We start from the raw sequence: 62,618 nt of genomic DNA, 5'->3' as shown, positions 1-62,618 counted from the left end.
CGAGGTATAGCCTCTGGCTATGACTTCAATGACTCCGACCAGGGGGCGATGATTGTGAGGCTTGGCCTGTGGCTGCTATGAGGATGATGCTGGGGCATTTCCCTAGACAAAATCCTTCAAGTGCCTACGATGGATAAGGGACTCGATATCGTTCTTGAGCTTATAGCAATCCTTGGTGTCGTGGTCGGTGCCGTGGTGGTACTTATAGTAGTTCTTGGGGTTCCCCCTCTCGAATTCCTCTTCAACTTGGCCAACCACTTCATGAATTTCTCCTTACCTACTTGCATCATTATTGTGTGTTCAAGAAGAGTTTAGTGGTGTGTACTTATTGAAGGAAGGGACTGATGGCTTATTCTCTCCACTTTTGTTGATGGAACTGTCACTGTGGCCATCCCTTTCATTTCTCTTCTTGTCATTGGGCTCTCAACTAGCATCAACTTCTGGTTCTTGGAGACGTTTGTTGGCTTCAGCCTCTTCTGCGACGATGTACTTTTGAGCCTTCTTCAAGAACTCGACTTTAGTCTTAGGCGGAGTCTTGGAAATGGACCAGTTGAGGGAGGTTTAGGCCAGAGGCCATTGATGGCTGCGTGCATGGAGACCAAGGGGTCGAGATCATTGACTTCGAGTTCTTCCTAGTTGAACCTCTTCATATATGCCCAAAGGCTCTCCCTGTGCTTCTACTTGACAAACATATGGGAGAGGATGGCTTTCTGACATCGTCGGCTACTCATAAAGTGACCTAAGAAGAGGTCTGTGAACTATTCCCAAGAGGCGATGGAGTGTGGAGAACCATTGGCGTGTTTCTCCCTTGAATGTGTCTTGGAAGGTCCAACACATGAGGGCGCCGGAGTATCCATGTAGGATCATGAGGGCCCGAAAGTTTTTTAGGTGGTCCTCGGGGTCTGTATTCCCGTTGTAGGTCTCAAACGCCGGGACCTTGAAATTTGGTAGGAAGGGCTTGGAGAGGATAACATCTACGAATGCCTCCATTCGGCTATATGAGGTAGGAAAACTGGTGGAGGCGTCATCTCAGCCCTTCTTTACTTGTCGAAGTTGATCTTGAAGGGCGCCAATCTACGCTTGAATATCTCTGAGGCATTGTTGCTTTGGCCTGGTCCTGGTTCTCTCTCACACAGGACGAGCCAGCCCTGTTCCCAGAGTGCTCGAATGCCGACATGTCCTGAGCCTTGCGGGCATGACGATCGCTGAGTGGGTTGTGAAGGTCAAAAATTGGTGAGGGAGAGGCGTGGCACCGGCCTCTCACCCTTGGAGGGGGATTGTAGTGGCCCGAGTGCCCACCATTGTCCCAATTGGTTGTCGCACGATGATGTTGACGGTTGAGGTTCTTGTGCTTGGCGTGGGACCCCATGGAACAAGGTTTGCCAACCCGTCGGCTGCTGCTATCTGACTCTGAGGGATTGGCTCTCTCCGGGTCATCCAAGTGCTATAGTGGGGTAAAGGTGAATTGCCCACTATGTTGTTCATGGCTTCTGACAAGGCGGCCACCCTGTGGGTGGCTTCTTGCCGGACACCCTATGTTGTCCAACCGCTAGGCTAGGTTGTCCAGTTTGTTCAGGACTAGCTCGAACTGGTTAATCGTGACTAGATTCCGAACGTTAGGGATGTGGTCTTGCTTGTCAGCCATTTTAGGGACATTAGTTGATTAAATTAGGTTTGTTTTTTCTTAAGGGAAAGTTTTGAAGACATTCCCATGGATGATGCCAATTGTTGTTGCCAAATATGGAGCCGAGGGCAATAACATAATTTCTAGTGTCCGAGGTCGTCGGGTCCAACTTGTTGAGAGAAAGAAAGAAGATGTTAGAGGCCCTAGGAGTTATCCCAGGGGCGAAGGCTCAGACGGTCAAGTTAGTAGTGGGCTTTGAGGGGTCAAACCAAGCAAGAGACATGACTTAGAGATTGAGTTTTAGTGTGTGTTTGGTGATGGATGGTCAGGGTGCATCTGACCGATGCCACGTGTCAGGATCTACGGGATAGCTGGGATGGATCCGACTGATGCCATGTGTCAAGATCTACAGGTTGGACAAATACCCTTACATTAGATTCGATTATGTCAAATCTCGAATTCTAACAAATGTTCAATGGCACTAGCTTTACCTAATGCTCGAGTGTCTCATGAGGCATGACTTTATTTTGATCATTGCCTTGCTACAGGATTTTTGTCCAAATAGATGGAGAGGAAGGAAATCATTCTGTTTGGAGGCCTGCAAGGAAATTATGCAAAATTCATGGAGGAAGGAGAGTAATGTCACAATTAGTCCGACAAGAAAGCTAATTGACATTTGACAAGGTTAATTGATGCAAGCAAAGGATGATGTCCCAGAATAGGGAGGTTTTTGGGGATGTGAATATGAAAATTAGGAAGCCGAAGAAACAAATTCAGCTCATCCAATCCTCACCCGACTCAGTCTAACTTATACAACGAGGCTGAGCTCTAAGGCACGCTAGATGTAGTTTTTGATCAGGAAGAGACCATGTGGAGGCAGAAATCTAGACTCCAATGGTTAAAAGATGGAGATCGAAAAACCATTTTTTTCATCAAACAGCTATTATTTGCAAATATACATCTAAGATTTACAACCTGAGGTACGATGGTGGTTCTTAGATGGTGCATGAACAAGAAATCAAACAGGCTATTGTAGATTACTTCAGAACCCTTTTTACATCGATTAGGAGGTGTGATTCGTTTAGTGACTTGGGGATTGATTTCCAATCTCTTTCAAAGGCTTACCGTGTGTTTCTTAAGTTGGAGCCATAAACACCTGGGTTGAATGGCTTCCTAGCCTTTTTCTATCAAAATTTTGGGACACGGTTGGACAAGAGGTGGAAAGTTGTATTAAGTGGCGTTTTGATCAAGGTATTGTGCCAAAAATGATTAATAAAATAAATATTGCTTTAATCCCAAAACATCCCGAAGCTTGTTTTTAAAAAGATTTTAGGCCAATTAGCCTAACCGATCTAATTTATAGAGCCTTAACAAAATGCATGGTGAACAAACTAAAAGAAAAGCCCAATGAATTGGTGGATGAGAACCAAAGTGCTTTTATCAGTAGCAGGCTAATATCTAGCAAAAGTGTTCAACTCAATCAGAAGGAAGAATAAAGGGAGGGAGTACTAAATAATCCTAAAGATCGATCTTGATAAAGCTTGCAATTGCCTTTTGAGTGAAGGTTTTTTTTTTTTTTTTTTTGGAGAGAATGGGGTTCAGTCCACATCGGAGGGAACTCATTCACCAATGTGTTTCTTCTATAGAATGTTCGGTTCTGATCAATGGCATTATGAAGGGAAATATTAAATCTTAGAGGGTTCCCACTTTTACCTACTTCCCTACGTTTTCATATTGGTGGCTCAGGATTTTTCTGCAATAATTTCGTCCTCCATGAATCAGGGGCACTTGAAGGGTTTCCATTTCTTCTCCTGCTATTGTTGGAAAATTTTCATGAGGGAGATCTAATTGCTTACAATAACATGAAGATATAACAAAAGAACACAACAAATATAAATTAACCACAATGCTAATTATGTGGATAAAAACCACAAGATTAAAAGGAAAAATAAGAAAAAAAGGTATTTAAAAATGAGAGAAAGGCAAGTGAACCAATGAATGAGTGGCAAAGGGAGAGAGTGGCACAGTTCACTCCATGCAAGTGATAGGGAGAGAGTAGCAAAGGACTTCACGGCAATGATAGAGAGAGAATGGTAGAGGACTTGACAACGGTGGTAGAGCAATGAGAGGTAGAGGGGCGATGCGTGTGTGTGTGTGTGTGAAAGAGAGAGAGAGTTAATTCAACAACTACGGGGTCAAGGAAAGGGAGAAATGAGGTCAAGCGCCCAACTCATAATTGGCAAATTCGTAGGTTCAATTCCTGCTGGATGCACGCCAATGGGAACGTTCAATAAGTCTATTGGAATTGGCTCTGTATCAATGGAATCTCATCATCCATACATAACGAATTGGTATTCGCAGCATTTTTCCCTTCCAATATTTTTCTATTGGAGCTTCCCTCATTCCTTTTATCGAGCATAATGATGCGAATCGGGCTTTAATGAGTTCTAATATGCAACGTCAAGCAGTTCCACTTTCTCGGTCCGAGAAGTGCATTGTTGAAACTGGGTTGGAATGCCAAGCGGCTCTAGATTCGGGAGTTAAATTCATTAATATTATTGAAAATTTATAACATAAGTTAAATGTGATGTATTTTTAAGCAAAAATGGTGTGATAGGCTAGTGGTGAAGACGCACACTTGTAATGGGACAAAGGGGATAGGTTTGAATCCTCTCTAACTCTTTTTACTATGTATATTATTTTCTCATAAAGTATATAAGATATATTTAGTATATCGAGAGTAGGTATTTATGTTAAATTTATATTACCTATAAAAGAGTGAATTGCCCTTCTTTCTACAATTTTCACTAAACTTTTTCTATCCCTTAATCTAAGCATACAAGGGGCATAAAGAGGACATATATGTCCTTTACTCTCACTTTAGAAACTATCCACTTATACAAGTATGAAACAAAAAGTGTGTCGTAAGGGTCAAAAAGAGAAATAACATGTACACCCTACACTTTATCATCAATAGATAGATAAGGATTAAATAAACACAGAAAATGCATGAAAGTATAAAACAAAACAAATCTACCTTTATAGAAGGCACTGCCACGTGCAAATGCACATATACATTTACTAGTATACCTAAGGATCAAAACTGAATCTTGTTACCAATCCTATAAAATTTTAATATTTAAACAAACGGATCCTATTAGGGTCGGGGAGGGTTAACTACCTGAAAATTCCTACTAAATCTCCATCCAACGTGTGTGAATCATCACTTGCAAGAACCAATAACTATTTGATCAATGACATTCGTTTTATGCCTAAGAATTTGGAGATAATGAATCACTCATTTCAATCAATGATAAGAATGTTTAATTAGGTCATTATCCTCGTGAAAACCACATAATTGGATTAATTTTATTTCTTACCTGTCTTGAAACGATTCTGACCCTGAACTGATTATTTTTATTAAATGTATATAATATTTTCTTAATTTTATTATAAGTTTTATCGTGTTTTATATTTAAAATAATAAATTTGTTAGATAATTGTAAGGTAATATTAGTTAAAAATGTTAATTTGTTAACATATAAATAATTTAATATTTTTTATCAATTTTATTAGGTTATATTATTTATGTATTATTTAAATGAAAATATAATTTTCAGTACAATCAGGTCTATTGGGTACAGTCTGATAGACCCGACAATTAATGTCCAGATTAATAATCAGTTCGGGGCTGTTTCTCCGTAGACCCGACACATTGACAGCCCTACGTAATAGTAAGTAATACTTGCCCCTCCTGGCGGTTTAAATCAGCTTATGACCAAAGACCGGCGAAGAAAATTCAGTTGAAAACCCATTCGCGCCACTCCAGTGTCAGCTCCAGTCCTTCGACGGTCGCATCACATCGACCGTTAAGGACGTTCAAGAGTAGGAAACAAGCGCCACGCAGGAATAGATTAACAGAAAATTGCTTAAAACTCTCTAGGGCTTTTTTGATCAGAAGAGATAGGGTTCATCCTCTTAGGGTTTTGTAGTGGTTTAGGCGGAATAGAAAAAGGGTCAGTTTCATCTTTAAGCAAAGAGCAAAGACTTAGCGCTGCTTGCATACATTTTTGCTTGCCAGGACTCGTTATTTCTATCTCCGCTTATTTTTTGTTACGAAATATTAGTCTTAACTACTAAATCCATTGGTTCATAAGAAATTTGGAGTACTGTGTAGGTAGAGTTCGGTTGTCTTTTGGAGAAATATGTTCCCTTTACAACCTTCGTTTCCCCATATGCCCAACAAAATGCAGACTGAAGGAGGCAACAATCCGGGTGCCCAACAGGTAATCCTTGTTCTTCCTTTTCTTTTGAGCTTCTAACCTTTTTTTGATGGAAATATTTGATTTTATTCTTTTAGTGATTGGTTCTGTTTTGGTGGTTCAGGTTATTATGCCTAATCCTTGTCTCACAAATTCGAATAATTTATTGGGTAACCCTCTTGCCCACCAATTCCCATGTTCCTCTTGTGCTTGCCACAATCAGTTAGCTTTCAGAAATCCCCAGTGCCCAATGCCATTTAATAATTTAACTACTCATTTAAATAATTTAAATGGAAATGTTGTGGCTATGCCTAATGGTTCACCTATGGTGCCTTCTCCTTGTTTGATAAATGGGGTTAACCATTGCTTTCCGGTTCAAAATAGTCATTTGGGTATGCCTACTTTTGGTTCTCCTTCTCCTTATCAACATCTTGCTCAATCCCATGGGCAGCTTTTTCCACAAAATTCCCCGCACAATTTTAATCCTATTGCAGCATCTCCACTTCGTGGGCATCCATCCTCTAATTTACCACAGAACTTAAATCAGATGGCACCATCTCAACCACATGGGCAGTTGTTTATGCACAACAACCCACAATTTGTAAGCCAGGTTATGCCTATGCGGCCATATGCAGCTGCAACTATTCCTGGTGGGGGGCCCTGTCCTCAAATTCCTCAACATTTGAACCCACTTGCGGGTTTCCCCCAGAATCAAATGCAAAATGTGAACCAACATGCACCCATGCAATGCTCGCAAAATTCTGTGAATCCAATTCAAGTTTCTCATGATTTGCCTCTTTGTTCCAATGCTTCATTGGGACAAATGAGTCGAGCAACTCAGATCCTAGGTAATCAGAACCCTACTTTCCTCATGAACCCACAGTTGGGACTGATGAACCCATGTGAAGTAGCACAACAAAATAAACAAGATCATTTGTCTGGTCCACCTACCATCGGTCAGAATTGCTTGCAAGAGACACCAATTGATTCTCAACATTTACAAGGAATTTCGTCACTTGCTTGTGGTCTAGCCCAACAGCAACAATCCCAGATGAATTTGCAATCAATCAATCTCCAGAAGTCACAGGTATCTTTCATCTGAGTGGTACATATCCTGTTTTTGATAGGATTTCTTGCGTTTGTTCCGCCAATGGTCTTCATTTTGCTTTTTTTACACAAGATACTGGTGCCTAGTTCAGTATTTTCCATTATGTTTTGAATTTAATTTTGGGATATGCTGTCCTGGTCGTTTTTATTTTTATTTTTCTTTTTTGGGTTTAGTCTCCATTTTGTTTCATACTTTTTTTTTTGAAATAAATAGATGTTATTTTTGTTGCCTCAACTTTCCATGCTATGCAATTTTATTTGTTTTTTGATCGGTAACAAGTAATTCCATTAATTTATGTTTAAAAGTAGAACTCAAAGCTGGGAATTAGTTACCCGGCCACCCTTTATGTTTATATAGAATCCAAATTACATCTCTGCCCAGAATAGTTGTTCCCCAAACACCCTTGCTTTGCAAATGAATTAGCCATCTCATTTGCGGTTCTCTTAACCCATCTGAAAGTGGCCCAAACACCTTTGCAATACTCTCAATCTTTCATATGTTTTTCCTGTAAATCCAGGAAAAACATAATGTACTCCCATTTATTGCTTCTGAAGAACATAATGTACACCTTTGGTGGGGTCTCTAGGTAAATAATTGAAAATATTTGTTTTCATTCTCTTAAAAGTTGCAAAAGAAACACATTGCTAATTAGAACTTTGTCAAGACATCAGCCAACTGTTCTTCAGAAGCAATAAATGGGAGTTCATTAGGCAATCCAGGCATGGAGATAGACAAACAACTAAGAAAGATTGATGTACACCTTTGATGGGGTCTCTGGGTAGATAATTGAAAATATTTGTTTTCATTCTCTTAAAAGTTGCAAAAGAAACACATTGCTAATTAGACCTTTCAAAATTCTTGAATATAGATTCCCATGTAGATCTGTTATTAACTCTCGATAGAATAGCTCAGGTGGTTGTTATGTTTGTTCATGATTCAGTCATATGATGCGTGAGAAGAAAGAGAGGCTTTCAGCAATAAGTAGGTTAATAGTGCTCCCGTAGTAGGTGGGAGTTCTGATGTAAAACCAGACATTATAAAGATATTTTATTTGGAGACATTTCATTGTCGTATGTGAAAAAACTGGGATGTAGCATAAAAAAGATGAGGAGACTGGTGACACTTTTACTCAACAAGATGGATTTTTATGTTTTGTGGATTTCTATAAATTCTGGGTGCACAAGTCAGGGAGAGTACGAGGGTACAACTTGAGCTGGGTTGGCCCAAACCCAATAGGTTGGGTGGGTTTGAAGTTTGGGTTGGGGTTAGGGTTGAAAAATATTAATCTGACTTAACTTTGGGTATGGTTAGGGTTGAGGCCCTGGGCGAGGAGACTGGTGACACTTTTACTCAACAAGATGGATTTTTATGTTTTGTGGATTTCCTATAAATTCTGGGTGCACAAGTCAGGGAGAGTACGAGGGTACAACTTGAGCTGGGTTGGCCCAAACCCAATGGGTTGGGTGGGTTTGAAGTTTGGGTTGGGGTTAGGGTTGAAAAATATTAATCTGACTTAACTTTGGGTATGGTTAGGGTTGAGGCCCTGGGCGATCTGAATCTGACACTGCCTTCATATTTGTATTTATGAATATTATATAAATATGTGTGCATTCTTCCGTGCAAGAAACCAGCCCAATCCAAACCCAGTTCAATCCTAGTCCAAGCCGAAGAAGTTGGGTTGGATTAGTGTTAGGAGTTCAACAACTTGGGTTGGATCAGTGTTGACCTAAACCCGACCTAACCAGGCTTAACTTGCTCCCCTAGAGTATGCCTGCTAGTGGAGGAAGGCAATTCAAGCAATACTCTCAGATGGGAGAGAGGCTTTAGGCATGAAAACTGGTCAGTGCATTCGAGATAAAAGCATTGGTTCATGTTCTTACCATTTTTTTTCCATGTGTTTTCTAAGAGAATATAGTATTTCAGCTGACAGTCAGGCTAAAATTGGGGTTCTATTTGAGGGAGGGGGTTTTCCACAGTGGGAGCTTTTTTCATGTATAAACTTCTTTTTGGGGCTTGGCTTTATTTCCAAGGCCCTTATTGAGCAGCTTGCTTTCATACTTGATAAAGTTCGTGTCATTTCCTTCTTTTTTTTCAGTGGTGGGTTAGGGAAGGTTCTTTGCTTTTGTCTGTAAGTAAATGAATTCCTGATTTATATTATTAAAGGTTGAAGGAAACAAGGAAGAAGCAACCTGTGAATTATGGTAGATGAATTCCTGCTAGAGTAGTTGTACATAGCTGATATGATATCTGTGTTATTCAGCTAAATTCATTAGAGACTGCCATAATGGTAGAGTCAACTTTATTTATATTTGATATCTGTGGACAAGCTTTGTTTAGAAGAAAAATATATGGTGCATTCTAAGGAAATTGCTGCAACATAATTTAAATGTGAACTAGCCAGTGATGAAGTGACAGACACATCACAGTGACATTTTTAATGTTGTTAAAGTTTTTAATGATAAGTACACCTTGTGGCTTGTGAAAATATACCTTGTAGAATATGAACCAATGAAAAGTAAATAGACCATGTGACGTCTTTAACGTGATGATGGGTTGGAATTTTGATGTAACATGCTGTAAAAATTTTGGAATGCACCATAGTTGGACTCTTGCTTGGATGGTTTAATTTAGCTAGTGAATTTCCTTTTAATAGTTTGTATGAGACAGATGGTTGAGCTATTACCTGATTGGAACTTTTATGTTCAAATAAGCATTTACACAAGGAATAATCATTTAAACAAATGAGCTATTACTTGATTGTTCTTAAGAGATTTCCTTAAGTAGGTGGTTTGGTTAACAAATATGATAGTGAACATCCTCTGGGTAATAAGATCGGCTAATGAGATGGCTGATTCTCTTGCAAAACAAGGGGTTAACAGGGACTCTCTGTTCTGGGTAGCTTTGCAATTGTTTAATCTATCTTCTAGTGGGTTATTTGTATTTTGTTGTAGATCTGATATCTTCTTAAGAGTGAGGCTGCACCTTGAGCCTCTCTCTGGGCTTATTTGTAACTGATCCATCATTTGATTAATGAATTAATTTTCAATTATAAAAAAAAGCATTTAAATATTTGGTTGGATCAATTTCAGTTTGTCTGTGATGCAACAAAATTTGGTTCCTTTTCATATTTAAGTAAATGACATGCCTTATGGTGCTTAAAGCATAAAATTTTAACTTTTTAAAGGTCAAATCCATCTTAATGTGCAAACTTTCAAAAAAAAAAAAATCTTAATGTGCAAGTCCAGGAAGCTTACTGCCTGTTTTTCTTTGCCAATGCTGTCTGAACATCACAATTTCTTGACCCTTTAAGAAAAAAAAATCTGCAAAACATTTGTAAGTTGTCTATGCTGGTATCTAACTCTGGACATTTGGCTCTCTCTCTCTCAAACATACATACACATAGTGCTGACATGTTTTTGAAATTATCAGGGGAATCATGCTAAAGGCAGAGAAAATCATATCCCAAACACCATCCAGGGGAATCCTGAAAGCAAGAACTTCAGAAGGAACTATCATGGATCTTGGAAAAGAGGTTCAGCAAATTCCAAGTATATTTCATATAATATTTTGTGAATTTCTTCCTTTTTATTCTTATGGAAGATTTGAGTCTGTGCCATATGCTCCAAACTGAAGTTACATTTATGCAGGTTCCAGAAATCCAGCAATCATCCCATGGCAACTGCAAAGGGAAACTTCAGGACTTTTAACAGGCAACGGGGAAAAGGTTTAGGCTTTGTGTTTCCTTACCATGTTTACTAGTTTCTTGATTTTATATAAGTAGTATTACAAGTGTATCTGTGACAGTATTGAAGTTGATAATTGGCACGGATGACATCACATAATCAGTTGAAGAGAATTCACTCTGCATAATTAAAAGAATCAAAATAATTCTTTGATTCTTGTAATCCTGCTTACATTATTTTCAAGACCTTATGCTTGTTCTCAATCCAAATATTCCGTTCTCAGAACCTAATAACCAATATTGTCCGACTCAGATTGGACAAAAAAATTGGAATACTCATCGGGCAATGGCTGAAGAATGAATTCAGAAGATTTAAATGGATGTCAAGGAACTTGTCAATTCAGGTGGGATGGGTAAGGAGATCTGCCAACAGTTTGGCAGATAGCTTAGCAAAGCAAGGGGTTCACAGAACAGATATGTTTTGGGCACACTTGTAATTCTGTACTGGGTCAGCTTTCTATGCTGATTTCTTTTGTAACTTATTGTTGTATCCTAAAGTATTTTAATCAATAAAAGTTTCGAAGTTATTGATCAAAAAAAAAAAAAAAAAAGAAACTCACTGGGCCATGGTTTTACTGGTTAACTGCTGCTTATCTCATTACCATGATAATTGTCAATTGCCTGAGACCTGAAAAGGTTAGCAGGTCACCAAGTTACTGGTTCAACCATCAGGTCTTGTCTGAGTATGATAACACTGTAATAACTATCTACTGGTGGTCTTAAATCACCTTGCATACTTGGAAAAAGAGGAAAAAAAAGAAAAGAAAAAGGAGGCTAAGAAAGTATTATCCAGTAGAAAAAGAGTAGAAAAGTGAGAGAAGAAGAGGGAAGGAGGAAGAAGAGAAGAGAGGCGTTTAGAGACTCAAAAAACTAGGCTGGCAGCACCTAGTGTTTTATTTATATTAGAACGGCAGCAAATAAGAGATAAAATTACAATAGTGCTCTTGCAGCACAGACTACTAGAAATACAGCAGAGAGATAAAGAAACCTGTAATATTTGAGTATCTTTTATATTGTTTATATGTTTTCCCCCACTAGGTTTTATCCTAAAAGATTTATGAAATCTAAAATAACAAAATATAATCAAACTAAAGTAAGAACCCTACTAAAGACAAATTATTCCCCTCCTTTCTGTTTCTTTCCCTTTCTCTTTTTCTTAAACATATACTACATATATGCATGTATTTATGAATATGTATGCAAGTACTATTTTGAGATCTCCATAAGATCCATTAAATCATCAGAGAAGAATGCCTCTAGGAAATGCATTAGCCCTTAGCCAGTCTTTACTTCAAACTTATTTAGCATACAGTGTCAAAAGATGCTTTGCCAAGTGGTTTCATGGTAACGCCACTTATTTCTAAATCTAAAACAACTCTTCCAACACCTTTTCTTCACTCACGTGCCTGTGTGCATCTAGGTATGTATGAAGCACTGTTTTTGAATGCCCTTGGGACCCATAAAGCCTCTAGAGGAATGCCTGTAGGTAATCTGCTACCCCAGCCAGTCTTTAGTTTGAATATAAAAGAGCTCTTGCAAGTCCCAGACACCTACTCATCCACGTGCAAAGGACATGCTGTGTACTAGTAAACTATAATATCAGTGAGCTTTCCAGGTATGATATCAAGATTTGGCTATTTTTAAAGTTATCTTGTTGTAGTATTTTTCATATATTTTTCCAAAACCACTTGGGTCTTCATTAGTTTCATTTCTAATTTTTATTATTATATCTTTTGATTAGAAAGATAGCCGGCCTTTTCTTGACTCTATAACAGCTTGTTCTTATTTGTGCGTGCGTGCGTGCGTGCACACACACACACACACACACACACACACACTCACATGGCTATATACATTCATCATCATCCAAGCCTTATCCCAACTATATGGGGTCAGCTACACATGAATCCTGCTTCACCAATCCGTTCTGTTTAAAACCATGTCCACTGTTAAATTACAAGTGTGTAAACTATTTCTTAATTCTTACTACTACCCATGTCCTCTTTGGTCTATCCCTAGCTCTTCTAGCCCCTTCCACTTTAAGAAATCACTTCTTCTAACTGGAGCTGTTGGTGGTCTTCTATGCACATGGCCAAACCATCTTAGCCTACTCTCTCTCATTTTAGCACTTAGTGGAGCTACTCCTAAGTTTCTATGAATGGATTGGCTATATACATTTATAAATAAACAATTAAATAAATAAATAGTTAATTAAATAAATAAAATGCATTCATTTGATACACATAGCAAATCCTATATTTTGTTTTTCTTGTGTCGCCAGTTTATTTTTGTCTTGCCTGATCACATATACATGATGAAATTTTGATTATGGTCTGAAATATTTCGTTGTTGGAGACAGGATGTGGCAATGAGGGAGTGAGAAAATCTCATCCAGCTAATTCTACCAAACAAGCCAAAGTGGAATGTAAAAGGTACTGAAAAGTCTATGGCCCATGTTCTTAGAAGGAGATTTTTCCTGGAACAAATTTTGTTAAATCTACATTTCTAACCACCTATTTGAAGTGGAACAATGACCTGAAATCTAATGAACAAAGTATAGCAGGAAATGTGATAGAAACCCTCTGTAACTCCATTGTTTGACTGAATAAACTACTAAATCTATTTAAAGATAATCATTAGGTTCCTAGGCTTGATTAATGAATAAATTTCTTGTTTGATGGAGCTATTGCATGTGATCCTTCCTTTCACATAGTGTTTTTGTTATTTATTTGTTTATTTTTTTGATTGGAAACGGTAACTTCGTTAAATAACTTTAAAAATAACTTTCCAGATTTAAGTACAGCTGTCAACCCCTAAGTAGGTGTTGAGCCCCCAGTTATCTTTCTGACAAAACTGCCCAAAACATACTCTCCCTCACAGTCCCTTGTTTAGTCAATGTGTCAGCTAAACTATTAGCTGATCTCCTTGTCCATTTGAAGCATGCACTGATCTCCCTTGGTATGTTGTGGATTTCTCTTATGGGCTGTCTATAAATCCAGGCTCCCAACTTACCAGATTGCAGCCACTCAGTCAACAATTTAGAGTCTCCCTCAATCTCAATTTGGTGTAACCCCAACTGTTTTGCATATCTTACACCTTGAAGCAAGGCCATCACCTCCGCTCTCAATGAGTCCCCCACTCCTATTGGTACTAAAAAGAAAGCCACAATTCTGCCATTTTCATCTCTGAAAACTCCTGCTATACCTGAAGGGCCCGGGTTACCTCTTGAACTCCCACCAAAGTTCAATTTCACTCTTTGTTGTGTTGGTGGGGACCACAATTCCTGCACTATAGGTTTCATGGAAGTTGTAGAAGCCACCACTTCCCAATTCCGGTAAATGTCTTCAGCTGAGAAGTCTTTAAACAAATCCAAAGTTTTCAACCAATGAATAGTCATAATAATTATCCTTTCTACAATTGCCTTTAAAGATTCTATTGTTCCTTTCTTTCCAAACTGACCATAAGAGAGCTGCTCTTGTGGCTCTCCACATTAGTCTTCCACGCCTCTTCGGTTGCCTGAAAAAGCTTGGGTCAAAAAGGCTTGCCACATCTGGGGGAGGTGTCCACCTACAACCAAAGATAGAAGAGAACCAAGTCCAAATAAAGCATACAAATGGACAAGAAATCAATAGATGTGTGGTTGTCTCACCAGGTCCCAAGCAGAGGTTACAAACATGGGGTGATAGGCAAACATTTGGCCTTTTTCTTTGCAACATATCTAGAGTATTGATTTTTTGGATAACCACCTCCCAACAAAAAGCCCAAACTTTTGGGGGTACAGGCTGACACCAAATCTCCTTTGAAGGAAAGCTCCTTACAGGGTTTGATGATTGAATGAGGATATCAAAAAAGGAAGATCAAGTGAACACACCAGAAGGGGAAGGTTTCCAAATTCTACTGTCCACACAAAATTGATCCAGGTAAGTTGACCCTAGAAGGTTAATTAATTCATCCACCATTGTCATTTCCGACTCCCTTAGACCTCTCCTCAAACCCAAGCCCCAAGAGTTATCAGTAAAGACTGAAGAGATCACTTTTCTCTTATTTTCAGAAAAAATAAAAGGGAATCTTTCATTAAGGGGAATGTCTCCAACCCAAGCATCTTCCCAAAACAAGACCTTATTTCCTGCACAAGCATCAAATTTAACATAAGGAAGGAGTGAAGGTAAAATATCATGAATAACTTTCCAGGGAGAGCACTGGGAAGCCCTGGGGTCGACTCTCGCTTCCCAACCATTGTCTGCCAATCCATGAATGCTAATAATCACTCTATGCCAAAGTCTGTCCTGTTCCAAAGGCAATCTCCACTGCCATTTCCCTAATAATGTTGTATTTCTTAGCCTAAGATTTCCTATTCCTAGTCCCCCTTCATCTCTACTTCTAGAAACCACCTCTCACTTCACTAGGTGGTCTCTTTTGGTGTCTCCTGGTTCCCAAAGGCAGTCCCTAATAATCTTCTCTAGCTGGTTTGCTACTTTCACCGGTATCGTAAAGGTAGATAGGAAGTACACTAGTAAGTCAGCCAACGTTGACTTTATCAGGGTTATTCTACCTTCCAAAGAAATGTAGTTTCTCTTCCAATTCGCAAGTCTCTTTGTCAATCTCTCAATCACTAGGTACTAGCACCTATCCATATTAGGATTTCCTCCCAAAGGTAGTCCCAGATATTGTAATGGCCAATCTCCTACCTCACACCCCAATATTCCATCTAATCGAATCACCTCTTCACTTCCTAAGTTTATTCCTGCCACACAACTATTGCCCCAATTAATCTTTAGGTTAGAGATCTTCTCAAATTTATGGACTATCCTTATTAGGTTCATGAGCTCTTCTGTTTTCCCTTCACAAAACATAATAATGTCATTTGCAAATTGTAAATGTGTAACCACCACTTCATCCCTTCCAACTCTCTAGCCTCTAATCCTTGTCTTAGGCCCCTTTTGGCAGGAAAAAAAAATCTCTTGCTGCTCCATTTACCAGAATTGAAAAATGACATGAAGTAATGCAACCCTTCACCCATTTACACCATCTCTCTCCGAAACCCCTACGCTTGAGAATCTCCAACAGAAATTCCCAATCCACCATGTCATAGGCTTTCTCTAAATCCAATTTGCACACCAATCCCTTTTGTTTTTTCCTTCTTCTAACCTCTACACATTCATTGGCAATAAGGATTTGATCAATTATTTGTCTCCCAAACACAAAAGCCCCTTGATTTGGAGAAATCATCGAGGGAAGAACATATTTTATTCTTAGGGCTAAAACCTTGGAATTGATTTTGTACACGCTACCTATCAGACTTATGGGCCTAAAATCCTTTGGCTGGATTGCATCTACTTTCTTTGGTATCAAAGCGATGAAGGTTGCATTTACACCTGAGTTAAATTTGCCCCTCTCATAGAACTCATCGAAAACCTCCATCAAGTCACCCTCAATTATTTCCCAACAGTCTTGATAGAAAGCCATCGTAAAACCATCAGGTCCTGGGGCTTTAGATCTCGCCATCAAGAAGACTGCATTTTTGACTTCTTGAACCTCAAATTTCCTTTCCAAGGAGTCCAACGGCTCTCTGTTCTCAACCCTCCAGTCCAGATCTTCTAAGTTTTCTCCAAACCTCCTTGGACTCTCATAGAGTGTTTTGAAATGATTCACAAAGGCTCGGGCTATGCCCTCATAGAGTGTTTTGAAATGATTCACAAAGATTTGTTATTCACAAATCTTTTCTTCTATTTTTATCTCCATTTGTTTTTCTTTTTTGTTTTAGATAATTGTAATTACTTATGATGACTTTTTTTTTAACTTTTTTAAATGAAGGTTTATTCCTTTGAACTACATGGAACAAGAAATCCAACAATGGCGTGAAGCACGCAAAAGGAACTACCCGTCCCGAGCTAACATTGAGAAGGTTTGCTTTAATTTGATTGACTGTTCTTATATATGAACCATAAACAGGCATCCCTAAATCCTGTGTGCATATTGCAGAAATTGACTGAGAAAGCTGAAAATGCTGAAGTTACTGATAGAGATGCCAAAGCATTCCGTCAGGTACATATATTCTTTTATCTCGAGAAATATCACTTGGGGAGGCTGACAGAATGATGGATCAGGTCTTTAATCTAGGCTTTCTGTCAGATGGGTACCTTATGGAATGTATGAAATTCATGTGGTTTCTACCTTGCAGTGTCATACCTGAATACTAGGTACCAGAAAAACTAGCCTCAGCAAATCTGGAATGTGGATATTTCCTTGCTGTTCATCTCATAAACTAAACTCAACTCAACAAAGCCTTGTCCCAACTATATGGTATTGGCTACATCCAGCCTATTCTGCCATTCCACTCTATTTACTGTTATATCTATTGCTAAATTATGGGTTCTCAAATCGTTTTTCACTAGCCTGTTCTGGCCTGCTCCTATCTCTTCCTGACTCTTCAACTTACAAAAGATCACTTCTTACTTGGGCTGTAGATGCTCCTTCTGTACACGGACAAACCATCTTGTTCTACTTTCTCTCATTTAATTATCTATTGGGGTCACTCTCATTTTCTTACAAATATGTTCATTTGCAATATTATCTTTTCTAGTTTTCCTACTCATCCGTCTCAATATTTCTAGGAAATGCAGTAGTGTAAATCAAACAAACAACCTTCAAATCTCAAATCCTGAACTTTGTTCCAAATTAACTTGGTGATTTAATTTTGTTACTTAGCAAAGATGTGGTTGGTATATAAATTAATTATGATTTTCTAAAATAGAAGTTATCTCATGTTTTTTTTTGAATAAATGAAGTTATCTCATGTTTGATGAGCAATGTTCTAAAAATCGTAATCATAATGTAAAGTTGTAAAGAAAGTTGAATCGTAAATATGATTATTTAAATTTTTTAAAAACTTGTCAAAAAATTAAATGCGGATACACTAAAAAGATTCTACCCTATTTTAATCTATATCTGCCATATATGTACTTAAAATAATAGAATTCACCACTTGCACAATAGAAGTCTAAGATGGCATAATCAAGTTTGACTTGAAAGTCTAATACTTTACATACAATGGCTTGTTATCCTACATATGATGGAAAATAAATTCAACATATGGGCTTAAATAACTGCAATAAATCAATTTCTAGTAGTCTTTGAAACAGGTCACCATTAGCAAAAATATAAATAAATCAAATGACAAAGTAAATAACTAATTTGATATTGAAGTGATTTTATATAGAAGGAATCATATAAATCGTAAGATTTATGAATCAAATTGTAGGATTCAAATGAAAATTGTAAGATTTTTGTAGAAAAGAATTCAGACATAAGATTCGAACCAAAACCCGTGGGATTCATGATTCAAATCATGAATTGTGTCTTAAATCATAAGATTTTGAGAACTTGTAATGACGAGTATGTCTATGTCCTAGTGTTTGAAATGGGCAAAATTCAGAAAGTTGATTGTCCTTTTTGCATAGGATAAAATGCAAAAATTCTCCTAACTACATGGTTGTATTTGACTGAAAACTACTTTATTTTGAATAATAGTCTCTTACAATTGCTCTCATATTTAATGACATTTTGTCTGACACTTCAGATTTTAGTGCTATATTTTTTCTTTTATTTGATTGGTAGCTCTCCCATTCAATAGCAGTATCCAAAATGTGGGATCTTGGAAATCTCTTTATAGTTTCTCTCATTGATTAACTTGTTAACTTTGTTTGCAGCAACTAAAGGAAATTCTTGCAAAGCAGGCTGAGTTGGGTGTTGAAGTTGCTGAAATACCCCCGGAATATCTGTCAGAGCCGGATAGGCAGGTTTGTGAAGGGGAAGAGGACAAAAAGGTGTTTGCTAAGAAGGGGAGATTACGAAATCATGGTAAAAGAGGAAGATATGGTCAAGATCGCCGGTTTGCTAAGAAGCAAAAGTTAGAAGGCAAGGATTTAACTAATAAACCTGCTTTGAAGATGAGGAAACCGACTCTTTTGCAGAAGCTTCTAAGTGCAGACATTAAGAGAGATAAGAGTCATCTCTTACAAGTGTTCAGGTTCATGGTGTTGAATTCTTTCTTCAAAAATTGCCCTGACAAGCCTTTGGAGTTCCCATCGGTTATAGTTAAAGATATGGTCAGTGGGAACGAAGTTATTGAGAAACCTTCACATCGAACAAATGATGATATTTTGGTCAGTAAGAATTCCATAATTCAGGAATTGCAAGGTACAAATGATCAATTGGCAGATAACGGAGATGATGGCGATGGCAGCAGTGACGATGATGGCAAACATGATGTTGAGGTTGAAAATATGGCTTATAATAAGCATGTAGGAAAGAGAGATTGTGCCAGAGAGGAGCTTGAGAAATCTGAGGCAGAAGAGGGAGAAATTATAGATTAGACTGGAGAAATGATTTCTTAGTTGTATTGTATTAGTCTCTATACAGTTTTTAATTTACTGCAAGGAAAATGTTTTTGCCATATCCACTGAATGGGGATGATCACTTGTTTCTTTATGACAGCAGTTGGCGATGTTTCTCTCTCAACCCCTTGGTTATTTCATCTTGAAGTGGTGCCTTTTTTAGTGCGTGGTGAAAATTTCTTTATTTTATGCAAGGTTCGTAGTATCACTATCATAGAGCGTCGAGTATACGGTGGAATGATAAGGTTAGATACACCAGGGGAGCTCATAAATCCCATAAATACATAAATAGCGCTCACATGGCCATAATAAAGTATAAATACTTGAAAAAAATAACATAATCTAGTGGTTTATGTGAACTATGGCTTAAGAATTTGGCAAACAATGCGAAATGGTGGAAAAAATTATTACTTAAGAAATACTAATTTTTGAACTCAGTGGCTTAAAGGTTAAAATCCGTGTTATCTCAAGAAAAAAATGTAAATGTATCTAAAGTAAGCCCATTGAATTAGCCTGATAAGGTGTCACGTCAAATGGATTTCCTCTTTCATAGTTCTTTCACATTGCATTTGATCACAAACTATCATAACCAGTAATTTCATTTTCGGTGAACCTGAAATGACATCAGAGTAATTTTTTTTACAACCATGAATAGATAATTGCAGATGGTAAATATGTGCCAAAAAATAAAATGGGAAATTGTCTAAATTTCACCATGAGTTTTCAGCATTTCTCTTAAAACTCACAACTTTTTAAAATGTCTAAAATTTACCATGTCACTAATTTGACGTTAAACAGACTAATGGGTGTCAATATATTACCAATTTAACCTTTATATAAAAATAAAAATATATAAAAAATAAATTAACGGGTGTTAATATATTACCATTTTAATATTTAACATGAAAAAAGGAAAATGTTCAAAAAATATTTTCAAATATAAAATACATAAAAACATAGAAATTACAAAAAATATAAAAAATTATAGAAATTGCAAACAAAATAAAAAATTATTTTCAAATTATAGAAATATAGAAATTGAAAAACAAAATCAGAAAATCAAAATTGTAGAAAAAACACCAAAAATTATAGAAAAACATAGAAATTGCAAATAAATAACAAAAAATACAGGAAAATTTATGGATTATAGAAAATAGAAAATTGTAAAACAAAAGAAATTATAAAAAACATTGAAAATTATGACAAAACACTAAAATGCAAAAAAAAAAAACAAGAAAATTGAAAAATGAAAAAGACCAATTTTCTTCTAACTCACCATTCAAAGGTAATTTGGTCATGAAAATTGTTATTTATGCTGACATGGACACCTCTCTTAAGAAGCATTAACGGTGCACTAACAGAAGGTGAGTTTTGAAAAATAAAAGCTTACTGACATGGTGAGTTTTAGACATTTTGAAAAGTTGTGGGTTTAGGAGAAACTTTGAAAACTAATGGTGAGTTTTAGGCAATTTCCCAAATAAAAAAAAATATTTCATTAATTTGTGTCTAAACATGCTATAATAACCTCTTTAAAAGCCACCTTGAAATTTCAATTATTTTAGATGTTAAGAGTAAAACGCAAATGGGTTCATTTTGTTTTTGCATCCATCTCAATGGAGTGGAATTTGGCACCAGTTTTGCTATAGTTCTGGAATTCTTGTCATTTGGAACAAATTCAATGGTTGATGAGAATTCAGAGACTAGCAGAAACAAATTGCAAGTGTTGCTTGTGTGGTGTTGTGAGTCATTTGCATTCATCTGATTTGATAGGGTATGGATTAATGTAGTTATGTTTCAGATCTTTTGGTCGAAAAACAACCTTCTTGAGCATTGGAAATGGTTTATTTCTCTGATCAGAGGGAGGGAACCCAAGCACATATACAGGGGTACATGCATCGAATTCGATTAGAAAATCTGATATTCGAATTTGATTCAATATTTAACGGATTTTGAAAATTAATATCCGATTCGATTCGAATTCGATTAATTAATTATTTAGATAATTAATAAATATATAAAATAAATATTTTATTAATATAAAGTATATAAACTATTTATATAACAAATAGTGTAGGCTCTAATACCATTTGATACGTGACTTAGGAAAATTCACCCCTAAAAGCTAGCTGTTAGAGGGAGAGAACCCAATCACATATATACCCCACAACAACATCCCATTCTGCCCATGTGGGATAACTCACATTAGCATCACATTCTACCAATATAAGACATCTGCAGCATAACATCACTAAACCAAAAACTATCTTAGTACAAATGTTTATTAAAAACCAGGATTGGATCTATTAATTTTAAATGTTGATTTTTTTGCAATAATGTAAAGGAGAATTATAGTTAAATCATTTCATTTTCTTGGCATCCGAAAAGGTGTGATCCAACGTAACCCCAAAATGTTTCGTGAGTAAAGAACTATTGCATTTTGTATCCATGAAATGTCACAAAATCTATTTTATTAGAATCCAAGAAAACCTGCCCAAGGAAAAGTGAAAGAAAACAAAGAGTTTCATTGTATCAATCAAATTACAGAGAATTACAATGAATCGATTAGTGCAATTCAATCTTCATACACCCAAAAGTAAAAGAAAAATAATTGTAAAAATCTCTTGATTTATAGTTAAAAAGAGGCTCTCTCGTTGATTAAGAAAAGCTACCCACTTAGATTTTCTCCCTCATTCCTTCTATTTCTTTACAATTCATTCTGTCTATATATTTCCCACTTTTAGGCTGCCGAAGCCCTTGCCATTTTCCTTACACTTACAATAGTTGGTCTTCCAATTCTTCTTCCTTGAACTTCTATACTCGCTCCTTCTGCAGTGCTTGGCGCCTTCTCTGCAATGAAAGGGTGAAGTAAAGCATGTCAGCCGTCCACCTAAAGTTGGGCCTCACAAAGCATCTTTTCAGAAAATCCTTCCCCTCCTTTGATATCTCCTTTGGTATCAAAGGTGAGTCATGGTCCTCATCTTCAGACTCTGATCCATCATTCCATACTAGCTTCCCACTAAGCATCTCGAGTATAGTGCAACCAAGAGCGCATACAATCACGTGGAGGCTCCTAAATGTGATAGTAATGGATACTGGCGATTTATACATAGGCGTGCCTCTTAAATAGGGTGGCTCCTGATAAAAATCAGTATCGTTACATGTCATGTCAGATAATGGAGATAAGAATGGCCAGATGTCAAGCATAGAATTATAGCATACCAATGTTTGTTGACAACTAGTAGAGCTAACTCTTAACTGACAGAATTAACTCTTATCGTTATAATTAACATCTTTTGTATCTCTAATTTTTGACAAGTGTACAGTTCCTCTATTTATAAATATATACAATTCTTAATCTCGCCTGTCTGAGATGAGATCTACAAAAACTGGTATTTGTTTTATGGTATCAGAGCCAAATATAAAGTACCTGTGAATATGTCAATATCATCTCAGGTTTCAAACTCAGTGAACAACCAATCCTCTATTGTGAATCTGAACCTACCCTTGACCATTACTCATTTGATTTCGATCAAATTAGATCAAAAAAATTATCTTCTATGGCGTTCACTATTCATACCATTCTTGAAAGGATTCAAGGCTCTTTGTTATGTTGATGATCCCATCTCTGCTCTGCCCAAATTTGTTAAAGACAAAGGCACTGAAGTGACTATCAACCCAGATTTTGCAATTTGGGAACAATAGGATCAACTTTTGTTAAGTTGGATTCTTTCCTCACTGTTAGAAGGTGTTCTTGCCCAGGTCATAGAGCATGCTACTTCATCCAAAAGTGTATGGGATGCTCTTGTTCGATTGTTTGCATTCAGATCCAATGCAAGGGTGATGCAGTTGAGATTTGAATTGTCACTCTTTAAGAAAAGTAACCAGTGCATGGCTGATTACATACAAAAAGCCAGGCTTATTTCTAATAGCCTAGTAGCCATTGGAGGGATAATATCTGACTCAGAACTTATACAATATGTCCTTGGAGGACTTGGACCTGACTTTGAATCATTGGTCACAATCATTATGGTTCGATCTGATGGCTTTACTTTTGATTATATGCAAGCATTATTACTGAATCATGAAATTCGTGTGGAACACCCTAAGTTGTTTTTTGATAATTATCATCCTATTGCTAATGTTGCTTCACGTTATGACAAGGCTAAGGATACTAACCATGACATAAACAGAACCAAAACAAATTCAGATTATTAAAAATCAAAGAAGACTAATCCATTCAAAGGGGTAAAATATCAGATATGTAGAAGAATGAATCATAATGCTCTCAAGTGTAGAGCACAATTTGATAATGACTTCAAGCCTGTTGAATGCCAAACTGTTGGATCTGCTTACACTGCATCACATTCTTCTCCTATTGATAGTAGTTGGTATCTAGACTCTGGAGCTAGCCATCATATGACATCATCTGCAGTGGAGAATCTCCATTTACAATCAAATTACTTTGGATTAGATAATATCACCATTGGCAATGGGACAGGTTTGTATATTAAATACACTGGATGTTTTTCTTGTATCTCCAATTCTAGATCATTTGTTTTGAATGATTTACTTCATGTTCCAAGTATAAAGAAGAATTTATTGTCAATTGCAAAGTTTTCTAGGGACAACCATTATTTCTTTGAGTTTCATCCTTTTGAATTTCTTGTGGACGATCAAGAGACCAAGGAAGTGCTGTTGCAAGGACTGAATAAAGAAGGCCTTTATCATCTTGATCTCAACAATGTGGACTCAAATGCAACTTCTTTTCATTGTGCTTTTTTGGGCAAAAAAACCACAATCAATAAATGGCATGAACGATTAGGATATCCAGCACCTAATATCGTTCATTCTATTGTCTCTTAGCATAACTTACCACTATCTAGTAATAGACGACTTTCATTTTGCAAGAGTTGTGCTTTAGGGAAAGCTCATAAGCTTCCCTTTTCTGCTAGTGTTACTTCTTATCATTCTCCTTTGGAATTTGTTTATGCTGATCTTTGGGGTCCCTCCCCTACTATGTCTCCTCATGGTTTTAAATATTATATTTTATTTGTTGATGCATATAGCAAATATCAATGGATTTATCCTTTGGTTAAGAAGTTAGATGCTTTGAGTGTGTTTATCAAGTTTAAAACCATATTGAGAAATTGTTTAACATTTGCATTAAGAATTTTCAATTTGATGGAAGTGGAGAGTTTTATGCATTCAAAAATTTCTTGGAAACTAATGTATCATGCATTGTCTCTCTTGTCCTCACACTCAAGAACAAAATGGTTATGTTGAGAGGCATCACCGACATGTGGTGGAAACGGGTTTAACTTTACTTGCTAATTCTTCTATGCCTTCCTCTTATTGGTGGGAAGCACTCCATACAACTGTATGGCTTATTAATCGGCTTCCTACATCGGTGCTTAACATGAAATCTCCATGGGAAGTTTTATTCAAGAAACCTCTTGATTATAAGTTTCTCAAAGTCTATGGGTGTGAGTGTTTTTCACTTCTTAGACCGTAAAATGCAAACAAATTGGAGTTCAGGTCATCTTCTTGTATTTTTGTGGGTTATTATAATCAGTATAAAGGCTATTGTTGTTTACACATACCAACTGGACAGATTTACATCTCAAGACATGTTAGATTTGATGAAGCTTCTTTTCCTTTTTCTTTAATCACTTTGACATCTTCCGCTGTTGAGGCATCTCCCACTATGTGTGCCATTGGTCCGCCTCCTATTATTCATCGTTAGTTCATTGATAATATTGCACCACCACCATCCACCATTGTTGTGTTTGGCAGTCATGCATCACCTCCATCCCCAACATCTTCTACATCATCCACTTGTCGAACACTTGCTGAACCAATGGCTATTAGTGATGAATCTTCGTATTCTTTGTCCTCACCAGCTCCACCCCTCCATTTCCCTTGGTTCATAATGATGCATCCAATGATAACACAAGGGAAGAGTGGCATCTTCAAGCCCAAGACTTGTCTTGCTACTTCTTGTTCTCTTGAAATGGCTGAACCCACATCACACACTTTGGCTCTTCAAAATCCCAATTGGCACGCGACTATGCAAGATGAACTTGATGCATTAGCATGCAATAATACATGGACACTTGTTCCTTGTTAACTAGGTATGAACTTAATTGGTTGTAAGTGGGTTTTTTCGTTTGAAATGAAACCCAGATGGTTCTATTCAACGCTACAAGGCAAGGCTTGTTGCTAAGGGCTACACTTAGCGGGCTGGACTTGATTATTTTGATACTTTTAGTCCTGTCATTAAACCCACTGCTATTCGGGTTATTCTAAGCTTGGATGTCTCACATAATTGGATCATTCATCAGTTGGATATCCAAAATGCCTTTTTACATGGTGATTTACATGAGGATATCTTTATACAACAACCTTCGGGATTTTCAAGCTAGGATTTTCCTTCTCATGTTTGCCACTTGCGTAAGTCATTGTATGGAATCAAATAAGCCCCTCGTGCTTGGTTCCATAAATTGGATACTTTCTTGTTGGAGTTTGGTTTTCAAGCCTCCAAAGCAGACACCTCTTTGTTTATTCTTAAGAACAACTCTCAAGTCTTGTACGTATTGATATATATTGATGATATCATTGTAACTGGCTCTAGTTCCTCTCAAGTTATGGATCTTGTTACAGCTATGGGTCATGCCTTTGAAGTGAAAGATCTTGGCCATTTCTACACCTATGGCATTATCTATTCAACTTTCTCAATCTGATGATGATCCATTCAATGACCCTTCTAATTTTTGCAGTGTTGTTGGTGCATTGCAATATCTCACAATCACTAGGCCTGATTTTGCCTTCTTTATAAACAAAGTGTGCCAGTTTCTTCACAAGCCCACTACTGTTCATTAGGTTGCTGTCAAACACATATTGTGTTACCTTAAACACACTATGCATTATTGTATGTTTATGGGCCCTAACTTGATTTCTTGGTCTTCCAAGAAACAACCCACAGTTTCTAGATCCAACACTGAAAGTGAATATCGTAGTATAGTTCTTGCTACATCTGAACTGTTATGGCTTCATTCTTTGTTCTTTGGGATTGGTGTCTCCTCTAGAGAACCTCCTATTTTATGGCGTGATAATTTAGGAGCAACTTATCTTACTGCTAATCTAGTATTTCATGCGTGTACAAAGCACATTGAGATTGATTTCCACTTTGTACGTGAACAAGTTTCAAAGAAATCTTTCATTGTTCAATTTATTACTTCCATTGATCAAGTAGCTGATATCTTCACTAAGCCTTTGTCTTCACCTTGCTTTATTCTTCGCTCCAAGCTAATTGTTCCTCCATACTCTAAGAGCACGTTGTAGATCATTTGACTATTCTCAATAGTGACATCGTCTCCAAAGCAATGAAGGATGTGAGGACATCCATTGAGGTCGAAAATAAATTCTTTCTCCTTCTGTAGAGAATATGACTCAGAGACTTCTGCCCACTTTACGACTATTAGTGGTGGCAGTGGGCTTCTGCATAGAAGTGTCAATTGGACTGGATTTGGTTCAACCCAATCCAGCCCAATGTGAGTCCACTTACAAATGGATTGGACCCAATCCAGTCCAAATCCAATCCAATCCATTACAATGTAAATGGACTGGATTGGATCCAATCCAAACCGAATGAAATATAAAAAATTATATATAAAAAATAGAACATATAAAAATTACAAAAATATATTAAAATGATGAAATTTGAAAGTGTTTTCATAAAAGTGCTTTTGTAAAAGTACTTTCACAAAAGTATTTTCTAGAAGTGCTTTTGTAAAAATACTTTTATAAAAACTTCCATAGAAGTGCTTTTATAAAAATGCTTTTGTAAAAGTACTTCAGTACTTTCGTAGTGCTTCTGTAAAAATGTTTTTGTAAAAGTACTTTTATATAAGTGCTTTTATAAAAGTACTTTCGTAAAAGATCTTTCATAAAAATGCCTTTGCAAAAGTGCTTTTATAAAAGTACTTTCGTAAAAGTGCTTTTATAAAAATACTTTCATAAAAGTGCTTTTGTAAAAGTACTTGTATAAAAGTACTTCCATAAAAGTTCTTTTGTAAAAGTGAGTGTTTTTATAAAACTACTGTAAAAGTGCTTTCATAAAAGTACTTTTATAAAAATGCTTTCATAAAAGTACTTTCATAAAAGTGATTTTATACTGGCTTCAGTTTTGGTCAGTTTCAAATTGGACAAGAGTTTGGCCTCATGATCGGATTATTGGAAATTTGGTTTAGGTCCAATTCAGACCAATAAGAATATGGATCAATTTATTTTGGATTGGTCCAACCCAATAATTATATAAACCGTCCAAATCCAATTTGATAAGGTTTGGATCGGATTGGGTCCAACCCAAAACCGGCTGATTGACACCCTTCTGCGCTTCTTCCTGCCAAAGCTTCCTCTACCGATCGTTGCACCTTTGATCCATGTCTTCCCCTGAACCTCCATATCCGTCAATCAGTCTCCGCAGCTTCTGTTGCGGCCTTCCCTTTGCTCAAAATACTCCTGTGTAGGGTCACGTACAGAGAGGATTAAGAAGAAAGAAACCAGATAGAGAGAGAAAGAGAGAGAGAGAGCAGAGAACAATGATGCAGAGTAGATAATCAAAGTTTTAAAACCCAGTTAGAGAAATCAGAAAATACCGCTCTAAACTACAAGCTGAAAGCAGAGAATGAAAGAATCGATCGAACAAGAAAGCCCAGTCGAGAAGTAGAGCTTCAAGAAGAGAATCAACACGTTTATTGGAAGTACATTTATACACCCATTTGTATCTAAAAAGCAGTCCTAATGATAGTTGAGTTTCGATAACAGTGGCGGTTGGAAGTTATTCCCGCGTTTATGAGGTGACGTCTAATCAGTAAGAGCAGCAAGGGTAATTTAGCCAGTGAAGAGAAAATTTGAGGGTGTTTTTGTGACTAAATAAATAACTGCTTCCAACACGTCACTTGGCGCCAGTGACGGAGTCGGAGTGGCCTTGTACACTTTAATTGCGCGTCGTTGTGGCATATTTCTATTTTGATTTTTACTATAAAAATTGCTCTTGTAACGTAAATTGCACAAGCACAAGAGTTGGCCCAATTTACTCCTTTTTTTTCTTGTATTTGATTAGCGAAATAACCATTTTTCACTTCGGTTCAGTTTGGAAAAAATACAAATACAAATATATACAGTATAAATATATACAAAATATAAAGTTTTGCACTCTACATATTTGTATTTGTACTTCTTCCAAACAGAGCCTTCTTCCTTTTTTTTTTTCCGATACATTGAAGGAAAATCTGAACCAGAGACGAATTCTGCACTTGGTTTTAATTTGTATTCATTTGTTTGTAATTATGTTTTTATTCCTACTCATGCAAAATTTGCAATTTGTTTCATTTGCATTGCATTCATGGCAATGCAATTTTGCATCCTAGAAACATGCAAAATTTGTACCACCTTCCTCAAATATTTCCTCTCATGGCCAACATTTTAATTTTGTTCCACTCTTCCTAGATAAACTACCTTCCTCTTAAGCCTTTCCTTCATTCTTTTCATATTTTTTGGAGACTAAATTTTACTTCTCATTCTATGTTGACAAATAAAAAGGACAAAGTCAAAACTGAAGTAAAGGCTGCATTTGGAAACGATGCAAATAAGTGTGAATGCAAATATGTAGAGTGTAAAACAGTTCATATAAATTGTAAAATTGGGTTAGTTTTGCATTGACAAGTTTACCTTTTACCAAATAGACTTTTAGCTGTAATGGATGCAAACATGAATTCAAATAAAGCATATGCTTTTCGTTTTTTTTATTAAAAACCCACTTGAATGCAAGTTTACTTCTTTTTTATTAATGTACTTTTATATCTTATTATCAATGTAAATATGTATTGGTCTGTCATTTGTCAATACATAAATTTAATGTTGCCAAATACAGTCAAAACTGAACCATAGTGCAAATTTATCTTGAACCAGGATTTACACTATTTGCATCGTTTCCAAATGCAGCCAAAAATAAAGTGTCGGGATCTGTGTTAACCAGGCTAGATGATCAATCAGTCCATCTGTACTTAACAATGCTGTATTCACTCCTGAGTCCTGATTGGCTATGTAACCTGATTCATATGCCGATGCTTATAGTAGAAGTGGTGATCATGGGCTCATCCGGGTCGGGCCTAGGCCAAGGGTTATACCTAGGCCCTGGCCGCCTGTTCTGACTTGGACCCCAGGGCTATAATATAAGCCTGGGCCCTAGCAAGGCTTGGCCAAACATTGGGCCTATGGCTTTTAATAAAAAAATTTAATTATTTAGAAAGTTTTAAATTAAGTAATGTACAAATACTTGAAAAAAATGTACAAGCCCAAGTTAGGACAAGCTTGGCTAGGATTTAGGATTTGGAGCGATGACACAAAACATAACATGAACATCATTTTAATTTTCAGACTTTTTTTACTTATCCTTTTATATATGAAGGCAAGGCCCTCATTTTCATTTCCAAGCATTGTGGAGTTGGGATAGTGAGTGTTGTCCCAAATCCTACATTGTTTAGGAATGAGAACAAAAGCTTTGCCTTGGATGACAATTCTCATATGTGAACTCATGGATGACAATTTTCCCATTTCCTCAATCTCTGTAGGGACTTGTTATGAATGGAGAGAGCAATCCCTATTCTCTAAGAATCCCCACTTATATATATGTATATGTATGTATTTATGTATGTATATACATGTATATATGTATGTATGTATGTATGTAGGTAGGTAAGTTGATAGGTAGGTAGGTAGGCATATAGGTAGATAGGTAGGTAGGTAGGTAGGAGTGAGCATAGAACTATTTTTATTGGTAATGAAGTAAATAGAGCATAGTCATAGAGACCAATGGTAAGTTGGTAGCTATTTTTTAGGGGGTGAATCCGTGAATGATATAAAAACCAAAGTTAGTTTTGATAAATTGATTTATTACCAAATATTTCTCGTCTCCTTGACTAACTTCCTTTCTCTCTCTTGACCCAAAAAAACATAAGAATCTTTGTATATAACCAGGTATGGCTGTGACATATCACTTTTGATCCAAAATTTGATAAAATTTTTAGCCAAATAAAGAATTTAAATTTCCAAATATAGTATACATTGTTAATGTTATCCCCCCAAGTCCTAACATATGTAATAGACGGGGACTACAGAAGCGGCGTGGCTGGCCCATTCCTAAATAAGTGGAGGCCCAGTTATAGTTGGGCCTTGCCTGGTTGATAGCTAATTGAAGAGACTAACCCATTTAATTCCCAGGATATGGACCAGTTTTGCACAGCAAATTGCAGCATGTGGATAGAATTCGACCCGATTTAAGGTCCAATTATTACATTAGCTGCTTGCCAAAACGGATTCATGACAGGCTTGAATTTAATTTCTGAGCCATGACGCAACAATTTTGAATTTTCGAGTAATGGGATCATTTTCATATGTTGGCCTGATATATAATTAAATATAAGGATTAAATCTGAATAAATATATTAATATAAAGATATTTTAAAACCTTTAAAACATACCAAAGCCTTCTCTCATCCCTCTAATGTTTATAAAATAAAATAAAAAAAAACTAAAAAAATAATAAAACAAGTGGAATATCGGTAAGGTTCAATTTGGAAGCAGTACAAATGCAAAATCTTATATTTTGTATTATTTTTACATTTGTATTCTTTCCAAACTCAGCCTAAGGGTGTATGTATCGATATTTTAGTCTTTCATTATCTAATCACCGCCTAAAGGAATAGTATGTTCATTTATCGCTTTACACAAATCCAATCCGTTTACGACCCTAATACATCAAATCCGTCATTCACAAATGGCAATCAAATAGTATGTTCATTATCGCCTTACACCATCCGATTTCTACCACACTTTAAGAAAAAACAATCATAGAAATGACAGAAAGCCAAAGCAAAATTGCCACCACTGTGGCCAATTTCACCACCACCACCACCACTTGGTTGCATCTAGAAGTCCCATCCATGGATTTTTCAGTTGGGTCACAGGTAGTGTTCTCCACTCAACATACAGCCTCTCCAACATCAATTTTTCCATGCAAGTGCATTCCCTGCAAAAAAAAAAAAAAAAAAAAAAAATCTTCAACCACTCTGCCATTTCATGCCCACATCTTTCTTTTCAGATTTTCTCAGAATTTGAAATCTGATAAGGTTATCATCCCATCCAGCTCCTTCAACTTTTAAGATCCTCCAAACTATAGAACTGGTTTCCCATTTGAGTCGTTTAGTGATGAAATGTGAATGAACACAAAAGACAGAGTCAATCAAGTGGGTCCCCTATGTAAGGATGGTATAGATCAGCCATAGGATTCCTCCATGTGGCAGAAATTGATGGGCCCATGTAGGAAACAAACATACCAATAGAAAAGTATCACCCACTTCCAGAGGTATATGGTGCCACATCATGATGGATGAATCCCACCCACTTGATTATTGAACCAAAAATTATCATCATGTGATTTGATCATATTTAAGTGGAAGTGGATGGAAGAAAGATAGTCTAAAAAGCTAAGCAAAGCTCCACTCATGTTGCCAATATCAGATATAAAACCCATTATCTCTATGGAAAAGTTGTGTGGACTCAGACCCATTGTAGAGATAGGTTTAGCTGAAGGCAATAGCTGCTCAATAGGCCATGGAATCAATGATAATGTTCCACATCAGTTATAAAATGCATAGGACCCACAGACATTCACCCCTCATTGTAGGCCCCATTTATTTTATCACTGATGTGGAGCATTACCATTGGTTCCACAGTCCATTACACAGCTAAAGCGTTCAGCTAATCTGAATTCTCATAAAAGATGTTTCTACAGTTAATAATATCTAATCAGCCATGCTTAGGCCCCTTTTGGGACGCCTTCTGCATTTGGGTGAGCTGTTTAAGCACCCGTGTTTTAAATAAACTACTCAGAGTAGCTTCATGTTACAGCTACAATTTTGACATTCAGAATGCTTATGGATTTTCACCAAACACAACTTCAGAGGTTTTCATGTAAGGCTCAGTTTGGAAGAACACAACTGCCATCCCGAAAGCCCTCTCAAGAGGGCATTTAGTCATTAACAGGATAGTTTTGGCAAGAAATTCTGAGCTGGACGGTGGGGCTAAAAATCCTGACTGTGGATTTAGCATCAATCCACGGTCAGGATTCATCTCCCTATAAGGTGGGGCTAAAAAAGTTTTGAACTGGACTCATCGGTCATTCTCCCTTTAGATTAAACCCTGGTATTGTAGAAAAAAGTAAATAAATATAAATAAAAAATAGAACAGTAACTGTCTGCATATTTCATTCTACTACAAACAATGTGTGTGCAACAGGCTTATAACCCAATTGTGAATTGAACACGAATTTAGGGGTGTCAATTGGACAGGATTTAGTCGAATCCGATTCAGTCCAATGTGAGTCAATTATAAATGGACCAGGTCCAGTCCAATCAAATGAATATTTTGGATTATTTTGGACTGGTCCAATTCAATGTCTGGACTGTATAATCTGTCTAAATTTATTTTAATTTAAATTAGTTTCAACCCAAACCCGGTCCATTGACACCTATATTCTTATCTTATATCAATGGATCAGATATTGACTTAATCCAACCCAATCCAATATAAATTTATTATGGACGGTCCAAGTCTAATCCAATCTAATAAATAATTTGAATTGGATTAATCCAATCCAATATATCTCGTTGGCCGTCCAATAAACCTGTCCATTGACACCCTTATACACGATCGGAAGCTATAAAAATTTTAAGGTCCATTTATTAAATGGGCTTGGCCTGATTTTAATATAGCCCTGCCCATGAACTGATGTACACACACCAGGGCAATAAAACATCATTTCGTATGAACCACTTCAGATCTTAATGTGTCCATGTTCAGTAGATTTTTCATCCTGTACAAACACTGACAACAGAAAACATTTCATAGGTTAATTGGATTTTAGACCGGAAAAGCAGACCAGGTCCAAGGTGGGCCGATTCACCATCTCGAAACTCATTCACAAACTGCAACACAAAAACCAACCCCTAAGATGGGCCGGAAATAGGTTTACTGGTCTGACCAGCAACTCCACCCTAGAACAGTTGCCTAGTTAATTCTTTAGGATTTTGTTACAAAAGCCGCTGGGCATCAAATTATTTTCTTTTATAATTAAATCAAGCCCTTCTTTTTCACTAAGCTTCAGACCCAAATTTTGTATTGGCACCGGGTCAAATGGTCCGACCGACCATCTGCCTAGTCCATGTTAGGTGAAAATTCTTGTTGACAATCACATGGAATATAGGTTGAGAAAAGATAAATTAAGCATGTAAAAGCAAAGTGATCTATAGGTAGCCCGGCCTATACTGATGCGGTGTAGCCATAGATAATAGATTTTAAAATGGAAAGCATCTTAAGGCCAAATTGTCAATTATTCATGTAGCTGGACAATGCATGTCTGAAGAAAAAACAAAAAGCAGCAGCAGGCTGAAAGCAATTCGGTTGTCTCCATCTGATCAAATTATGTTTTGACTACACTTTGCAACGAAAGAGGAAAGCTACCTAAACCAGAGGGATTTGTCAAGGATTAGTACATCCATAAGTAGATTTGTATTGGTGATGGGTTATCAAGAAAAAGCCCACAGAAATGGAGGTTGGATTGGAAATAAGAGAGCAGTGAAGGAGAGAGGGTTTGAGTTGATAATTGAGCAGAAAACATCTGGACAGGATCTGGGGGAGGTGGCCAACCTACCCTTAGCTTTTCTTGATTGCATTCTAAAAGTGGTTTGTGAGGCTGAAAAGCCTAATCATGTCAAAGTAGAAAGCTAAGTCTTTTCCTTTTTCCTTTTTCCTTGATCATGAAAACGAATCCTTTACTTTGTCAAACACTGTTCAATCCAATCCTTTAGACAAACCACCAACTCTCTCTCTCTCTCTCTATCTCTCTCTAGGCTGCTGGTGTATTCCTAAATTGGAAACTAGCGGGTCTAATGAGCTAAAACCTTATATTTTGAATGGATATCTTAAAAAGGAAATTGTAGAGCTTATCAGGATTTTAAGGGAGGGATCTCATCACCCTTCCTTCCCAAACGGGGCCCAGTGGTGAGTGATCCCATCAGTAATCAGCTCTGTGCATTTACCAAAATGCTCCGGGAAATAGGCAAGGGTTACTTGGAGCTTAGATGCTTTTGAACTATGAAGAACCATTAAAAGAAACTTCAAAGAAAAGCCATATAATTGGCTGCACAAACACAACATTCAATATGGGCTTTTCAGGCTCTTTCACCAAACATTGCTTATAGCTTCTCTGGGCACCACCTCTCAAAGCCAAAAGCAGCAACATGAAAGCCCACCCAAACCGGCACTTGGTATCTAAATATATATAATCATGGTGATCTAGATCATAGGAACATGATAAGCCCCCACTTTCACTATAGACCCCGTTTGCTTTTCAGAAGTTATTTATCTAAGTAAATGGATTTATCCAGGTGGGTAAGTTCATTTATCCATGTTCTTTTATTTTCTAAGTAAATAAAACAATGACCGTTTCGGCCATAAAAATCCATTATTAAAAGGGACAATTTTATCACATCCAAGTGTTGGCAATTTCCCCCTTATGTGGGAAAAATACTTATCCACCCGGGAGATGGGTATCACTTACTAATACCCAGGGAAAATAAATTTTTCATGAACCTTACATAAATCTAAAAAAAGAACATGGATATATCTTGGTTAATGGGAACCAAAATTCCATTGACCAACTTTTCCCCCTCTCAAAATCCAAAAAATGAATGGGCCCATGGTGGTTTTGACCTATTGTTGATAGGTTTTCTTTATGGTTTTGATTGTCTCACTGCCCAGTTAGAAAAGCCAATCTGACCCAATAAAGCCTGGATCGATCATTTCACTGGACCAGCTTTCTCTACCTTTCCCTTCCTTTTCTTTCAAACCAAACACAGCCATAGCGATTCATCTAGATAACCATGATCTTTAGATGTTGGGCCTGGGCTAAGATGTTTGAGCACCCTGGGGGGGCGACTTTTGTAGTATGGGTATTCTACAAATAAGCTGAACCACAATTCAGGGGTATAGTAATCAATCATGCTCTAGCTTCAGCTTCTGCCGTTAAAGAGCTCACAACCTCCTTCAAAACTTATTTTATATATAAAAAAAAAGCAGTAACTCAGTCAGTTCAACCATTTCAGCTGTTGTGATGCAAAATTCTGTAGAAATTAATTATAATATTGTTAGGTAATATGGTAACAAAATATATTCTATCAGGGCAAATTTGAAGTGCTTAAAATTTGGATATTTGAATGAGAAGGGCAAAATGAATTTGGATTTCCTCTTAGAATTGGTCCTCACACCCACCTCACAGCCCATGCAGCCATACATCGGGAACATCTCTGTATTTGTATATTTTTGTTCATGGGAGATGTTCCCAATTTTATGCTACAAGCGCTATAAAGAAGAAATCCAGATTCCAACAAAATATTCTTAAGAAAATGTTAATGTAGCCAATTCCCTACTCACACTTTTCGATTTAGGACTCTTAACCATTCAACCTTAAAGCTTAAACTGTTACGTGAGGCCCGGGTTTTTATTCTCTATTAGGGAATCAAAATCTAATTTTAAATTAAAAATTGAGTATACATATTTATACATTATTTATTGCTAAAATATATATTTATACACATATGTATACATACACACACTATATGGCAAACACAGTTTGGCCTCCAGATCAGTTTTTAAAACACCAGGCTTAACACTGAGGACACTGAATCTCCTGCCTACATCTACTCACAATACACTACCCCTATAAATTGGGAACATCTCCCCATATATAATATTTTGTAGGAGGATGAGATATTCTCCATATATAACTGCCATATCATGTAGGTAGACATTGATAAAGTTCTTGTGGGCAAGAGATCCGGACTCAAGCTAAGCCCCTTTCATCATATGACCTTGGCCGTGAGTTCAGGATCATTAAATGTCAGAATAACACTTGGCCACATAGTATCTAGGGAGCCAGGTGCAGTCATTGTGAGTTGATGTAAGAGCTGTTACATATGAGATGATTCTTCTTTTGGGTAAACCTGCTGGATTGAAAGCACTCCTCTTTTGGTTATGATTAGACTGAAGTAGATAAAGAGTTTGAGGTAGGACTGCAAGCAGATCGGCACCCAAGATAACTGAATTTTAGTAATGTCTGATGGATATGGAAAATAATAAACATATCAATGTGGTTTCAATGAATCTTAGTCATGAAGCAATAATGTAATATCCAAATTCAGTGCAGTAAATAAAAAAAAAAATCCGGGTCAATTCAATTAATTTTGTCCGAACAAATATCTCAATCCGATTGGGTTAACATTTTGAATTTGAATCCATTTGCAGTCCTAAGTTGAGAGGTAGAAATGAATGATCAATTTGGGAAGAATACAACTATAAATATATATAAAATAATATAAAACATAAGGTTTTGCACTTTATATCTATATATATAAAATAATACAAATACATATTTGTATTTGTATTGTTAAACTGAGCCGCAAGACAGATCCACTGTATTCCAGATTTCATAGTTTAGATCCGATACAACAACTTTGGAAAATTAGTAGAGTAGTGGGTTTTATACTTTTCGTTTTGTCTTGGAAGACTAAATCCGTCCCACATTTACATAGTTGAGTGCCTCTTCGGGAGGGCTTTTACAGTGTGGCTTATGGCCTTTCGACTTGAGTCCCATAAACAAACACCAGAGTTATGAATACGTGTGCTCAACGAGTTCACATCAGCGTCCCATAAGGGGGAGAAAGACCCACAGCATATTCCGACCTTATATTAGGAACATCTCCGACGATAGTACCGGAGATTATGAGATTTCATTGGGAGGTGTTTTCAATATAAGGCTGGGATGTGCTGTGGGGCATTGTAGGGTGCTGATGTGAACTAGTGCTCAGTGACTAAGGTTGAATCAATCCACTTTGACCTTGCCTTCAATGCAGAAGACCTTCCAAACGGGCTCTTAGTTCATAGGACAACATTTGGCACTGACATTTTCTTCAATATCAGCATCTGAAACTTATTCCGTTCTTTTTTAATTTTTAGAAACCCCTTAAATCTTATTATATAGCATTTTTTATGACTTTTAGGATACATATCGATACTTTGAACCATGGCTACAACTCCATTAATATGCATGGACTCAATTAATTTAAATGTTATAAAAAGAAAAATCTATTAATGTAGAAATACGTGGTACAGAAGGAGTTTTGACAAATCAAAACCCATCCATAAATTTTAATAAATTCCACTTGAATTGATTAAGCCAGACCCAATCCAACAAGCAACAGTCAGAAGTGTGTTCTGTTCCAAAATACAGGGCCCCACTATCGTGTGTTTGAAAACCATGGTCCCAAAACTCACTTCATCCTTGGTGGTATTCTATATGTTGTGATGTAGTGTGGTGTGTTTCAAACTCACCACATAAAAAGGAGTATTTTGAAACGTGTTTGGTGTATTAGATCAAAGACAATTGTGTTGTGTTAAAGAATAAAAGCCTATTCAGTGATCTCATTTAAGGGTTTAAACTTTTGAGTTAAATGATTTTTTAAAATGTATCATAGTCTATTTGACAGACCCCGGATCTCCTACCCATGCTTACCTACAATACGCCACCCCCCGTGAAATGGGAACATTTTCCCTGCATAATACAATACAGGGGATGAGATGTTCTCCATGTATGACTGCAATAAACGTGGATAGGAAATCCTGACTCTATTTAATAAAATGGTTTAGTATTTAATCCTTCTAATCCGAATATATACGAAGAGGATGTTAAAAGTGGTTTATTCTTACTTTCAAACAAAAATTTCTTAAAATATGAACTTCAAAAGTAATTATTATTATTCTCAAAGGATTAACGGTAATTACATAATTCTATTTTTTTAATTATAATCAATTAAATTTCAGCACATGGTATAGATTAATCTATGCTTGTACATGCTTTGAACTTCAAGATCCACAATGTTTTAAGTTTATAAACCAAATGACAAAACCTTAATGAATAATGCTCGGAGACACTTGTAGCTATGCTCATCACCTAACCCAACCATTTAATTGGATGCAAGACACTTGTAGCTTCACTTTCTTGGGCCCAAACGGTATATTATTAATTTTGTAGGGTTGGGTACTGTGTCGTGTAGCTGTTGGACCCCAATATTGAAGGAAAGATGGGGTATATGGGTGTCCTAGAAAAAAGGAGTAGTCTCCCTGAGTAGTCAGATTAAAGCCATCGGGGTGAAACTTCATTCATAGATGAGCTGTGAGAGAGTCCTCCTTAGGACGGTTGAGCTTGTCTTTTCTTAGCCTCAAACAGTGAAACCATTGGATTGGGACTTATCAATTCCAGAATTCCTAGACCATATAAATTTTGCTTGGCACTACTTGATTGTGTGTTAATGATTTGTATTAATCAATCCAACCTTTTTTTTATAAGATATTTTGAAGAATATATTTTTTAATACCCAAATCTAATTGAATATATGGCATGTCTGGTCAATATGAAAGTATAATAATTTAGGGAAATGTAAAAATTGGCAGATTTTTTATTAATAATTGAATACATCCGCAATTTTTTGTGTTGTTTTTGTTGATACACAAGTGGTTTTTATTTACTGAAAATAAAATTATTTACATTGATGAATACATCCCTTTAGGCTTAGTTTGGAAAGAATATAAATACACACAAAATAATGCAAAATGCAAGGTTTTGTACTGTACATATTTGTGTTTGTATTCCTTCCAAAATACAAAATATAATGTTTTGCACTCTACATATTTGCATTTATATTCCTTTCAGACTAAGCCTTAGAGTTACACTTGCCCTAAAACATAGTGCCTGTTTGGAATGTTGTTGTTGCTCTAGAACGGTGCCACATCAGTGTCGTATAGGAAAAAACAATGCTCCAGGAAATAGCCTTATGTTTGGAACTGTTTTTCCATAGAAAACAGTGCTCTAAGCCATGTCTTGGAAATCGGGAAGGCATGGCTTGGATCAATGACAAATTTGGCGTTTCTTGGAGTTGCAACTCGTTGCTGCTAATAGGGCAATGATGTAATAGTGTATAATGGGTAGAAGTGCAGAAAACGTTTCTTGGAGCATTGGTGCAAAACAGAAAAATTTGTTGTTGCTCTAAGAAACGTCCTACCTGGCAACAACGATTCAAAACAAAAAAATGGTGTTCTAAGCCACACATCAGTAGCACCGCAACTGCAATATCAATGCCAAACATATACATAAAGGCTAATAAAATTAAGGTCCATTTCATTCTTAGTTGGAATCAGAATCAAAATCAGAATGGTCAATTTCCATAGTTTGTTTGGTTCAGACAGGAATGGGAATAGGAATTAGAATAAGCAAGAATGGAATTTCATTTCCAAGGGAGGAATAAGGAATGCCATTCTAATAAGAATGAGATTCTGATTCTGCCCAATCAAACAGTTGGAACCGGAATAGCCCATTTTAATTCTAATTCTAGGCCCTATTCCTACAAATCAAACAGAACCTTAGGACTTTTTGCTTTTTAGCTTCAAAAGCACAAAATCTGAACCTCATCCAAACACAACTTATCTTCTTCCTCTTTTTTGTTATAAAAAAAAAAAAGAGAAACTTTGCAACGAGTTACCAACGGGCTCAATACTTGATGATTTTACAAAGCTTCCTACACATTGGCAAATGAGAAAGTTCCCAACAGAGAACCCACTTTTTTATGACATGGATCATAACCAATCAACTGGAGGGCCCACATGAAAAAAGAGATTCATGGACTGACTTTTGGCTATCTCTTGGTTATCCTCTTGTTCTTACTGCTTGACGTGTGAGTAGGGCTTCCAGGCAACACCTGAAGACCCTAGAGGAATTTTGACTCAACTACCCCAACCCCCAGGCCCCCACATCCCACGAATTTGCATCAGGGCCTCACTGAGCGCGCCCCACATTCTCCCCATAGCACATTTCAGCCGTGTATTGGGAATATCACCCTATAATAAATAATAAGTACGGAATATCTTTTCAAAACACACTGAGGTGTGCATATGGGGCTCGTTCTGTGGGGTGCCAATCTGATCTCACCTCCCACACCCAAAAACATTTCCTGGTTTTTCTGTTGTCTCATTGGAGCCCACCCTAACACCCCTGTTTGAAGTGAACCTCTTTGTAATTTTAGATGAAGGTTTTAAAAACTGAATCGGATACAGAACCGTTTTAGTCACTAGTTTCTAGATCAAATGGTCTGATCATTCGGTTTGAACAGATGATTTGTTTTAATTTTAAAAAATAAATAATTAAAATAAAAAATGATCAAAAACCATTATTCGGGTTGATGTTACAATGATTTAACAGTCTGAATAACAATATTACTGACCAAGTCAACAGTTTTTGGCCTAAGAATAATTTTAAGGTGAAACAGAACCGATTGCCCAACAGGTCCCAAGTCAGCTGGTCCGACCATCGGGTCCTGTCCACTTTTCAAAACCATGGTTTTAATTGTTGGAAGCATACTCAACCAAAGTATTGCCAAGCACTTCCTCCATAGCAGGCTGCCCTCGGCAGCCCAATCCCATTCTCATGTCATCTAGCTATTCAATGTGGGGGGTCACATTGAAATTTAACTATCTAATACCATTCCCCACCTTGTAATGGGGCTTATCATATCCGATACCCAACCCAGACATTAAATATGCTCCCTTGTTATTGTGTTTAATGTGGACACATATGCACATGTTTGCTGGATGAACTCTCTATCAAGGTGATCTGGATATCCCAAAAGACAACAGTATCTTCAATCTTCATTCCACCCTTATTTGTGGGCCATGTTTTAGCCCAACACTCTATTAATTCATACAAGTAGATAAATAAAATAAAATTTTAAAGTGGGGAGAAAAGAATACATATCAACACAAGTAGAAAACGATACTAAATGAGTTCACGCAAGGTGTGTTTTATTCTTATTAAAATGCTAATTTATTTCAATTAAGGTTATGTTTGGTAAAACTTTCATTCTTATACGTTCTTTCCAATAATAAAATTCTTAAATGAAGAAAAATGGATAGGAAGAGAAGATGTTGATATGAACCAGAAACTTTTTCCGAAAAGAAAAATGAATTCTTTTTGTGAAAAGATTGGGAATAAATTTTGAATGCATTTGCTTACAAATTAAATTTTTGATGTAACCGTTTTTGGTCGCGTACCAATTTTTTTTCGTGATGTATCAATCTTTTGGCTAAGTATCTCGTCCTTTGACCTGCTCCCAGGTGGCCTGTGACTCACAGGATGATGGAGCTCCCTGGTGGCGAACTGCCTGGTGGTGAGCTACTTGGTGGTGAACTCCCTAGTGGTGAGCTACTTGGCGAGCTTCCTAATAGTGAGCCACCTTGATGAGCTGCTGAGTGCGCTGCCTTGGTAGCAAGCTCCTTGTTGTAGTGCAACCCGACTGCCCTTTGCATGAGATGATCTGCTCCTCTTTGTAGACGGCGGGAGCCGAGGAACATGTGAGAACTGAATCAGAGGACCCGGGGGTGTTTACTCGGCGGGGCCACTCGGATGGCTAAGTTAGCACTCTGATAGTAGAGAGCTTGAAGAAGATATTAGAGAAATGAGAGAGCTAGAGAGCAGGGGTTACCTCCATTTTTCCTCTCCCCCCCGGGGTCGGAGCTCTTATATAGCGATGTATGGCCCTGTCAGACTAGGGACACCTCTTAGGGCTGGCAGACACAATGCCGCTTGGCGAGAGACGCGGGTGCAGATCTCTAGATTTGGCAGGTAAGGTGATGTGTCAAGCTGCTCTACAATGAGCTACCTTGCACCGAGCTACTTTTCACTGAGCTGTCGGTGATGTGCCCAGGTGCTTCTACCCAAAGCAGGTCTTCGAGGTGGCCTACTAAGAGGCGAGTTGTTCGTAAGTTGCCAGACTGCCTGTAAGTGGTGAATTGCCTATAGTTGGCATGAGGTGCCAGGTGTCATAATTTCATTGGAGGGCCAAATCCGCCCTTATCAATTTTCATTCATTTTTTCATCAACCAAAATGATAATATATGTCTACATGATACTCTTAGGCAAATATATAATGGAAACATGCAAGAACCAAACCAACAGAACACAAATCAATCATGTGGGTCCAACATTAGTAACACGAAATATCTATACTACTTTAAAAAGTACAAATAGCCTCAAGGATATTTCTATAATTTTTTGAGGACAAAACTTACCCCTCTATATTTAACTTTATGGACAAAAAATGAAGGCAGATAGGTTAGTTAGTTATTGGTATTAAATGAGTTGAAAAGAGATAATCTTAAGATATTCAATGCATTCAATTTTCTATCATTAAATCTAACATTTAAGGTATTAATTTGCATTCACCTTCACTAAATCCTACATTAAATTCTATAATTAAATCCATACATAATAAAATAATAATTACAATAACATAAAAACTTATACTTTTAATATTTACTTGAAAAATGAGTTTTTTCAACTACGTGGTGGTAAAAAATTAAACCATTAGGGTCAAATGGGCCAATCCATGTTGTCAAAATTAAATATTAAAATTCAAAAATATATAAAATGCAAAAAATATATATATTTAAAAAAATTGGAGCATTTTTAACATCATATATTTGACATATTAAACAATAATCAGTATGATAAACAATGTTTTAAAAACCGACCCGCTTTCACCTTCGGGTCTTAGGTTATAGGTCATCAGTTCGACCATCAATGTCAAATGAGTCAAACGGCTCTCCGTCAACACTATATGTGTATATAAAAATACATATTTTATCAATAAATAGAAAAATTATGTTTTACGACATATAATATATGTATTATGTTACATTTATTTATGTTTTTAATTCAGATTATAATTTTTCATTTATAATTAATATTAAAACTTCAATTTGGGGCCAAAAAAGGGTTTTTTTTTCCGCAAAAATAGCAAGGCAAAACACCTAAGGCCCTTGGGGTGTATATATCTTGAAAAGTTATTCAAAAGTTATAGATTCCAAAAGTTTGCACATAATTTAGTGTGCAACCTATAACGTGGTTATTGGGTCGAACAGGGCAATGGTTGAATCACCCGGGTTAGACGGTTTTCAACTAAAAGGGGGAGTTTCAACAAAATCGAACCCAGGATCAAGGTTGAGTGATGGTTCAAACGGTTCAACCGGCCAAGTCAATAATCTGTTGAAAACATTGATGATAAATAAGAAATGTTTTTTATTCATGACGGAAAAGAAATGTAAAATTTAAAACCAATTGAAAGTAAAACTATTTTCCTATTATTTCTCATTAAATCTCATATCTAAGGTATATTCTCTCATTAAATCCTATATTTAAGATATATTTTCCTCATTATTAAATTCTACTAATTAAATCCATAACATTAATTTTAATAATACAAAAATAAATATTTTGAAAAACAATTTGAAAACAAAACCATTTTCTTCCCTCTCGGTGGTGGGTAAGCAATTCGAACATTTGGGGTCAAATGTGTTAATAAATAATAACATAATTAAATTATAAAAAATAAATATATAATGCAAAAAAATAAAAAGAATTGGGCATATCACTAATATTATATATTCATTATACTAAACAAAAATAAGTATGAAATTTAAGATGTATTTTTATAAATGATGAAAATGGAATGTCAAAATTAAAATCAACCAAGAAATGAAATGATGTTAGTCAAATAATAAAAATTTAAAAAAATGCAAAATACAAAGAATCACAAAAATAAATGTTATACTTAAGATATAATGTTATATATTTATAATATTATACATTCATTATATTGAACAAAAATAAATATTATACATAATATATAATTTTATCAATAATGGAAATGTAATGCAAAATTTAATGTCAACCTAAAAATTAAACTTTTTTGGGTCATGCATTGATGGTTTTGGTCGAATGGATTAATTGATGATATGATAGTTAAATAATCTGGCAAAGCATTATCAGATCCTTTAATATACTTAATTTCAAAATAAAAAATTGATAAAATAGCTTGCCATCTTGCAAAAATCTGTTTTGAAACCAAGTTTTTAACATCATTTTCTAGAATTTCTTTCGCAAATTCACAATCAATTTGTAAAGTAAAACACAAACGTATGAAGTCGCCTTGAAATTTAGTGATGCATAGGACAATGCTAAGCATTTCTTTTTTTTTATAGTGGAGTATTTCCGTTGGGTTTCATTCCAGGTTCTAGAGGTAAATCAGATAATTTTGTCTTTACCATTCTTGTTTTGTTTTAGTATTCCTCCATATTCTGCCTCATTTGCGTCTGTTTCAACAATCTTAGGAATTTTAGGGTGAGGAATATTGAGGCAAGGAAGGGTTTTTACTCTCTGCTTTATCCTTTTTACTGTTTGAGTGAATTGTTCATTCCTTTCTAGAGGGTTTTTCCTAAGTCTTTTTTTGTAATAATTGGCGATCGCTAGATAGTCCTTATAGTAATCTGCTACATAATTTAGGCCTCTTAAAAATCTTGGAGTTGGGTTTTCTCCTTAATCTCATTGGGGAATTTATTAGCAAATTCTATTACCCTTTGGATGGGTGCTATTTTCCCTTTAGGTTTTGATATTCTAGAAATCTAATCTGTGTCTGGAACAACTTCATTTTTCTGGTTGATACTGCTAAGTTATTCTCTTTAATAATCCTTAGAAAGATATTTAGGTGTTTCCAATGAGATTTTAATGACAGAGAGTGTACTAGAACATCATCTATGTATACTATTATGAACTGGGTATAAGGATTAAATATCTCATTTATAATTCTTTGAAATTCTGAATGGGCGTTTTTTAAGTTGAATGGCATAACATTCCATTCATAATGCCCAAAGGGAACTGTAAAGGCAGTCTTGTATCTACCTTTTTAATGTATTTGTATTTTCCAATATCCTGATTTTAGGTTGAATTTGGAGAATATTTCTGTATCGTATAATCGATTTATTAAATCTTGTTTATTAGGAATATGCTACCTAATCCATCTTAGAGTTTCATTTAATGGTTTATAGTATATTACCAATCTTGGTACTCTTTCAATTTCTGTAGCATTTTCTACATAAAGTGTTGGGCAACTCCAAGGGGATTTGCTTAGCTTAATCAAGCCTTTAGCTAATAACTCTTGGATTTATTTTTATAGATTTCTAATAATATATTGTTCATTTGAATGGGTCTGACTTTAGTGGAGATTTTAGCTTCGCTAAATCCTTCTTCATAAGGAAGTTCCACCATGTGTTTCTTCCTATGCCAAAATGCACTAGGAGTTTCAGTGCATACCTCTTTTTCTACTTCTGTTTGGAAATTCTCAAATTTCAATTGGGTATTTTGGTTCAATAAGTGATTTAACCAATTGTTTTTCTTTTCTCTGTCTGTAATTCAAAGATAAATTTGACTTTACCTTTTAAACTCTCTTTTAGAGTATTTATCGTAGTAATTTTGCGTTTCTAACAGAATTTATAGGTGATTGAGATTTCTCCTATAGTAGTGGTAATTATTGTAGAGTCTATTTGATAGGATAGAATTGACAATAAAAATGGTGTTCCTAAGATGACATCTTGTCGTAAGTCCTTGACCATGAGGAACATGGTTTTCAGGCAAATTCCTTGGTTACAGATATGAACCATAGGGATTTTGTATTTGATTCTTAGTTTTCTTACATCAGCAGCGTTGACCTGTTGAGAAGTCTTCTCAAAGTGTTTGGAAGGTACAATTCCTTCCCTGATAAAATTTATATTTGCCCCTGAATCAATTAAGGCTATGGCTGAAAAGCTAAAATCCTTAATTCGAATGGTTACTTTTGAATACCAATTTTTATACTTAACTTCTTCAATAGAGTATTAGACTTGTTCATGGGCTGGGTGGCCCGATGGATTGGCCTACACTCTGATCAGGCTTGGTCATGTAATTAGGCCCGTGGGCCTGACCTCTGGCCTAACACAGTAAGCCCGACTGTGTTTCGGGTTGGGCTCGGGATTTGTCACAAAAGCCCGACCCGAGCCCGACCTGGCCCAACTCAATATTATATATTTTATAAAATACATAATATGTATTTTATATTATATAAAATATATAAATAATATAATATTTATTAAAATATATATTTATAATTTAATATATACATTTTTTACTTTTTTCTTTATAATTTCTCTCTCTCTATCACTATTCAGCTGCTTTAGCAATAGTAACAGAATGGGTTAAATTTCGGGCTTGGGCCTAAGCCCGGGCTTTGGGCTTTTTTGAGGGTCGGGCTCGGGCCTTAGAAAAATTTGTTAAAACAGAGTGAAAGCCCAGCCCGAGCCCAGCCCGACCCATGAACAGGTCTATAGAGTATATAAATTTTTGTTCTTCCCCTATGAATCCTACATGTTTGACTTCTGACGTCTTCTCAGATTGGTTCGTCAAATACCTATAGGATTCTAGTTGTTCAACTCTGGACTTTAGTATCTTGACTTCCTTCTTAAGATCATTGACCTCTTGCTTTAGGTCTTTTAGAGTGAGAGGTCGTGAAGTACTAGCTTGAGCTTTCTTCATAATTTCATCATATGAGATTATATTTTCTGCTATAAACAGTCTTTTAGTTTTTTTGTGTTTTATCTTTTTCTTTATTTTGTATTGCTATAAGCAAATGCTTTTTTCTTGTTTCTTCATCAGAGATTTGTTCTAGGATTTCTAGAAGGTGTTTTTCATCTAATGAAAGCATATTAACACTTTCTGATTCTTCTTTTGTATTTGTTTCATTTTTACAAGTACAGACTATGTCATTGTAGGGGGTTTCTGAAGAGGTGGAAGATTCTCTTTCTGAGCTTACCTCTTCTTCCCTTTCAGATTCTTCTAACTTGTTAATTTTCTTTGAGTTTTTAAAACACTTATTAGCATAGTGTCACTTTTTCTACATTTGAAGCATGTAGGGGCTTTGTAATCTTTTTTCCTTTTAGAATATTGTGATTTCTTTGTTCCCTTTTCATATTTGTTCTTGTAAAACTTTAGTTTTTTCCTTCTGTGTTTTGGTCTAGAGATGGTTGGTTCGAGAGCTACCCCAAATTGGTAACAAAAATCTCCTAACTCTTTTTTAGAGTCAGATTTTTCTTTCTTAATTTGCTTTTTTAGGTGCAAATTATTGCATAGATCTAAGCCTATTTGTTTTACTACTTGTACTAAATACCCAAATGTATAGTGAGGGTATAACAGTCTACCACCACCTAGATGCATAAGGTAGTTTCTAACCTTTTCTATAAACAATGGAGAGAGACCCGAAATGAATTGCTCCTTCCTGTAGTCTTGTCTAGAGGTGGTTAACTTATGTACTTTGGACATAAATACATCTTTATATCATCTAAAATAAGATAGTGTTTTACATTTAAGATTAATAAGTTGTTTGCTTATTCTCTCCGTCATATCATCGGTGTTTCCTATGAAATGGATCTAAAGTGGTTACTGCATCCTGAATGGATTGGCCTTGACTTAAAATTACTTCACCATCTTCATCTCTTTTTAAAGAATTAAGCATGTAATCCCTCTCTTCTTGAGTTAGGTAATTTTGCCATTATCCCTTAAGTTGTCTGGTAAAGGACTTAATTATTACCATGGCTATTACCTTTTCTTCATTCCCTGCTAGTTTACTAGCACTAACATACATAGTCATATGATGAACCATCTTATGAATCTGGTATTCAGATTTTCTATCTAGATTCAATTCATAAAAAGTAATCCCATCATAGCTAATTTGGGGCTTGATTTGTTCTTCAAACAACAAATCTACTGGTGTGTGCCTAGGATAATAGGGCTTCTTACTTTTGTATGAGAGCTTATTCAGCTCTATTAAGGGATTTTCTTGCAATTCTTTCTTGGAATCAGCTTCAGACCCTGCACTCAATAAGTGTACTAAGTGTGAGTCAGACGCCTTTTCTATTTTCTCTATTTTAAAGGATTTAGATGTTTCTCCTTTTTCCCACTTTGATGATGAAATTAATTTTGTAGTTAGCTCCTTATAACCTACTTTAGATAAATCTAGAGGAGTTTTCTTAATAATAATAATTGTAATTGTAATTGTAATTTAAAATTTATGCATGTGCACATTTAGTATAACTAGTATTTAAGTTTATTTTTAGTTGGATCACTCACAGCTGTTGGATATGGTTTTATTTATACTAATAAGTGATTGGATCACTCAAAGCCATTGGATATGCCATTATTCTTGTTGATGTTGTTGATTTAATCCAACAACAATTTCAACCATTGGATTTAAAATTTTAGGCATGATATTATAAAACAATCATCTAATTAATCTGAACCATTTGATAAGCATCATTATATAATACGGTATGATATTAGTATGTACCATCAGATGGAGTAATGTGTGTATATACACAAAAAACAATTATAAAAATCATCTTACCAAACAGCATTATTATTGCTTACTTTTTATATGACAGAAATAATAACAAATGAAGGTATTTATTTGTGAAAAACGAATTTAGCAAATGTAAATATTTTTTTAATAATTGGTCCAAAAAATGCCCACGCTTCCAAACACATATAAATTAATATATAATAATGCCTACATCCAATGATCAAAGGTCCTAAATCTGTAGACCAATGACCAGCCCTATGATACGGCATCATCATCATCACAACATAACATTGATCAGTGCAATAAACACCCATGGAGAAAATGAACTTTAAACAATACACGTCTTTGAACCTGAATCGATATTATAATTAATGCATGATCTGCTATCAATAAAACACTCCCACACTGTTCCAACAAGACATTGCAACCATACAATGGGAACATCTCCTTGGTCATTCACGGGGAGATTGTTCTCGATGTGCGACTGTAATATCTGGTTGTAAGCGTTGGTTGGGAGCAGATCTGAAACAGAGGATGAACAGGATAATTTGTTGAGTCAGGGATGCCACGTGTAAATCCCTATTAAAAGCTGATTACGACAAGATTGTCAATGTCGGCAATGCAAAAACGAACACGTGGGTGAAGGTGAACAGCGCTGAACATGCAAATGTGTGATACGACATATGAGCCGTCCGATAACATCAGGATCGCAGCGGACGGATCGCCTGCGCCTCTGTATCCAAAAGTTAAGATCCAAACCCTCGGTAATCGTGGCAAATAGTCATAGGTGGGACCACGAAAAGACATATTATAAGACAACATTGACCCATGGGTCCCACCATATTTACACGGCGACCGTCCAGGATTGCCTCTACAATAAACCCGTTGTCTATTAGCATTCTTCCCACAAATCATAAAACCGAGAAGGGGCTGAGTCTGAGCTTCGCGGGGGACAAAAAGCTCACTCTCTTTATTAATCCTTTACAAAACTTTAGTTTATTTCTCCATCAAAAGCTTTCCTCTCTTTCTCTCTCCTCCATCACTGTTCCATCCATCAAATCGGTCCATCGCGTCCGGACATGGCAGCCAGCTAGGTCAGTGGGACCCACATTTCCCTTTCCGGCAAGACAAACACTCTCCTCCCTTTCAGTCCCTCACTCCATCCCTCCTCTGTTCTTCTGCTCTTCTTACACACTACAGAGCGGAGCCCCACTCTCTCTCTCTCTCTCTCTCTCACACACACTAAAACCAGTCTAAGAGCCGAGTCCTTCTCGAGTCCATCCATCCTTCCCCTGAGATCTGACCCCTGACCCCATCCCATGGTAATGATTCAACCCATGATGTCGCCACGTAGGAATCATTCGCCACGTCATCTAATTTGGCATACGCACGCATCGGCCGCTCCTCGCACACCTGACGCTTCTGCCTTCTGAGTCGAATTTCTGAGCAGCCCTCGTGCACTTGGATGGGATGTTCTTCCACCCCCCCATCCCCTCTTCTATTTCAAGCAATCAGACCTGACTCCCGTCAGAACCCCCTTCAGTTCCCCTTTTCAATTTTCCGTCCGGATCGACGGCTACGATCGCGGCTCAGTCTCCTCTGACAATTGAAAAGCCGACTTGCACTACTTCTTTACTTTCTGTTAACACTTTGATTTCCTACATAAATATTTCACTACCTAATAATCTAAAATTAAGTTGCAGTGAGCGGTGTAGGAATATGGAAACGGCGCGGGTTTGGGGCGGGGCACCCCTCCCCGTTTCCGCCCCGAAGTCACGATATCTTGTCCCGTATTCGCTCCGTTTTTTTTGGAAGGCGGGCATTTATTTTTCATCCGTGGGGAATCCTCAAATTTTCTTTAGAGGCAATTATTTAAAAATTATCTAGTTCAAAAATAAAATTATTAAATTCTATGATTTTAAAATTTTAGGAAAATTTTAGAGATATTTTTTAAATATCAATATTAAACCTAGAGATATTTTACTAATTTACCTTCGGGTTCAGGATGGATTCGATGAATTATATACAAAACCCGTCCCTGCCCCATACCTGGTCTAGGTCTGAGTCTGGGTCTTAGGTATCAATTTTCACCACTGGTTCCAAACCCATTTCCAACAAATCCTCAGACTCTTGATATTGGCTTTTAAATCATTTACTTAGTGTAATACATAATTCAAGTTCTTGCAATAATGGGCTTCTTGCACTGCTCATTGTTTCACAATTTTTTAGCACTCCAAGAAGAATTCACCCAACAATTTATTTATTTATTTAGCAGACCTTATCAACCAGCTGGTTGGCACGTTGCATAAAGACTGGTTTGATTGCAAGTAAGAAAAACAAAACTCGACAGGAAGGAAATTATTTAAATTTTTTTAATAACTTTCCCTTAACTTTATGTTTCTCTTTTACATTCTAATTTTTATCAAAGCCAAACATAACCTTAGGCTGCATTTGGTTTGTGGCAAGGTTTCGGTGAGATGCGATGGGAATAGCGTGAGAAAGGGAAAATGGGTATAAATTTCTCACGGTCCATTGTTTGGTTGAAAAAAAGCAAAAAAAGTGGGAAAATAAACCCTAATAACAATTATTAAATAAATAATTAATTAGGTAATTAGCAATATTTATCTATTTTATATATCACTATTAATTATTTATTTCGTTAATTAATGTTGATAATTAGTTAATTAAGAACTAATACTTTAATTTTTTTGTTAATAATTGCTATGAATTAATTAACAATTTATATTATATTATTAATTATGTTTATTTAATTAAAATTTGTATTGTTTATTTATTTTATTTAAACATTGATTGGATTAATAATAAAATCGTTATTTATTTATTATTTTAGTTAATCCATTATTAACTATTTTTAAAATTATTAAATAATTATTAATTTTGTAATAATACTTTTTGTCATGTAGTATTTTCAAATTAATTAGATATTAATTAATTAAATTATTAATTATTTAATTACTTATATCATTAATAAATATTTTAATTTTTATCAGTTTATATTTTACTATTAATATTATATTTTATCAATACCTATGATTTAATTATTCTTGAATTCATTAATTAATAATATTATTTAGTATTTTATTGTTAATTAGTTAATTAATTACTATTTTTATCTAAAATTTTTAATGAATTATTATATTATTTTTAATTCATTATTAATTATTTTAACCTAAACTATTTTATTAAAATGTTATTAAATAATTAGTAATTTATTTATGAGTCATGAGTCTAATGTTAACTCTTAGAAATAGTACCAGGAAGGTTTTTTTTTTGTTAAAAAAGTTTCCCCTACATTCCCATTAGTTTTCACCAAAATAATGGGATTTCACATCCCAAGAAGGCAAGAATTTTGATCTATAATTCCACCTTTTTTCATCCCATTTCATGACATCCCACAAACCAAACATGAGAAAGGAAGAATATTTTGAAATATTCCATATTTTCCATTCCCATTTCACAGACCAAATGAAGCCTTAGGGGTCAACTCTACAATCAAGGTTCAAAATATTGACACACCCCAATACAATAGAAGGGGTGCATCAGTACTTGAACCTTCCTTTTTTTTTCCAAAATCTCAAAATTGGGCCACTTCTATGCTATTTAAATATTAAGAAGCAAATTTCTTAGAATCTGTTTAAAAAGTGTTTCAAAAACAAAAAGATATGATACAATCATACAATACACCTGATACAAGGCATATTGTATCAAAATTTTGAACCTTGCCTACAACACCTTCATAGTTCATACACAATTTTCATCAGGTATGAAAAAAATATGTAATTGTATTTTTCTACATTATTAGCATGGTTTGATTAATCATCAGCAACACTATGATGAAAAATAAAATTCCTTCTGGATGCATTGTTTTTTCATTGAAGGGGTCAAAATCTTTTTTTTTTTTTTTTGTAAAATGGCCAAAAATATAATTGAAGCATGAACCCCTAGTCTATATACTCCATTTGTTTCAGCATAAAAGGCAATATTTTTTTTCATTGTAAAATATTTTAGTTATATTTCCAAGTTGGTCCCTTTTGCATAAAAACAACCTGCATTCCAATAGAATACAAGGGACTGATTTTGCGAGGAACCCTCATTAGATCTATGGTTTAGATGTAGCATGTCATCTTTTTAATTGACAGTAAATCTGTCACTGTAATCTTCAAATCCATCTGTGGAATAAATAATGAGGGAATCCCTGCTCTAGGTATCATTGTATCCAATTACTTCCATGATTTTTTCAACTTTACAAAGAAAAAAAAAGGAATTGATATTCAATTGAATTAGGAGCTCAAGAATCACCCAAAGGGAAGAACAAAACAAGTTTCAAAGTAATGCTTACCAATTATCAATGTCTACTTTTGTTCTTGGTACAAATAATTCCTATTGCCATGATCATATATTGTACAGAGAGTACATTTTCAGTTGTTGAGAGCACACCTGCTGTAAGGCTTTTTGAGCGTTTGAAGCTTAATTTATGGGACCCCCCCCCCCCAACCCACATTTGAAACAATGCAAAATGGCTTGAACACAAGTACCCTTTTGGGAGAGAGAGAGCCTTGGGTTTAGGGTTGTAGGACTAGATGCAGTCTAAGGACTAAGAAAAATACCACGTCTGCCATGAATCTGTGCGGGCCCTAATATCAAATGGGTCCACTTATAAAATTCGGCATCATTAGATGACTATTGGTCATTGAGACCATTGATTTTTGAGCTTTTTGAAAGTGGAGATAGAATTTCCCTTCTTTTTTACCTTTATTCTTACTGTCTAATCAACTCAGCCAACACAGTTACAATCATCATTTCCACATGATTCTATTTGCCCTGTTGATCTCGAAGGTGGGGCCCTTTAAGGGTGGGCATTGATGTGTGCCGATTGTGAAGCTGGCGCTTTGATAAATTTTCCTGTGATAAAGTCACTCATGGAATGGTGATTCAATAATAAGGGGTCATTTGTTAGAATTGAAATTTGCTCGTCACTAAACGCTACTCGCATCAAATCCAACCATGTATTGGAAATATTTTTCCATGAATAAAAATATATAAGCATACAAGATGTTCTGGATGTGCCGCTGGGATAATGTTGGTGCAAGGAGAATTCTGTGAGAAGCAGATGCTGGCTCCATTTGATAGTGCATAAGATTTATTTATTTATTTATTTTTGTGGAATATCAAATCAGCAATATTCATTAAAAAGATAAAAACAAAGTACAAAGACCACATTAGCAAATTAGGGTCTAATGAAATCTTAACTTGCTAGTAAACTAATCCAAGGAGGAATGTGACCAACAAACAGTCCAGACTCTTTTAGACCTCGTTTAACCAAATGATGGGTTACATTGTTACAACAAGACCTGTGGACATAACTAAAACAAGTTTTCATCTTGGCTGCCAAGACATCAATACCTCCACACAAAAAACTAGCATTCAAGGCCGAATCAAAATCCTTTGTGTTGAGAACTTGAACAAGAGTGAGGCATTCAGATTCTACTGTGATAAAAAACTTTCCAAGTCCTTCCAAAACCTTGAGCCCATTAAGAAAAGCGATGGCTCAGCTTGTAGAGGAGATGAGCCCTTTGTTTTGCCAAATCTAGCAGATATCACGAGCCCAAATTCATCTCTCAGAACTGCACCAAACCTTGTAGACCCCGGTTGAGAGAAACTGCCATCAATATTAAGTTTTAGTTCACCTGGCTTCGGAGTTTTCTGAAAACAACATCTTGCAGTCTAGGAACTTGAGAAGAATATCGGGAAATCATCTGTCTCTCCTTTCACGTCCCGTATATAACATTAATAACAACTCTTGGATTTGGATCAATATTTTCCAAAAATTTCCTATTTCTACTCTTTCAGAATATTCCCAATTGTCAGAAAAGCAAAAGCTAGCAATTCATCCTTTTTATCTTTTTCTTTAATGCAAATGGTGAAACAGAACGTTGTAGGTCATAGAACGCTGCTTTGGCATCAAAACCAAGGTAAGTATCCACTTTATAATAATATAGATAATAAAAGATATATCTATTAATCCTATTTCATCTTTAACCATTGTAGGTCAATAGATCTCACAACCTCCTTAGTTAATAACTTACTGATGGACAAAGTCATAAGTTGTTCAATTCATTCAACTACTTCAATCGTCCTAATGAAGAGGTGTGGTCATTGTTTTAAAAGGTCTAGGTCTTGAGTAAGGCTGCAACTTGGGCCGGGTTGGCCCGAATCCAACTTGGGTTGTGTTGGGTTGGTTTGATGCTTGATTTCTTTCCTTATCTCCTCTCTGTTATTTGCCACCCATAGTTTGCTGCCCATAAAAGATCTATTATAAATCATAACTCATAATAAACTATAGACTATAATCATTTCAAACACTTTTTTTTCCTTAATTTTACACTTAAAGAATCAATAAAAACATCAATAAACAAATACTAATAAAGCATAAGATTAATATATATAATGAAAATTGAGTTCAGATCTAAAATTAAGAAGTTCTACGAGATTTTAAGGGATAGGAAGAAAGTTCAGTTGGGCCCAACCCGAGCCCAGCCCAACCTGAAGAAGTTGACTTCAGGTTGGGCTAGGGTTGCTGAAATTTAGTTAGAGTTAGGGTTAGGATTATGTAGATTGGATTAAAGGTTGGGTTGGATTAGGGTTAAGGTTGGGGTTTAGAACTTGGGGTTTAGAACTTATGTGCATAGATGAAACCGATTGAGTTATTTCCTTTCTTCTAAATTATTGAGTGATCATAAATCGAATGTCAATTATATGGATAATTTATCATATGTTCTTTTTGTTCTAAATTAGTCATTTGAATAAGTTGGAAACTCTTTATTTCGAAACTTAAAATATAAAATGTTTACAATTGCTAATTGATAAGTTTTTATTTTGTCTAATACTTGAAAGATAGAATTTATTAGTTATAAACTTCTATTTTATGGATATTTTAGCATATTATATGATATTTTTATCATTTACAAAGTTTAAACAATTATTTTCTTATTTTTGAGGCTTATAAATTACACCTCACAATTTTTGGGCCATTATCCCTCATCTCTGACTTTAGGCTTTTAAGACCTTGATAAATGGTGTCTCAGTAAGGTGCATAATCCCTATAATCCTTATCCATCACTATATTCCTCTTTACACCCTTCTTTAATGGTAGAAAAGGGCCCAGAAAACCTTTATATATATATATATATATTCCTAAACCTTCTTTCGTTGGCAATTTTTCAATCTGATTTTAGACAATTATCATCAATTGCGCGAAACTAAGGTACAAAAAGTTTAACAGAGAAGTCATGAGCAAAAAAAGGAAATTAATCCTTAAAATAAAGAATGCCAAAATACAACCTACATTTGGACATTAGATAAATATTCAATCCCATGATTCCTAAATCTGATGTATTATTGGGGTTATACGTATATCATTCTTCCACATGCTTAAAATACAGAAATATCACATACAAAAGTCAAAAAGCTTGGTCGGAGTAGGAATTGGAAGTTGAATCACCCTTATGTAACTTTTCATGCAACAGCCTGCAACCAAAATTTTTGAAAAGGTTACAGGGAATACGCAAAAGCCGGGACTTAGGGAAACAGGACATATAGTGGGATGTGGGGCCCCATAAGTTGTCATTGTCCCATTTCTCGAGAAGGGTTCAGCATTAAATGAGTCTAGTATCATTCCGGTCCCACCTAATAGATCAGTGGGACCTAGCCCCCCAGATTAATAATCCAATTTTTACTGGATTTAATTGGACAGCCAAAGAAATCCTTCTGAAAAGAGAAAAAATAATGAAATTTGCTCTTCAAATAATTAGAAAGAAATTATACATATAAAATAAATGCACAGATTTTGGAGTAGCCAATGTCTTGGTTGGGAGCCTATTCTACTTTGGGTATTAATTCTTTAAATACAAGCCAGGTGGCAAGATATTAGGACCAGATCTCACTAAAGGGTCCTTCAATTAATCATCTATATCTGAACTCACAAAGTAAGGGTTCAAAATAGTGATGCCAGAGTTGGGGTTAGAGAGAGTTTTATAAAATATTAATATGTATATTATCCACCTCCCTAAACCTTTTACCCGTACCTTCTCCCAAACCTGTAGTGAATTATTTTCAAAATCCAAAACTTTTTTGGCATGTGGGAGTGAGGTGGTTCAAATTGACATGTTGGGTTCTGAATCTATATCTAATTCCCTATTATTTCATATTACATATAAGCAATTAACAAGTAAAATAACATTTTTATCATAAAAAACAAGTAAAATAATATAAATAAATATGAAAATTTTCAATTATTTAATTAAAACATTGAAAAAACAGATAAGCTATCAATTATTTTTCACATAAAATTCAAATTATTATGAAATTCAAAGCCTAATATATATGTTCATATGCCTTTCAATATTGTGGGTCAAGAAAAATTAGGTTTACCTTAATATCATACTCAAGGTGTATATGTACCCGTTTGGGTTATAAAATCCCAAAATCCGCTTCTACCCCAAATTTCATTTTTCAAAGAAAGGATGGTGTGGATACCCACTGGATAGGGTAGAAGTTGCCAACCCTATAAAAAACAAATAATGCAACTATCTTGATTACCAACATTTTTATATTTTTAGAAAATTCAAGACCAAACCTTTTTCTATCACGGAAATGTTACAATCTTGAAAAAATCCAATTGATGTTGTAGATCTTGTGCCATCCCCAGTCAGTATCTCTTGTCCAAGTGCAGAAGCATGTAAAAGTCCATTACCGGCAATCATGGATTTTGTCCTTCTAGTTTCCATGGAGATCAATAAAAACATGGTGTTTGTTTTGCTGCATTTATTGCTTCTATAAAGTTCAAATTATTCTGATGATAGATAGAGATGGTTCATGATTTGCAGTTCATATTGTCTCTTCTAATATTTATGTCAAGCTCTTGAAATGCAAAACTATGTTCATTTGGCTCAGTTTAGAAAGAATACAAATGCAAATATGTATAGTGTAAATACATATAATATAAAGTTTTACACTATAAATTTGTATTTAAACTCCTTCCAAACTGAGTCCTTGTTCACAAAAAATGGGAATCCAACTCTGCACTCAATTTCACTCCATGTATTTCGTGGAAAACTGTACATGCATGCATACTTGTGCTTGATCTACAATTTTGTTCTCGATGATCTTCCCAGTCTGTACTCTCTGTTGACAGAAATCTCTGGTTACAAATCCCATAAAGTCGACAATACTCTCTCTTTTTAATTTCCATGCTTTCCAACAATCGTACAGGTACTCTGCGACTTGCTCTCCGAAGATAAACAATAGATTATTGAAGAAATTCTTTCAAAGAAAACTATGACTAAAAGATGACAACGTTTAGTAGCAGGTTTTGGAGATGATGACAGAAAGATGGGATGGCGTGATAAAGCAGATAGAGGAAAGGCCACACCACTTCTTCTAGGGAAAATTACCCAAAAACTCAACTTTCTAGGAATTGCACCAAATAACGAGTGGAACGTAAATCATTTGGAAGATTTTTCCATTTTGGAGAAAAATCCCATTCGTCAAGAAACCCGTGTTGTTTTTGTAGATTTATATGAGGACTAGCAAGTGATACATATCTCCTTAGAAAAAAGTTGCCAACATTTGAACGATACAATATTCTCTCTTTTAATAAAAGATTTTAACGGTTAGGAAATAAAAAAAAAAAACATGGATAAATATACTTACTTGGATAAATAATTTATCAAAAAGTGAACGTCCTCTTTTTTTAAATAAATAATCTATTTTATTGAGATATAGGTTACTTTCATGATTTCCAATGTGCAATCAAATTGGGTTTGGAAAACAAAACTCCAATCAATTTTGTTAGTGCCAGCTCTCTCTCTCAATCAATCTATTTGTTGAGAGAACTTTGGCCCTTTTAAATTGTAGGTACTAGGTACAATCACCTTTTCATGGTGAATTCAAAGCCACCTCATTCAGCATTTAAAAAATTTGACAAAAAACAAGAAGGCGTGGATTCACCATCTACCCTTAAAAATGATCGTCATACAATTTAAAAGGACTGAGTTTTTTCCAATTTGTCGGTGTCTTCTCTCACAGGGACTACCATGCTATGACAGAGTTATGGTAATTTTCTCTTTTCTAGCAGGAAAGAAATTATGGATATTGAATTTACAAAATTCTAATAGCAGGAACCGAGAGATTATATATGGAATTCTCTGAATTATATATTTATGTTGTTTTGGTAATGCTTGAATTATTTATGTTGCTTTGTACTTCTAGATATAGGAGTTTTGGTCAATTTATATGCTATATATGGAGGTTCATTCTAAGGATTTGATTTTTTTTAACTTGTAATTAGTTTCTGTTTAAAGTTTAAGAGCCATTGAATAAGTAGTTAGAGTTATGTTCTTTGTGTCAAAATATGAGTGGCATTTTTTTTTGTTGTAGTTCTGATAAGAAATGCTCCCACACCATGCAAGTATTTCTCGTGTGTATAAATTAACTATAAAGTGCAAAAACATGAAAATAAAAAGTGAATTGATTGAGTTTATATGAATTTTTAATAGTTTATGCTATGAGTAATGGCTGATGATTCCCAAAGGGCAATTCTGCATCACTTGTTAAGTTATTCTAGGTTTTTCTCAAATACAATAAGCAGCCATTATAGGATCAACAGTCCACAACTCTTTCATTGAAAAAAATAATTTAACATCTCCACATGACTGAAATTGATCATCATCATCATCACCATCATCTAAGTCTTGTCCCAATTAGACTTATTCATGGGCCGGGTAGCTCGATGGCCCAGCCCAACTCCTGGATGGGCTTGAACATGCATTTTAGCCCCCAGGCATGACCTCGGGCCTAAAAGCCCAAGCCCAACTATTTTACGGGTTGGGCTCGGGATTTGTCAAAAGAGCTCAACCCGACCTGACTTTTGTATAATTTAAACCCTAAATTCCTAAACAACTTTTTTCTTTTCATTCTCATTTCTCACTCTCATACTCTGAGAATCGGCTATCATTTATCACTTTGAAACTCTCAGAATCAGTGAACCCAATTGTACCATTTTCACTCTGCAAACTCAAGCATCGACATTCGGTGCCACCAGAACTAGGTTGTCTCTTTCTCTACCTCTCTCTCTCTCCAATAGGCACAGTTTTCATCTTCTATCTTCTCGGTTCTCACTTTTCTTCTCATTCTCAAATTTTCACTCTCAAAACCAACGAACCCAAGTGCACCATTTTCACTTTGCGAACTCAGGCACCAACGGAGAGCTCTCTCTCTGGCCAGCACTGTTTTCATCTTCTATCTTCTCACTTTCTCAGTTTCCATTCTCACTCTTAGACTCCCAAGAATCGACGAACTCAGCTCAGGCACCATTCTCTCAATCTGTAAACTCAAGCACCGGCACTCAGACACCCAAGTCAGGCTTCGGGCTTTTTATGAGGGTTGGTCTTGGTCCCAAGTTGTAGGCCTATTGGTCGGACTGGGCTCGGGCTCGGGCCTAAAAATTTATGTTAATAAAGAGCAAAAGCTTGGCCCAGCCCAGCCCATGAGCAAGTCTAATCCCAATTATATGTGATTGGTTATGTACATGAATCCTATTTCATCATTCTATCTATTCAATGTCATATTCATCATTAAGGCTATGTTTGATTTGAAGGAAAAAGTAGGAAAACCTACACAAGGTTTGTAAAAGTTTCCCTACCTTTCTCTATTTTTTCCTTCAAACCAAACACAACCTAAATGGTGAACACTTTTAAATCATTTCTTATTACTCCCACTCAATTCCCTTTTGACTTGTCCCAAGTTCTTCTAGTGCATTCTACTTATAACATATCACTTTTCATTACAAGTGTTCTAGATGATTTACTATGCACATCATCAATATACTTTCTCCCAATAAATCATCTCATATAACTTCACTTCTTACCCTATCTGTTTTGGTTTTACCACACATCCATATGAGAATTTACATCTCCACCACATTCATTTTTGGGCATATTTTTTATACTCAGCACTCTATTCCTTGCAAGATAACTAGTCTTACAACTATTATGTAAGGTTTTAAAAACAAAACTGGACATGAAACCGTTTTCGGGATCGGTTCTCAGGTCGAATAGTCTGACCATCCAGTTTGAATGGACGGCCCATCCTAACTTCAAAGATAATAAACAAATAAAATATAAAACTGTTGTTTGAATTGACGAACTAATAGTTCAACTGTCTTATTCAGCGGATTGTTGACCAAATCAACGATTTTTTTACCAGAAAGCGATTTTCAAAACCTCTCACTTGTTCCCGGATCAACCGATCTGATTGTTCGATCCAATCAAGTTTTCAAAACCATGCTATTATGTACAACTTTCTTTATTTTCACATTTTTCTTTAGTTTACTTCAAAACCCAAAACCTTTTGTTTCTATGCCAAAAATATTTTTCAAACACTTTTATGTTAGAACTTAGAAGCCCGTTTATTTTTCTACCCTTTAATAGTAAATATGTACAATTTTCAACAATTTGGCCTAAAACCTATTTATTGCCATTTAACCATTACATTCAGTCCTATTATCATCTAAAAACTATTTCCAAGTCTTCATAACCCTTATAATATATCACTTGATCATTGAATCCTATACCCCATTTAGCATTAGAGCTATTGATCCAGCATCAAGCTTTCAAAGTGTAGGATGTAAGATTTTGACATAATCAACAGTGTAGAGAGATAACTTATAAGAAACAACGATGACTAACTCAGCAGAAAGCGAGTTTTCGCTTTTAAACAAACCAGATAGACGCTTAGGCTGAGCAACTCATCAGACCAGTAGGCACAAGGGTCCACAGTCCACTGAAGATAGCCTTATCCAGCCTAAAACAATGAGACTTGCCTTGTTAAATGTGTCTGTGGTGTATCGTACCGGCTATCAGAGGTGTTAGACAGACAGCCGACGCATCACCGTCAATTGGTGGTGAACACATGGGGTTGATGCATGTACAATGGTGGCAAAGGCCCCACACGACCAGTAAGCCATAACAGTACTATCATCACCTCATCAGACCTCTTCTCTTTTTATAATTATATATATTAGGCATGATATAAAATCGGCTATATATCCCACCTAAACTACCTGTTTTGAAAAATGAAATTATACATATTGGTGAATACCCACTAAATTAGGGTTCTCAATTAAAAAAAAAAGGACTTTAGAATTATTATTAAATAGGGGTGCAATTTGGGTAGATTTAGGTTGAGATTTTGTTAAATTTTGAATGACCCGGCCAAATATTCGGGCTCAATCGAGTGTAAAATCTTCAAATCCCTTATCCAACTTCTACCCCTACATTAAATATTGCCTGTCTCTCTACCTCCTGACAATAAGAGCTTTCCTAGGGAAGTGAGATCAATTGCCAACAAAAACTGTCCCAACTCAGTTCCAACATAGTTTGTGCCGACACAATTAACCATAATATTATGACTTACCATGTAAGATTTGGGCTCTTTCTAAGTAAGCTAACAACATTCTTCTGCTGAACTCTTAGCCTAATTAATAAAAAAAAAGGGGCCATTACCCAATACTGGTCCAAGATCTTGGGAGGATATGACTGAAATTAGACCTAACCTTTGGCATTTTTTTTTGCACAAATTTGTCATTTTTGGACTCGGTCCACATTCTCATGTTTGTTGGCCCAAGACTTTACCATCACACCAAGCAATTGCCTTTATCCCTAGCTTAATAAATATGTATACATGAAACATGGAAAGGTGTAGAGGAAAAGTTGAAATGCAAGATTAATACAAATGATTGAAATAAAATATTTAAACAGTTGTCATTCTTAATAACTAATTATTATATAAAAAAAGGTTTGTATTTATTTATGTATTATTCATTCATGTTTTGTTTTTCTTTCTTTGGTCAAGAAGGAAATTAATATTATCTATGATCTTTGTTTCATTGTCATCATCATCTAAGCCTTATCTCAAATATATGGAGATGGGTCAGTTACATGAATTCGACATTTTGTTTC

At 35.8% G+C, this 62,618-nt stretch overlaps 1 protein-coding gene and 1 pseudogene across 1 annotated transcript; one reads left to right on the top strand and one right to left on the bottom strand.

Moving 5' to 3' along the window:
- Positions 1-5,311: 5,311 nt before the first annotated feature.
- On the top strand, positions 5,312-19,256 carry NUFIP (GATA zinc finger protein). The gene is made up of 8 exons (XM_088974094.1): positions 5,312-5,910; positions 6,011-6,973; positions 10,424-10,542; positions 10,642-10,718; positions 13,096-13,168; positions 16,551-16,641; positions 16,719-16,781; positions 18,446-19,256. The coding sequence occupies exons 1-8, from the start codon at positions 5,830-5,832 to the stop codon at positions 19,109-19,111; spliced, it is 2,133 nt and encodes a 710-aa protein (XP_088830220.1). The 5' UTR covers positions 5,312-5,829; the 3' UTR covers positions 19,112-19,256.
- A 2,613-nt stretch (positions 19,257-21,869) lies between these two features.
- Positions 21,870-27,595, bottom strand: LOC148871084 (mitogen-activated protein kinase kinase kinase 20-like; annotated as a pseudogene).
- Positions 27,596-62,618: the final 35,023 nt, after the last annotated feature.

The sequence above is a fragment of the Nelumbo lutea genome, chromosome 2 (assembly GCF_056320005.1).
Source record: "Nelumbo lutea isolate HS-2025 chromosome 2, American lotus-T2T, whole genome shotgun sequence".
Taxonomy (NCBI): domain Eukaryota; kingdom Viridiplantae; phylum Streptophyta; class Magnoliopsida; order Proteales; family Nelumbonaceae; genus Nelumbo; species Nelumbo lutea.
The sequence above is the reverse complement of the archived record's forward strand: the minus strand, read 5'-3'. Positions and strand labels throughout refer to the sequence as shown.

What these genes read in the sequence shown, in the direction of transcription:
- NUFIP (XM_088974094.1), top strand. Translation starts at nt 5,830, where the DNA reads ATGTTCCCTTTACAACCTTCGTTTCCCCATATGCCCAACAAAATGCAG. An exon ending in TCAATCTCCAGAAGTCACAG is followed by an intron (nt 6,974 to 10,423) that starts GTATCTTTCATC and finishes TGAAATTATCAG; the next exon opens with GGGAATCATGCTAAAGGCAG. An exon ending in AGAGGTTCAGCAAATTCCAA is followed by an intron (nt 10,543 to 10,641) that starts GTATATTTCATA and finishes ACATTTATGCAG; the next exon opens with GTTCCAGAAATCCAGCAATC.